Here is a 72089-nt window from a genome sequence, read left to right as displayed (position 1 = left end):
ATCCAGTTGTAGCTCAATTTCCATCGGTGAAATTACATGTGAAGGATCCGAACGATATCGGCGTAACATAGATATGTGGAACACATCATGAATCTTCTCTAATTCAGGTGGTAATGCTAACTGATATGCTACCGGTCCAACTCTTTCAATTATCTCATACGGTCCGATAAAACGCAGACTCAACTTGCCTTTCTCACCAAATCTAAGAACTTTCTTCCATGGAGACACTTTTAAAAATACCTTATCACTGACTTGAAACTCGATTTCTTTTCGTTTTAAATCCACGTAGGATTTCTGTCTATCTGAAGCAGCTTTCAAACAATCTTGAATCACTTTCACTTTTTCTTCGGTTTCTTTAATTAGATCAACTCTGTAAATCTGATTTTCTTTGAGTTCAGTCTAATATAATGGCGTCCGACACTTACGATTGTAGAACGCTTCATAAGGTGCCATCTTCAAACTCGTCTGATAACTATTATTGTAGGCAAATTCTACCAACAGTAAGTATATTTCCTAACTACCTTGGAATTCCAATACACAACATCTGAGCATGTCTTCAAGAATCTGAATTACTCTCTCTGATTGTCCATCAGTCTGTAGATGGAAGGCAGTGCTGAAATTTAACTTCATACCTAATGCTTCTTACAACTTTTTCCAAAACTGCGATGCAAATCTCAGATCTCTATCTGAAATGATCGACAAAGGTAATCCGTGAAGTCTAACAATCTCACTGATATACAATTCAGCCAACTTATTAAGAGAATAATCAGTACATACCGGAATAAAATGAGCCAATTTAGTCAATCTGTCGACTATTACCCAGATGACATCTTTTTTCCTTGGAGTTAACGGCAACCTTGATACAAAATCTATAGTAATTCGATCCCACTTCCACTCGGGAACCGTGATAGGCTGAAGTAGTCCAGAAGGCACTTAGTGTTCAGCTTTCACTTGTTGAAAAATTATGCATTTCGATACGAACTCGGAGATATCTCTTTTCATTCTGTTCCACCAATACATTTTCTTCAAGTCATTATAAATTTTTGTACTGCCAGGGTGAATTGACAAACAACCACTATGTGCTTCATGCAAGATCTTTTGAATGAACTCATCATTTTTTGGTACACAAATCTGATCTTTAAATATCAAGCAACCATCAGAACCGATTCTGAAATCTGATCTTGTATCAGCCTCATATTACTTCCTCTTGGCTTGCAAATCTTTGTCACTTTTCTGAGCTTCACAAATCTCTTGTAAAAACATCGGTCTTGTTCTCAACTCTGCTAGAATCGAACCATCGTCAGACATCGTCAACTGAGTATTCATAGCTCTCAAAGCAAACAATGACTTTCTACTCAAAGCATCGGCAACCACATTCGCTTTCCCCTTATGGTAGTCAATCACAAGCTCGTAATCTTTCAATAATTCTAACCATCTCTGCTGTCTCAAATTCAAGTCTTTTTGTGACATCAAGTACTTCAAACTTTTGTGGTCGGTATATACTCGGTACGTTTCACCATACAAATAATGTCATCAAATCTTCAAAGCAAACACTATAGCAGCCAGTTCCAAATCACGAGTCAGATAATTCCTTTCGTGAGGTTTCAACTACCTCGAAGCATAAGCCACCACTTTTCCTTCTTGTATAAGTACACATCCCAAGCCATTTAGAGAAGCATAACTATACACCACAAATTCTTTACCTGACTCGGGTTGTACTAACACTGGTGCCTCAGTCAGTAACTTTTTCAATTTCTCAAAGCTTTGTTGACATTCTTCCGTCCATTCAAATTTAACATCCTTTTGGAGTATTCTGGTCATAGGAGTAGCAATTATAGAAAATCCATTTACAAACCGTCAATAATAACCAGCTAGACCCAAGAAACTTCTAACCTTAGTTACATTCTTCGGCGGTTTCCAATCAACAATAGCTGAAATTTTACTGGGATCAACCCGTATACCATCACCTGAAACAATATGGCCCAAAAATCCCAAAATTCACTCTTACTAAATTTGGCATACAACTGCTTATCTCTTAAAGTTTGCAAAACTACCCTCAAGTGCTCAGCATGCTCTATCTTATCTTTCGAATAAATTAAGATATCATCAATAAATACCATAACAAACTTGTCCAAGTATGGCCGGAATATGCGATTCATTAAATCCATAAACACAGCAGGAGCATTTGTCAAACCGAATGGCATAACTAAAAATTCATAATGGTCGTACCTTGTTCTAAAAGCAGTTTTAGGCACATCTGACTCTTTTACTCGCAGCTAATAATATCCAGACCTCAAGTCAATCTTTGAAAACCATGTTGCTCCTTTCAACTGATCAAACAAATCGTTAATTCTCAGCAACGGATACTTGTTCTTGATTGTTACATTATTTAACTGCCAATAGCCTACACACAATCTCATAGAACCATCCTTCTTTTTCACAAAAAATACGGGAGCACCCCAAGACGAAAAACTCGGTCTCACAAAGCCTTTGTCAGTCAACTCTTGCAACTGCGAATTTAATTCTTTCAACTCTGTTGGTCCATTCTATATGGAGCAATCGAGATTGGAGTTATTCCCTGTATCAACTCAATACCAAATTCTACTTCTCTAACAAGAGGCAAACCCGACAACTCTTCTGGAAATACATTTGCGAATTCACATACAATCGGCACTGGTTCAATTTTCTTCTCAAATTCCTTTGTATTCAACACATACGCCAAATAAGCTTCATAACCCTTTCTCAAATATCTCTAAGCCGACATCGAAGAAATCACACTAGGCAATGCCTCTAATTCGTCTGATTCAACCCGCAGAATTTTACCATTTTCACATTTTAATTCAATAACCTTTTGTTTACAATTTACTATAGCATCATGCAATGTCAACCAATCCATACCCAAAATAACATCAAATTCGTCAAACGGCAACAACATCAAGTCGGCTGGAAAATAATGACCTTTAATCATCAAAGGACATTTCTTGCATACCTTATCAACTATAACACATTTGCCTAATGGGTTTGACACTTTAATCATAAATTTCGTAGACTCAACAGGTATACTCATATTAGACACCAATTTCATGCACACATATGAATGAGTAGAACCGGGGTCAATTAAAGTAATAATGTTAACATCATAAAGAGAGAAAATGCCAGTGATCACATTGAGAGATGAAGCTCTAACCGGAGCTCTAGCTTCAGATTTAAACGCTGAATCTCTAACTACATTCTTACCGCTTGCCTCATTCCCAGCATTTCTCGAAGATCTTCCTGTCGAAACTGCACCACTAGGTTTTGCACTCTGAAATTTTTCTTTCTCAATTCTCTCGGGACAGTCTCTAATAAAATGATCTGGAGAACCACACTAGTAACATTCATTAGTTCTACATGGACCAAGGTGACTTCTACCACATCGTTTGCACTCGGGTCAAACAAATCTCGAATTTCCCACACTAGCCATAGAAGTAGTCTAAGATTTAAAACCCGTATTTTGCTTCTTACGATTACCATACGAATGTCCAGCCGAAACATGAGAACGAGAATACATATCTCTCGATTTTCTAGATTGCGGTGGAAATGCACTGCTCATCGGTCTTTTCTTCAAATTTCTAGTCTCAGCCTCTGCCTTTCTCTTTTCTTTAATTAGTTCTTCAGCCTTGCAAGCTCGGTCAACAAGTACTACGAACTCTTTCAACTCAAGAATTCCCACAAATACTTTGATATCTTTATTGAGTCCGTCTTCAAATCGTCTGCACATTTTAGCCTCTGAAGGAATATATTCTCTAGAATACTTACTCAACTTAACGAACTCCCTTTCATACTCAGTAACTGTCATGTTGCCTTGTTTCAACTCAAGAAACTCTTTACGCTTCTATTCAACAAATCTTTCACTGCACATCTTGAAAGAACTCCCAAGTCACTTTCTCTTTTGGTACCACTGAAATCAATGTCTTCTACCGATAATAGGTTGAATCTCTCAACAAGGATATAGCACATTTTAAGCACTCTTCAGGTGTACAAGACAATTCATCAAATACCCGAATAGAATTCTCAAGCCAAAATTCTACTTTCTCGGCATCATCATCAACATTTGCCCTGAATTCTTCAGCCCCTTGCTTGCGAATTCTATCAACTTGGGTTCTATAAAATTTCATCAGATCCATACCTTGAGGCATCGAGGGTATAGGTTGAGGAATCGGGGGAGGTGGGGGAGGTTGTTGAGCATTTGGGTTCATACGAACGAACTCAGTATACCATGCATTCATCATCTGAAGAAAGGCTTCCCGAGCCCCTTTTCCTCCTCTTTGACCAAAAGTAGGAGGTCAATTTTCAGTCAGCACTGCCCCTTCAGCAAGAGCTGGCACATTGCTCTCTACATCATCGGCCACAGCTAAATCGGGATCCATTTACTATAAAAAAAATCATTTTAAAGGTCAGGAGTCGTCACACTATCACAATATATATGGCATGTATAGCAAAACCCATACATATGCCACGTTAGCCCGAGAACCGACTAAATCGTACCTTTGATACCACCAAATGTAACACCCCCTTACCCGAGACAATCGCTGGAGTCGAGCACGAGGCGTTAACAGATTTAAATTATCACTTAAACAATTTCAAACAATTTATTTCACCTTTCGTAATAAACTGCCCATCTACATCACAGTCGCTAAAAAAAATCATATCTCGAGTTACAAAACTCAAAATTAAAATCTGTAAATTTTCCCTAAAACTAGGCTCATATATCTATTTACTAAATTTTTTTCAGAATTTTTGGTTAGGCCAATTAGTACCGTTTATTAGTTAAAGTTTCCCCTGTTTCAATCTTCAACTACTCTGACCTCCGTTCACTACGAATCACTTTTGTCTCTGTAAAGAATTCATATGACTATGCCGTTTGTTTTTCTTAAAAGTAGACTTGATAAGGAATCTATACAATATAAATTATGACTCCTAATTATGTTTGTAAAATTTTTAGTGAATTTCTAAAGTCAAAATAGGGGATTCAAAAATCACTCTGACCCTATTCTACCAAAACTCAAATTTCTCATAAAATACAACTCATTTACCTTTTTTGTTTCTTCCATATGAAAATAGACTCAATAAGCTTCAATTTAATATTTTATTCATTATCTAATTCTGTTTTTACTATTTTTAGTGATTTTTCAAACTTACATCATAGCTGTTGTATGATACTATTTTATAAAAAATTTCACCTTTTTATGAATTTCCATGGATTAGATAGCACATTAAGTATACATAACACCAAATATGATCTTGATTAGCCATTCCAATGACTAATCATTACCAAACATTTCCTTACCACCCAATAGCCATATCATAAGATCATATACAGAAAATGATTATAATGCTATACATGCCATACCCAAAATATACAAGCCACTATACCAAAATGGTCCACGGATAGTATGAGCGAGCCTCCGACCGTTCCCAATTTCTGAGCTGGCTTGTCAAAACTACAAAGAATGGAAAGGAGGGAGTAAGCATAAATGCTTAGTAAGTTCACATGTAAATAGCAAGTAACATAATCATGCAATCCAGCATAAAACATCATTTGTATAAATATCACCAAGACATTCATGTTACATTTACATTTACTATCTTACCACGATTTCATCATACCAAGTTCTCAACCCGAGGGTTTAAGTGCATACCTGTCCAAATTTTCTCATTCACCACCCTTACCAACATGTCACCTTCTTCTTAAGCATTCTCCTTATTCACTTAAGATTCACCCGTTGAACACATCAGAATATAATTTGGATACACAGATTGCATGCACATAAGTGCCATACCCGCAGCTAGACAAACTCAATAGCCTATGAAAATTATGTAGCCAAGCTACCATGTAACCCGCCCATAAGCGAACTCGGACTCAACTCAATGAGCTCAGGCGTTAGCATCTATAAGTGAACTCGGACTCAACTCAACGAGCTTGGGTGCCTAGTTACATTTCACGAACTTAGACTCAACTCAACGAGATCGAAACTCAAATATCCTAGTGACATGTCACTTGTATCCTAATCTATTCCCAAGGTTCGAACTGGACTTTCCTCAATCACGTATCTTTGTTGTCTTCCACGGAATATCAGAACCGATACTTGATAGTATTTCATATTTATCAAGTAGCTCATATAATTTGCATATTACTAAATAATAATCCACAAAGCATAATATTTCATGATAATAATCATCATATCATATAAATAACATTAAATTACTTAAAATGATAATTATGTTACTACATTTATACCTGAACTTACCTCGGTACAAAATGTTAGAAATCGAGCCTATTCCTCGTAAGCTTTATTTTTCCCTCGATCACGACTCGAATCTTGTTTCTCTTGATCTAAAATAACAAATTTATATTATTTAATACTCACATTTATTAAAACAGTCCTTGACTCAAACTTTGGAAAAATTACATTTTTTCCCCAAAACTTTTACATATTTACACTTTTTCCCCAAGGCTCAAAAATTTAACTTCATCCTATTTTCTTATGTTTTATGACATGCTGATCATTTTTCCCTTATATGAAAACATCAAATTCTCACTCTAACATGTACTCATGAACATTAGGTATTTTTACCAATTATGTCGTTTTACTCATTTTCACGTAAAATCGCTTAGCAAAAGTTGTTTAACACAATTTAAAGCTTCATATTCTACCATAAAACATCAAAATAAACACATTTCACCTATGGGTATTTTTCCAAATATAAACCCTAGGTTAAATTATTGCTAGAATAAGCTTAATCAAGTTATCAGGACTCCAAAAACGTAAAGAACATTAAAAACGAGGCTAAAATGGACTTAAAATCAAGCTTGGAAGCTTTAAAAACCCTAGCTTTATCTTCCTCATGTGAAATTCGGCCAAGGGGTTGAAGATGGACAAAAATTGGCTTTTAATTTTGTTTTTAATTCATTTTAATAACTAAATGACCAAAATTCCCTTAATTAAAAACTATGGTGTTTTATCTTCCTTTAGGTATTTTTGTCCAAACTATTATAATGGTCTAATTACTATCCAAGGACCTCCACTTTAAAAACCCATTACTCACAAGTACTTAGTACCTTTGTGAACTAGAACACACATTTTACAACTTTTGCAATTTAGTCCTAAATATCAAATTGGACCCTCTATCGATAAAATTTCTAAACAAAATTTTCACACAATCATGAAATCATGCCATAGACCTTAAAATGATAATAAAATAATTATTTCTATCTCAAATTTGTGGTCTCAAAACCACTATTCTGATTAAGCCTTAATTCGAGATATTATAGGCCCTGTGGGTACAATAACTCGACATTTACTTGTCACTTTATTACTAGTTACGATTGTGTACACTTGCACATTTTCGTCTATATATTCTATAAGGTTCAAAAGTGACTAGTGCAACATCAATTTCCTCGTCTATTACATATTTGGAGTCAACTTGGTTGTGACATATGTGACTTGGTCATATGAGAGAGAAATGTATGACCATTTTGAATAAAAGTCTTCCAATTTCCAAGTTCAAGCACCGGTTGGACTTGGTTAATATCTTGTGTATGCAGACAAAAAAAAATAGAAATAAAATTAATTAATTACAAAATGTCTGTAACACCCCGAACCCGAGACCATCGCCGGTGTCGGACACGAGGGGTTAACGAGACAAATCCTCTTAAAGTACCAACCAATTTGGCATTTCCGGACAGGCTGGAAAACTGCGTCACTGTCGCCTTAAAAATCATATCTCGAGTTTCAAAACTCGGAAACTGATTCTGTAAATTTTCCCTGAATTTAGACTCATATATCCATCTATGGATTTATTTCTAGAATTTTTGGTCAGGCCAATTGGTACAGTTTATTAGTTAAAGTCACCCATGTTACAGGGGTCGACTACACTGACCTTCGCACGTTACAACTTGAATATCTCTCTGTACAGGGCTTTAATACTGGTGCCGTTTGTTTCTAATGAAACTAGACTCAAAATGGAATCTGTAAATATAAGGAATGACTTCTAATTCTTTCTAGATAATTTATAGTAGATTTTCAAAGTCGCAATAGGGGACCCAGAAACCGTTCTGGCCCCGTCTCACGAAATCTCGAATATCTCTTAAAATACGCCTCATATGGTCGTTTCGTTTCATCCATATGAAAATAGATTCATCAAGGTTCAATTTCATAATTTATTCACTATTTAATTCTACTTCTACTATTTTTAGTGATTTTTCCATCTCACCTCGCTGCTGCTGGCAGCATCTGTTACTAAAGCAAACAATGACTATTTCATAATTCTTCCATGGCCAACTATTTCATCATACGTAATGCAACTATGGCCACCTTATCAAAATTAAGGTTTCTAAGGCTCGTGACCATAGGTTTTAGAATCACACTCAACCGACCACATAGGCCATTTTCGCATGGCTTAAAGTTTACAACCCACAATTCAACAAAACAAAATAGCCTATACATCCACATTTCATATTCTATACAATAAGATATTTGAGGCATTTTCACACACCAACTCATTTTCACCACAATCATACAATTGCAATCATCACATAGATTTAAAGCTTACCAAGCTCAACCCCGAGCATGAACATATTGCCTATTCGTCATGAGCTCAAGGTACTTACGATCCGCTGTCCGGATTAACTTCGGTAATGTCGCACACTCGATGCTAATTGTAATGCAAGAGCATATAGTGAATCCGCACACTTAGTGCTATATACATTCAGCTCACACACTTAGTGCTATATAATCAAACTCGCACACTTAGTGCTGTACAATTTTAAACCCGCACACTTAGTGCCAATCTTGTCACCGTGTCCATTTATACCCGCACACTTAGTGCCGAGACCAATACCTTATGCATTTTGCTGCCTTTATACATTCAACAATGGCATCATTCCATACACATACATTTCCATTTACACATCAACTCATTTAAACACATTTGCATATATATTATGATCATTAAAATCAACACCAAATATATGCTTAATGACTTACCTCGTGTTGGGTAAAATAGTTCCAAGTCGGCTACTCGATGACCTTCGTCTTTCCCTTGCTTGATTCTACTTCTTTAACTCCTTGAGCTTAATCAATAAATCACTAGTTTAACCATCTTGCTAAACATTCATAATTCAACTACACATGCATATGTATGCTTGTATATTCGGCAACCATTCTTACTAATCGCCCATTTGGTTGATTATACACCTAACCGAATATGCACCAAAAACTTGATTCAACATTACCTACATACTCACTTTAATGGCCGAATATATATATATATGTACAATGTCAACTAACATCTTTTAATCACCTAATTTCATCTCATGAACATTTAATCAAATTTTCCCAATCTAGCATATATTTTCACATCCATTTGTAACATCATGTACAAACACATATACACATATATCAAAACACAAATTTTTACCTATCATGCAACAAGCATAAATCGCACTTATGAGCATGCCATGGCCGAATACATCCCACACCATCCCCTTTCAATATTTGGTCATGGTTAAACAAAGAAAACTCCATGTCTTACTCAAGAATGCTAAAAGAAATTTCAAGAGTAGTCAATCCATCATTACATGCATCATCAACAAGCTTCACATTTAGCATGCAATGGCTTTAACACAATATCAACCTTGGCCAAATACCATTTCCATGGCATAACAAGGATTTGAACCATGGGCTAACATGAACATCAAGTTAGCAACTAAAACATGCATGAATCTCATGACACAACCTCAAACATACCTTAATCTTGACACAAGTATGACCAAATCTCCTTCTAGTTCTCTTCTAAACCAAGCATGAAGCAAAAATCCTTCCTTTTTCCCTTAGTATTTTCGCCAAGATTTGAGAATGGATGAACAAATTTTCTCCTTTCTTTTCCTCTACTCACGGCAACAAGGGGGCATCCATGCTCATTTTTTTTTCATTTCTTTATTTTTCTACATGATCCACTAACTAAACATGTTGGAAACATGTTCCCTTGCCCATATTCTTGTCATGGCTGGCCACTCTTCCCTTTTTTGGGCAAATTGACATGCAAAACCACTCTTTTGCATGCATGTACTATTAGACCATTGTAAGATTAGCCTATCACCTTTCAACAATGTTTCATACAAGTCCATTTTAATAAATTCACATAGAAATGATCAAATTAATGCATGAAACTTTCACACATGCATTTACTAACATCATAAACATAGAATATAACTTTTAATTACTTATAAGACTCGGTTTAGTGGTCCCGAAACCACTTTCCGACTAGGGTCAAATTAGGGATGTCACAACTCTCCCCACTTAAGAAATTTTCGTCCCAAAAATCTTACCTATAAATAGGTTTGGGTATCGCTCTTTCATAGAGTCCTCGAGTTCCCAAGTGGCTTCTTCAATTCGTGTTTATGCCACAACACCTTCACTAATGGGATTTTCTTATTAGCGCAACTCTTTTACTTCACGCATCGAATGCGAACCGGTTCCTCTTCATAGCTCAAATTAGGTGAATCTCAATCTCGAGCGGAGCGATTACGTGCGATGGATCGAGACCTATATCGTCAAGCATCGAGACATGGAAAACGTTAGGATCCTTTCAAGCTCGGGGTAAAATTAATCGAGACGCTCTTCGGTCCAACTCGTTCGGATACTTCATACGGACCGATGAACCTCGGACTCAATTTTCCCTTACGGCCAAATCTAAGCACCTTCTTCCGGGTGAGACTTTGAGAAATACCTTGTCTCCAACCCGATATTCAATGTCTTTCCTTTTCAAATCCGCATACGACTTTTGGCGATCCGGCGCGACCTTCAAACTTTCACGAATTACTCGAACTTTTGCTCGGCATCCTTAACCAAATCAACCTCAAGATTTTACCTTCACTAAGTTCACCCGAATAGTGGGTACGGCATTTACGTCCGTATAAAGCCTTGTAAGGCGCCATCTTAATACTTGATTGAAAGCTATTGTTGTAGCGAATTCAACCAAAGGTAAATACCGTTCCCATGAACCACTAAACTCAAGGATGCAACATCTCAACATATCCTCGAGTATTTGAATTATCCGTTCGGATTGACCATCGGTTTGGGGTGAAAAGCGGTGCTAAATGCGCTTGGTACCCAAAGCCTCTTGCAATTTCTTCTAAAATCGCGATGTAAATCTTGGGTCTCTATCCAACACGATAGAAATAGGCACCCCATGCAATCGAATAATTTGGGAGACGTATAATTCGCCAATTTATCAAGCGAAAAATCATGCGGATAGGAATAAAATGAGCGGACTTGGTCGATCTATCAACAATGACCCAGATCGCATCCTTCTTACTTGCTGACAATGGCAGTCCGGATACAAAGTCCATGGTGACTCGATCCCATTTCCACTCGGGTATCGTGATCGGCTGAAGTAATCCCGATGGCACTTGATGTTCCGTTTTCACTTGTTGACATATCAGACACCTTGAAACAAATTCAGAAATGTCTCATTTCATACCGCCACCAAAATTGGCGTTTCAGGTCATTGTACATTTTAGTACTACCCGGGTGGATTGACATTCGACTACTGTGAGCCTCGTTCAAAATCATCGAAACAAGTTCCGAATTCCTTGGAATACATAATCGACCCTTGAACGTCAAGCAATCATGGTCGTCAATCTGAAATTCGATTCCTCATTCAAACACATTCGCTCGCTTAGCGACCAATTCAAGCGTCAACCTTCCGAGATTCAAGTACTTGATGAATCAATAACGGTTTGGTCTCTAATTTGACTACTAGCACCTCATCGTGAAACGGATAGATGAGCATCCATCGCTCTCAAAGCAACCAAAGTGCCTTGCGACTTAAAGCATCGGCCACCACGTTGGCCTTTCGGTGATAATCAATGATGAGTTCATAGTCTTTCAACAACTCAAGCCAACGTCTTTGTCGCAGTTTAAATCTCTCGAGTCATCAAATATTTTAGACTCTTGTGGTCCGAATAAATGTGACACCTTTCTCCAAACAAGTAATGCCGCCATATCTTCAAGGCGAACACTATGGTCGCTAATTCAAGGTCATGGGTCGATAGTTTCTCTTATGCGGCTTTAGTTGTCTCGACGCGTAAGCCACAACTTGACCTTCTTGCATCAACACACAACCTAACCCAAGCAAGGATGCGTCCATCAGATATGACAAACTCTTTCTTGGACTTGGTACGTACTAGTACCGGGCCTCGGTTAAGCAGGTTTTTAGTCGATCGAAACTTTCTTGACAGCGTTCACCACTCGAACTTAACATCTTTTTGAAGTAGTTTTGTCATCGGTGCAGCTATCATCGAAAAACCTTTCACAAATCATCGATAGTATCCGCAAGCCCCAAAAGCTCCTAACCTCGGTAACATTCCTTGGAGGTTTCCAATCGACTATGGCCGAAATTTTGTTCAGGTCCACCACGACACCGATCACGGACACCACGTGCCCTAAAAAGCTAACCTCTTTCAACCAAAATTCATATTTACTGAACTTTGCGTATAACTGCTTATCTCGTAAGATTTGCAATACTAGCCTCAGGTGTTCAGCATGTTCAGTTTCATCTCTCGAATAGACCAAAATGTAATCGATAAATACAACTACGAACCGATCCATGTATGGCCTGAAAATTCTATTCATTAAATCCATAAATACCGCAGGGGCATTAGTAAGCCCAAACGGCATCACCAAGAATTCGTAGTGACCGTACCTCGTTCTAAAAGGTCTTGGGTATGTCCGATTCTCGGACCCTCAACCGATAGTACCCGACCTCAAATCATCTTTGAAAACACCGAGGTTCCTTTAATTGATCAAACAAATCGTCAATTCGTGGCAACGGATATTTGTTCTTTATCGTCACTTTATTCAACGGCGATAGTCGATGCACAATCTCATAGTTCCATCTTCTTCTTCACAAACAATACTGTGCGCCCTATGGAGAAAAACTCGGTCGAGCGAAACCTCTATCCGTCAATTCTTGCAATTGAACCTTCAATTCCTTTAATTCCGTTAATGCCATACGATACGGGGCTATTGAGATCGGCGTAGTACCGGTACAACTTCGATGCGAATTCCACTTCTCGAACCGGTGGCAATCCGGTAACTCCTCGGAAAAACATCTCAATACTCACAAACCACCGTACCGATTCGAGTTTCCTTTCCGTCTCTTTACTTTCAAACACATACGCAAGGTATGTTTCACACCCTTTTCACATACCTCCGGCGGTCATAGAAGATATTATCGCTGGCACTCCTTTTAAATCGAAGAGACTCGACTCGGACTACCTCATTATTTGCACTCCTTAAATCAATGGTTTTCCTTTTGCGTCCACCATCGCATCATGTCTTGTCACCAATCCATACCAAGAATAACATCGAATTCATCAAATGGTAGAAGCATCGATCGGTAGGAAAAGCAGGATTTTCAATTATTAGGGGCATCTCTTGCACACTTTATCAACGAAGTGCGTATTGACCCAAAGGGTTTGACACTCGAATTACGAACTCGAGAGACTCAACAGTAGAGTCTTCTTGGATGCTAAGGTTTCACATACATATGAATGAGTAGAGCCGGGGTCAACCAATGCAATCACACTAGTATCAAAGAGAGTAAAAGTACCAGTGATAACGTCAGGGGAGGATGCCTCCTCTCGTGCGCGGATGGCATATGCTCTAGCAGGAGCACGGGTCTCGGATCGAACAGCCGTATCAGAGGCTCCTCTCTGATTACCACCCCTACCTCCAGAAATTCTCGGGGGCCTACCTCTAGCCGTTGTTCCACTAGGTCTTGCACCTTGCATCTTATTCTTCTCATCTAGCTCGTGCAATCTCTAATGAAGTGGTCCTTGAACCGCATCCATAACAGCCCTATTAATGACTTACCCCAACATTCACCTAGGTGTCGCCTTCCACATTGGGGGCATTCAGTCTCTCTTGACGATTATTGCCCACACTAGCTACAAAGTAGCTCGAGTCCGTCAATGGTCGGGCTCGATGGAAATTCCCGATCGCCCTCGACTTATTAGTGTCCTCCACGAACTTCTTTCTTCGCCGAGAACGAGCTTTACTCACGATCTTTTACGATAATCTCTTGCTTCAAATTCAGCCTTCTTCTTTTCCTTTCCGAGTTCTTCCGCCTTGCGAGCTCGTTCGACTAGTGTTACGAACTCCTTTATCTCCAAAATACCCACTAGCAGCTTTAAGTCTTCATTCAATCCTTCTTCAAATCTTTTGCACATAGCAACCTCATCAGCTACACACTCCCGAGCATACCGACTAAGTCTTACGAACTCATGTTCAGATTCAGATCTGATCATCCGGCCTTGCTTGAGTTCCAAGAATTCCTTACGCTTCGATTGATGAACTGTTGACTAATGTATTTCTTTGAAATTGGATTGAAAGAAATCCCAAGTAACTCGTTCATTTGGGACTATGGAAATTAAAGTCCTCCACCAATAGTAAGTCGAGTCTCGCAACAAGGATATAGCACACTTAAGACATTCATCGGTGTGCATGACAGTTCATCTAACACTCGAATGGTGTTATCGAGCGAATCGGCTCTTTCGGCATCATCGGTGACTATGGCCTTGAACTCCTCGGCCTGCGCTTCCTAATCAAGTCTCAGGTGGTTTGCTTAGCCTCACAGGATCGATGAATCGGAGGCATTGCGGACTCTTGGGGCGGAGTATTTAAATTCGGAATGGTTGGACAGCCGGGTTGGTTCGGGCATATTATGCGACCCACTCATTCATCATGGTGAAGAAGGCTTGTTTCGCCTTCATTTTGATTATTCATGGATGACTGAGGCTCAACAGCGGTCTCCCTTGCGAGGAGCAGCCGCTACACTTTCAACGTCATCCGCCAAGGGTCTCTATCCCGGGTTCCATTGCTAATCAAAACAAAAATTTCAACCGTCAAGTCATCACATTATTAAGCACTAACAATTTGGCATGTATAGCTACACTCACACGCTATGGTAGTCCTAGAACCGACTAAACCATAGCTATGATACCAATAAAATTGTAACACCCGAACCCGAGACCATCGCGGTGTCGGACACGAGGGTTAACGAGACAAATCCTCTTAAAGTACCGACCAATTTGGCATTTCCGGACAGGCTGGAAAACTGCGTCACTGTCGCCTTAAAAATCATATCTCGAGTTTCAAAACTCAGAAACTGATTCCGTAAATTTTCCCTGAATTTAGACTCATATATCCATCCATGGATTTATTTCTAGAATTTTTGGTCAGGCCAATTGGTACAGTTTATTAGTTAAAGTCACCCATGTTACAGGGGTCGACTACACTGACCTTCGCACGTTACAACTTGAATATCTCTCTGTACAGGGCTTTAATACTGGTGCCGTTTGTTTCTAATGAAACTAGACTCAAAATGGAATCTGCACATATAAGGTATGACTTCTAATTCTTTCTAGATAATTTATAGTAAATTTTAAAAGTCGCGACTGGGGACCCAGAAACTGTTCTGGCCCCGTCTCACGAAATCTCGAATATCTCTTAAAATACGCCTCATATGGTTGTTTCGTTTCATCCATATGAAAATAGATTCATCAAGGTTCAATTTCATAATTTATTCACTATTTAATTCTACTTCTACTATTTTTAGTGATTTTTCCATCTCACCTCGCTGCTGCTGGCAGCATCTGTTACTAAAGCAAACAATGACTATTTCATAATTCTTCCATGGCCAACTATTTCATCATACGTAATGCAACTATGGCCACCTTATCAAAATTAAGGTTTCTAAGGCTCGTGACCATAGGTTTTAGAATCACACTCAACCGACCACATAGGCCATTTTCGCATGGCTTAAAGTTTACAACCCACAATTCAACAAAACAAAATAGCCTATACATCCACATTTCATATTCTATACAATAAGATATTTGAGGCATTTTCACACACCAACTCATTTTCACCACAATCATACAATTGCAATCATCACATAGATTTAAAGCTTACCAAGCTCAACCCCGAGCATGAACATATTGCCTATTCGTCATGAGCTCAAGGTACTTACCTGATCCGCTGTCCGGGATTAACTCGGTAATGTCGCACACTCAGTGCTAATTGTAATGCAAGAGCATATAGTGAATCCGCACACTTAGTGCTATATACATTCAGCTCGCACACTTAGTGCTATATAATCAAACTCGCACACTTAGTGCTGTACAATTTTAAACCCGCACACTTAGTGCCAATCTTGTCACCGTGTCCATTTATACCCGCACACTTAGTGCCGAGACCAATACCTTATGCATTTTGCTGCCTTTATACATTCAACAATGGCATCATTCCATACACATACATTTCCATTTACACATCAACTCATTTAAACACATTTGCATATATATTATGATCATTAAAATCAACACCAAATATATGCTTAATGACTTACCTCGTGTTGGGTAAAATAGTTCCAAGTCGGCTACTCGATGACCTTCGTCTTTCCCTTGCTTGATTCTACTTCTTTAACTCCTTGAGCTTAATCAATAAATCACTAGTTTAACCATCTTGCTAAACATTCATAATTCAACTACACATGCATATGTATGCTTGTATATTCAGCAACCATTCTTACTAATCGCCCATTTGGTCGATTATACACCTAACCGAATATGCACCAAAAACTTGATTCAACATTACCTACATACTCACTTTAATGGCCGAATATATATATATATGTACAATGTCAACTAACATCTTTTAATCACCTAATTTCATCTCATGAACATTTAATCAAATTTTCCCAATCTAGCATATATTTTCATATCCATTTGTAACATCATGTACAAACACATATACACATATATCAAAACACAAATTTTACCTATCATGCAACAAGCATAAATCGCACTTATGAGCATGCCATGGCGAATACATCCCACACCATCCCCTTTCAATATTTGGTCATGGTTAAACAAAGAAAACTCCATGTCTTACTCAAGAATGCTAAAAGAAATTTCAAGAGTAGTCAATCCATCATTACATGCATCATCAACAAGCTTCACATTTAGCATGCAATGGCTTTAACACAATATCAACCTTGGCCAAATACCATTTCCATGGCATAACAAGGATTTGAACCATGGGCTAACATGAACATCAAGTTAGCAACTAAAACATGCATGAATCTCATGACACAACCTCAAACATACCTTAATCTTGACACAAGTATGACCAAATCTCCTTCTAGTTCTCTTCTAAACCAAGCATGAAGCAAAAATCCTTCCTTTTTCCCTTAGTATTTTCGGGAAGATTTGAGAATGGATGAACAAATTTTCTCCTTTCTTTTCCTCTACTCACGGCAACAAGGGGGGCATCCATGCTCATTTTTTTTCATTTCTTTATTTTTCTACATGATCCACTAACTAAACATGTTGGAAACATGTTCCTTGCCCATATTCTTGTCATGGCGGCCACTCTTCCCTTTTTTGGGCAAATTGACATGCAAAACCACTCTTTTGCATGCATGTACTATTAGACCATTGTAAGATTAGCCTATCACCTTTCAACAATGTTTCATACAAGTCCATTTTAATAAATTCACATAGAAATGATCAAATTAATGCATGAAACTTTCACACATGCATTTACTAACATCATAAACATAGAATATAACTTTTAATTACTTATAAGACTCGGTTTAGTGGTCCCGAAACCACTTTCCGACTAGGGTCAAATTAGGGATGTCACAACGTCACATGTCAAATCAAAATTATTATGAATTAAAGTCAAAGTTATGATGGGTAAAAATATTAATATCTAATTATTATTCTCTAATTAATTAAAATTAATTAAAAGATAAATAATAATTTAATATTATCACTTAATTATTTTGCCTTTGATACCAGACGAGTCTCGAGGATTTGAGGATCGGATGGTAGTGTATGGAAATAAAATTTTAAATTTTAAATTTTTGAAAACTAAAATTTGAGTTGTTTTGAATTTAAATTTTTGAAAAGCAAAAACTTAAATTTTAAAAGTTAGAAAATTTTGGAGAAATTTTGCTCAAAGCATTTTTAGTCGTATTTTGAGTTGTGTATTGAGTCATCTTTGGAGTTGTGCTTGTCACGCCTCAAAATATAGGGGGTTAATTGAAATAAATAATTAAGTAATGAATTAAGCGTGATGGTTAAGTAGTTATTGAATTTCTTATAGGTCTTAAGTTCAAGGCACTCATCTTTTATCTTTCTTCTTTTTAATTTCAACAGACTAGGAAAAAAACCACACTAAAATATATATTGTTAGAAGTAAAAACCAAACAAGTAATGGACGTAGGCCTAATGGTTAAAACTTGCTTCTTTCCTCTAGCATACTTGAGTTTGAGTCACCCAAATCCCCCTCCATTTCCTTTTATTTTCGACAACAAGGGTAAATTATCATATAGCCCCCTAGGGTTCCAAACCCTAGGTAGTTAGTCCAATTTCTCCTAACTAAACAAGCATTTGTCTTCTCTTTAAACACCGGTTAGAATTTTTCTTCTCTCCCTATTTCTTTTCCTATTTCTTTTTTTCCCTTTTCTTTGCATAAAAAAATACATCTTTTTGCTGCTAAATATTTGTCTTTCTCAGATTAAAACATCCTCCATTGATTTTAGAGTTAATAGAATCTCGATCTTTGCTAAGAAACAATATGTACATATCATTTCAAAGAATAGATATCGAATTTCTGTAATATTTCTATCCGAAGCTAATTCTTCATTCAATCTAATCAATATTTTACGATTCTTGCCGAATTTTTTGGTAATGTTGATAAATCTTGAGATAAATCGTTAACTCATTTATAAATATTGTTTGAAGGACTTGATTTAGGTGTGTCGAACCAGAATCAAGTGTAAGAAACGTTGACTGAACTCCTAGAGAAAGGCATGTGTTCTTTACCAAGCAAATCAGGGCAAATCATGCCTAGAACTATTGCCACACAGTCCCCCACACGGGCTTGTGGACCACATGAGTGGACTACACGATGATCCACACGGTCTTGTGGACCACACGACCCTCTACACGACCATGTACCCTAGAAATCTAGGCTAGTTCGAATCTCACACGGCCAAGAACCTTCCACACGATCGTGTCCCTCTTGTAGGTTAATTTTGCAAATGCCAAACGACCACAATCTATTACACGACCTAGCCACACGGTCTAGTCAAATGGCTATGTGACCCTTATTTTGCAATTTTACCCATAATTTTATGATTTGTTCAATTTAGTCCCCGAATAGTCCTCAAACTATTTTTAAAGTTTTATTTCTCTCAGATGAAGCCCTAACAATATGAGTATTGGATTTTATGATCTAAATGTTTGAAGTATTACTATATATGAATGAGATGTGAATAATATTTTCTTGTTGCATCTGTATTACTGATTGTATGATCAGCAAGCGTTATGTTACCGTTAAATTGAACATATGATAAGCATGACATTTGCTACTAAATTGATTTGGTATAAGCATATGAAGTGCTACCGTATTGATCTATTATAAGCTTATTAATTGGTACCGTATTGATCTATTATGAGTATATTAATTGCTATCATATTGATCTGTTATAAGAATATTAATTGCTACCTTAATGATCTGTTATAAACATGTCATATTGCATTGCATGGTGTAACAGTCCGGTTTAGACCCTAGTCAAAATAGTGGTATCGAGACCACAAATTTAAGTCAAAAAAATATTTTAATATTATTTTTTGTGTTTATAATATGTGAATTAGCATGTGTGAAAGTTTCGTATAAAAATTTGATCATTTATGTGCTTAATTTGATAAAAGAACCTAATCGTGTAAAATGTAAAAGTTGCCTACTGTTTGTTAAAGTGCTTATTTCATTTGTCTTATTAAAGGAGAGGTCCTTATGATGCAATTAAACCATTGAAAGCATGAGTGGTCATAAATGGCCTCAATGAATATGAATTATATGTTTAATTATTAAGGTTAAAAATGGTATTTGATTATAAAATGAATTATAATTAAAAAAAAGTCATATTTTTGTTCATTTTCATATATGGTTGCCGAAAATACTCAGTAAAAGAATAAGAAAAAGAGTTTAGGGTTCGGCTAAGGTTTTACTTGATTGAGGTATGTGTTTTGATTCGTTTTCGATAATTTCTACATTTTTTTTATTATTATTTTGTATACTATCAAGCCCATGTATCAGTTTTTGATTTTTTTGATGATTTTGAGTTATGCCATTGATGAAATTATGAGCTTTATGAAGATTGATGTTAGTAAATTAAAGATATGAGTTAGATTATTAAGTTTTATCTTTGAATTTTTGATAAATTTGAGTAATTTGGACTAAATTGTAAAAAGGATATTTTGAGGGACTAAAATGTGAAATAAATGAAATATATGGGCTTATATGAATACTATGAGAATTTAGCTTAACATGGGTATATGAAAATTGTGTATATGAATGTGTTTTTGGTATGAGTTATGTGATGTAATTATGCTAATATGATATGTTATTGAATGGCAAGAAAATAGGTCATTTTTGGTAAGTTTGTGGTAAGTTGTAACACCCCAAACTCGGCCCAGACGTTACGGCCGAATACGGCGTGTCACATTAAAGTGTTTGTCGAAAACCATGTTTTCATTGAAAACCCTTCTTGATGTAAAACTTATTGGAGCGTTATTGTAAAACTCATGTTTTAATTAAAAATATTTGAAAAGAATATTTTCGTTATAGATTAAAGTGAATGGAAGCTGTGCACCAGGTAGGAAGCCAGAAAAGAGGAGGTGAGTCTATTGGACTGGTTAAGTACCAAGCTCTTCATGGATCCAATCCTAGACATGCACACATCCATTGCCACACTTAAAGCATATTACTTGTCCACGAACAACAAATTAAGTTTAAGTCCATTTAAAATATTTATTTCCTTTGAAAACATTTACGTTACAGAAGTTTTGCTCGATAATCGTGATATTTTAAAAATAAGTAACTTTTATAAAACGCGCCCTAGAGCTAACCAATTTAATTACCCAAAATGTTAAAAATAATAAAAAGAGCGGCCTAATTACGACTTACCAGAATAAAAATAATCAAAATAATAAATGCGAAACTTATTTTAAAGAAAACAGAAACTTAATCTTCGTGGCCACTCTGAATCCCGCCCAGCTCCAATTCCACCAACTAGGGCTCACCTGCAAGGATGGAAGAGGAAGGGGGTGAGTTTGGAAAACTCAGTGTGTAAAGTATCCCAACCAGAGCCCAAATCAGTTCAAGCTTTACTGGGCCTAAGCCCTATTCAGAAATCAGTGTTAACTGGGGCTTTACTGGGCCTAAGCCCTATTCAGAAATCAGTGTTAACTGGGCCTTAGCCCATATCAATATTAATCTGGGCCATAGCCCCTTACAGTATCAAAGTAAATTGGGCCTAGCCCATATCAGTATCAATCTGGGCCGTAGCCTTATTACAAGTCGAGATATATTGTGCCTTGGCCATATTAACATAGTTGGGCCCATTTCAATACAGTTGGCCCATAACAAAACAGCCTCATATGATTAATGCATGATAACCCCATCCAACCCTACACTTGCCTCCGTCCATCCCTACACTTTCTGTGGGGAATAAATCACCCACGCCATCCCTACACTTATAGTGTTAGCACCGGTTGCGGCACTAACTATAATCCGCAGCAAAGCTGCTTATATTAGAATATGTGGCACAGCCATCAGAACGGGTTCTTCCTCCATAACATAACCCAGATCCCATGCAACACATATATATGTCACGGCATACAACAAACAGAATCAGAATATCATGCATTTCAGTCAAAATTAACCCTAAGGGTATAACGGTCTTTTTGCACCTAAGGGTAAAACGGGAATTTTCATACTTAGGGGTAGTTTAATAAAATTTACTATTCTAGAGTTTACATACATATTCTAACCATTAACACATTAACAGAAGCACTTACCGTGCATTTTTACCGAATTGGGCCTGTTGGCCCACTAACTTATTTTTGGCCCATTAAGCCCAAATATACCAAAGTGCACGAAATTGCACACTCTGCAATCATACTGCTTGCGATTACCAAAATTAACCACCAAACCACCTCATAAGTGCTCGCATGTTCGCAAGTTCACAAATGTCGGCTTTTCGGCTTTTGCCGATCTAGTCTATGAGTGGGTGTCGTTTACACACCTTTTTTTCGACAAAACGTTGACGAGTTCCACACATGAGTTGCCTACAATCAATTACTAATATGTTAACTATGAATCCATAGCAACTTATCTGCAAAACTCCTTACTAAAAATCGACCATTAACACTTTAGGCACTAGTGTTCTTACCTTTGCCGAAAAAATGGACTAGATCTAATTCTGGTCATTCCAAATATCCAAGCCCTCGATTACTAGCCTTTAATCCACACTATAGGAAAACAAATCAGATATCACCACTAAACCCTTTGAGTACAATCAACAGGCACCCTTTGCAAATAGGGGTTTTTCGGCTTTTACCTTAATTCATGAATAACGAAAGAAAGATTTGAGCATTTACCTATATCGTCATGACACTACTCCCAATCGATTGTAGATCCAACCACCTCACAAGAAGGGAAAATACTCAACCAAGGGTTCCACCTTTGCAGTACCTCAAAGTAGTAAGATTTCGGTTTTGGAAGAAAAGATACGAGGTTTGGCTTCAATGAAAATTCGGCTAACCAGTTTTGTTGAGGATTTATGAGAGAAAAGAAGAAGAAGAATATGAAGGATTTAGATTTGGCAAAAAGATAGGATGAGAATCGGCAAGAGGAGAAAGAAAAGAGAAGAAGGGAAGAGATGAGAGAAGGAAAGAAAAGAATAGAAAATAGAAGAAGGAAAAAAATGAATCATAAAGGCCAAAATATACGGCATTTAATATAGCTATGGCCGAAAGAGTGCCTTTCGGCATAGTAATTCTTTTTAAATTCCAATTCCCTAATTTGCTCCTTGATTTTTAGCCAAATTCAGAGTTTGAATTTTCAAACTCCCAACCGATCAGCAGCCTTATCCACCTGCTTGCACCGCTTCAGCATGCTGCCAAGAGTCCTGGTCAGACCCCAATTCCTTCCCCACGCATGCAGCAAAAATCCAAACCTTGCGTGCACAAACTGCAGCTTGAACCCCAGACCTTCGTCCGCCTTGTGCCCATGCCCGTGCTACTGGCCACTGCACCATGCTTCCTTCCTTACTAATATATGGTCAAAATTAATTATAAACCTTACCGCTTGATTCGCCCACTTTAAAAATTAAATGAATTCGTCTGTCTGCATGCACTCGAACCTACACCCTCTCCATATGCCCAGCACGCTGCTGCCACTGAGCCACAGGCGCTTCTTGTGACATAGCTCGGTCGCAATTATTCTTAATCCTTACTTTAGTGCGATCTGGCTTCTTAAAATAAAAACAAGCCTTTGCATGTGCCAACCCTTGAACCTAGGCACTATACCACACTCCCAGCGCCTCTGCCACTAGGCCAAGCTTCCCTTTTGTGTTACCTTTTAACCCCAATTTTATATAACACTTCCCTACATCGTTCCCTGATATAAAGAAAGGGGGAACTCTTTTGGAAATGTTGGGAGTCGAACCCCAACTCTCCTTCCCACTACCTAGCATGCTTAGCCACTAGGCCAGGTGCTCTTTTATGCTAAAACTCAGCCCAAATTATTAATAAAGCCTACTTCCCAGATTCCCTAAGGGAGCATAAAATTAAAATTTTTCTAGAGTCTTAAACACCAAAACAACAATACTTTTATAAATATATATATTTTATTTTTTCCCTATCTAATAATAATAATTATAATAATAATAATTTTATAAATATATCTAATAATAAAATTTCAAATATCAATAATACAAGAAATAATAATAATTTTCATAAAAATTTTCAAACATACATACAAGAATATTTTTCTAATAATAATAATTTTATCTCATAATACTAATTAAAATTTCGTAAAATTTAAAATATCCGTAATAATAAATACAAGAAAAATTTCTAATAGTAATTTAATTCAAAATCTTCTCTTAAACGATAATATTTAAATCTTCTTAATTATTCAGGTTTTCTTCTATCCGAATCCCAGACTCAAAGCCCAACTCTTCTAGGCCCAAATTTTTTGGGGCGTTACAACTCTATCCCCCTTAAAAAAAAATTCGTCCTCGAAATTTCCAACTATCAACTAACTGTATTACTCAAGTCGAACCACTATGCTACTATGCTACCACTGCGCACTCTGATCCAAATAATTTTAATATGACCCAGAACATCTAATTACCGAAATAAAGAAACGTTTATCAAGCACGCATACAACTCGTAACACATATTTAAATAAAATAAACTTGGCAATCCCGAGTTCGATGCTCCTTGGACCCACATCTAAAGCATGCTTCTGTCTTCCTATGGCATTCACCCAGATGATGTCCGTTGCAGTTCTTGCAGGTTGGAAAGTTTGGTCGTGTCTTAACCTGTTTCACAGAACAAGGCTCTATTCTCTAAGAACTAGGATCCTTCCTTTTCTTACACTCCAAGCACCCTACTTGAAACGTTTCCCTAATTTCCTTAATTTTGGTATCCAATACTTCCTCTACCACTTTCCTTACTAACTCGGCCAGTGCCTCAGTACCAAGCTCCGAGTTACCGCTACCCGAAGTTGGTAGACTTTGCTTACCCTAAGAATCCATATCAATACTCTACACTACCAGTACACATATCAATTAACTACAAAGATCTCAAAAATTTTATTATTTATTCATATGACTTATGCAGAAATAGTATTTTAGAGTTTCTATTTTCACAGCATAAAAGCCTAGCTATAGTCTCAATCTTAAAGTCTCAATATAGCTCTAACTACAATGTCATAGCAGAGTCTCAGTAATATAACAGATACTTAGTAAAGTTCAGAAAAGGTACTTACGGACTTGGTGCCGGGGATTCAGGGTGCCACTTTTTTAGAAATCAGAAATTCAAATTTATTCTTTGTGCACTTTGAAAACAAAATTTAAAAGAATTTTCTAACATTTCCATAAAATCGATTTTAGTGTTTTTCCATGAAACTATATTTCAAAATTTTATAAAAACGTTCGGACCCGATCCACAGCCGAGTTGTTCCAACCGGGCTCTGATACCACTAAATGTAACACCCCAAACCCGTCCTAGATGTTACGGTCGAATTCAGCGTGTCACATTGAAGTGGTTTTCGAAAACCATGTTTTCATTGAAAACCCTTCTTGATGTAAAACTCATTGAAGCGTTATTGTAAAACTCATGTTTTAATTAAAAATCTTTGAAAAGAATATTTTCGTTATAGATTAAAGTGAATGGAAGCTGTGCACCAGCTAGGAAGCCAGAAAAGAGGAGGTGAGTCTATTGAACTGCTTAAGTACCAAGCTCTTCATGGATCCAATCCTAGACATGCACACATCCATTGCCACATTTAAAGCATATTACTTCTCCACGAACAACAAATTAAGTTTAAGTCTATTTAAAATATTTATTTCTTTGAAAACATTTACGTTGTGGAAGCTTTGCTCGATAATCGTGATATTTTAAAAATAAGTAACTTTTATAAAACGCGCCCTAAAGCTAACCAATTTAATAACTCAAAATATTAAAAATAATAAACAGAGCAGCCTAATTACAACTTAAACCAGAATAAAAATAATCAAAATAATAAATGTGAAACTTATTTTAAAGAAAACAGAAACTTAATCTTCGTGGCCACTCTGAATCCCATCCAGCTCCAAGTCCACCAACTAGGGCTCACCTACAAGGATGGAAGAGAAAGGGAGTGAGTTTGGAAAACTCAGTGTGTAAAGTATCCCAACCGAGCCCAAATCGGTTCAAGCTTTCCTGGGCCTAAGCCTTATTCAAATCGATGTTAACGGGCCTTAGCCCATATCAATATTAATCTGGGCCATAGCCCCTTACAGTATCAGAGTAAATTGGGCCTAGCCCATATCAGTATCAATCTGGGCCGTAGCCCTATTACAAGTCGAGATATATTGGGCCTTGGCCATATTAACACAGTTGGGCCCATTTCAATACAGTTGGCCCATAACAAAACAGCCTCATATGATTAATGCATGATAACCCCATCCAACCCTGCACTTGCCTCCGTCTATCCCTACACTTCCTGTGGGGAATAAATCACCCACGGCATCCCTACACTTACAGTGTTAGCACCGGTTGCGGCACTAACTATAATCCGCAGCAAAGCTGCTTATATTAGAATATGTGGCACAGCCACCAGAACGGGTTCTTCCTCCATAACATATCCCAAATCCCATGCAATAGATATATATCTCATTGCATACAACAAACAGAACCAGAATATCATGCATTTCAGTCAAAATTAACCTAGGGGTATAACGGTCTTTTTGCACCTAGGGGTAAAACGATAATTTTCATACTTAGGGGTAGTTTAATAAAATTTACTATTCTAGAGTTTACATACATATTCTAACCATTAACACATTAACAGAAGCACTTACCGATCGTTTTTACCAAATTGGGCCCGTTGGCCCACTAACTCATTTTTGGCCCATTAAGCACAAATATACCGAAGTGCACGAAATTGTGCACTCTGCAATCATACTACTTGCGATTACCAAAATTAACCACCAAACCACCTCATAAGCGCTCGCACGCTTGCAAGTTTACAAATGTCGGCTTTTCGGCTTTTCGGCTTTTCGACTTTTGCCGATCTAGTCTATGAGTGGGTGTCGTTTACACACCTGTTTTTTGACGAAACGTTGACGAGTTCCACACACGAGTTGCCGACAATCAATTACTAATACGTTAACTATGAATCCATAGCAACTTATCTGGAAAACTCCTTACTAAAAATTGACCATTAACACTTTAGGCACTAGTGTTCTTACCTTTGCCGAAAAAATGGACTAGATCTAATTCTGGTCGTTCCAAATATCCAAGCCCTCGATTAGTAGCCTTTAATCCACACTATAGGAAAACAAATCAGATATCACCACTAAACCCTTTGAGTACAATCAATAGGCACCCTTTGCATATAGGGGTTTTTCGGCTTTTACCTTAATTCATGAATAACGAAAGAAATATTCGACCGTTTACCTATATCGTTATGATACTACTCCTAATCAATTGTAGATCCAACCACCGTACAAGAAAGGAAAATACTCAACTAAGGGTTCGGCCTTTGCAGTACCTCAAAGTAGTAAGATTTTGGTTTTGGAAGAAAAGATACGAGGTTTGGCTTCAATGAAAATTCGGCTAACCAGTTTTGTTGAGGATTTATGAGAGAAAAGAAGAAGAAGAATATGAAGGATTTAGGTTCGGCAAAAAGATAGGATGAGAATCGGCAAGAGGAGAAAGAAAAGAGAAGAGGGGAAGAGATGAGAGAAGGAAAAAAAAGAATAGAAAATAGAAGAAGGAAAAAAATGAATCCTAAAGGCCAAAATATACGGCATTTAATATAGCTATGACCGAAAGAGTGCCTTTCGGCATAGTAATTCTTTTTAAATTCCAATTCCCTAATTTGCTCCTTGATTTTTGGCCAAATTCAAAGTTTGAATTTCATTCAAACTCCCAACCGATCTGCAGCCTTATCCACCTGCTTGCACCGCTTCAGCATGCTGCCAAGAGTCCTGGTCAGACCTCAATTCCTTCCCCACGCATGCAGCAAAACTCCAAACCTTGCGTGCGTGAACTGCAGCTTGAACCCTAGACCTCCGTCTGCCTTGCGCCCACGCTCATGCTACTGGCCACTGCACCATGCTTCCTTCCTTACTAATATATGGTCAATATTAATTATAAACCTTACCTGCTTCAGTTCTGGCCCACTTTAAAAATTAAACAGAATTTTTCCGCGTACGGACTCGAACCTGCGGCCTCTCCATATGCCCAGGACGCTGCTGCCACTGAGCCACAGGCGCTTCTTGTGACATAGGTCAGCCGAATTATTCTTAAACCTTACTTTAGTGCGATCTGGCTTCTTAAAATAAAAACAAGACTTTGCGTGTGCCAACCCTCGAACCTAGGTACTATACCACACTCCTAGCGCCTCTGCCACTGGGTCGAGCTTCCCTTTTGTGTTACCTTTTAACCTCAACTTTTTATAACACTTCCCTGCGTCGTTCCCTGATATAAAGAAAGGGGGAACTCTTTTGCACATGTTGGGAGTCGAACCCCAACTCTCCTTCCCACTACCTAGCATGCTTAGCCACTAGGCTAGGTGCTCCTTTATGCTAAAACTCAGCCCTAATTATTAATAAGGCCTACTGCCCAGATTCCCTAAGGTAGCATAAAATTAAAATTTTTCTAGAGTCTTAAACACTAAAACAACAATACTTTTATAAATATATATATTTTATTTTTTTCCCTATCTAATAATAATTATAATAATAATAATTTTATAAATATATCTAATAATAAAAATTTCAAATATCAATAATACAAGAAATAATAATAATTTTCATAAAATTTTTCAAACATACATACAAGAATATTTTTCTAATAATAATTTTATCTCATAATACTAATTAAAATTTCGTAAAATTTAAAATATCCGTAATAATAAATACAGTAAAAATTTTCTAGTAGTAATTTAATTCAAAATCTTCTCTTAAACGATAATATTTAAAACTTCTTAATTATTCAGGTTTTCTTCTATCCGAATTCCAGACTCAAAGCCCAATTCTTCTAGGCCCAATTTTTTGGGGGCGTTACATAAGTGCTTATTTTGGAGTTTGGTAAGTTTTTGGTATGTGCTTAATTGTGGAATTGGTAATAATATGGTATGAAATTGAATAAGTTTATTAATTTTTATAAACCATATGTTTTTGTATGATTTTGGTTTATGTGATGACATGTTTTGTTATGTGTTACAATCATGAATTGGTTTTTAATGAAATGGTATGAATGATGTATGATTTGGGTTTGAAATTGGTTGAAAATATGATGATTATTTGATGCTTGCAGTGAGGACCCTTAATGGGGTGGCAAATTGGCTTTTCAAATGGTTTATTTTTGTCCACACGAGCGTGTGTCTTAGCCATATGCGACACATGGTCATGTTGCACGGCCATGTGTCCCTTAGGGTACCCTACGATTTTAAGTCAGCCTTGAGCACGGCCAAGGCACACGAGCGTGTGGCTAGTTGTGTGACCCAAGTCAGTTTCCATGTCGGCCAAGGCACACGAGCATGTCTTGTGGCTGTTTGATTAAGTCAATATGTATCCCCTATTTTGACATGGCCTAGACAAACGGGCGTGTTTAAAACCGTGTGAGGCACACGGCCTGTTCACACGGGTGTGTGACCTGTACAACTTTGAAAATTGTTTAAGTTTCAAAAAATTTTGTATGAGTTCAGTTTAGTCTCGACCTCTTTTTAATGCATGTTTAAGGTCTCGATGACCTATGTAAGGGACTTTGTATTGATATTTGATCTTTGATGGTATGATATTTGTGAAATGAATGCTAAATGTTTCGATATGTCTGGTAACGCCTTTAACCCTAGTCCAGCGACGAGTACAGGTTAGGGGTGTTACATTTGGTTAGTATCAGAGCTACGGTTTAGTCGATTCTAGGACTAACGTAGTGTATGTGAGTCTAGCTATACATGCCATATTTATGAACTGCGATAGTGTGATGAATCCTGACAATGAAAATGTGTTTTTATATAGTAAATGGATCCCGAACGAGCCGTAGCTAACGATGTTGAGAGCAATGCGCCTACTCTCGCGCAAGGGACAGCACCATTTGACTCTAGACCGGCTATGAGTAGCCATGATGGAGAGGTTAGACAAGCCTTCTATCATATGATGAATGATTGGTTTAGTCAGTACATTAGAATTAATATGGTTGTTCAACAACCCCTAATTCTGCCTAGTCCTCCACAAGTCCCTGTTATGCCACAAGCAGATCCGATTCAGTTAAGCAAGCCATCGGTTGAGAAAATTAGAAAATATAGGGCCAAAAAGTTCTGAGCTACCTTTAGTAATGATGCTGAGAGAGTCGAGTTTTGGTTAGAGAATACGATAAGAGTATTTGATGAATGGTCTTTGACTCCGGATGAATGCATAAAATGTGTTGTTTCAATTCTGAGAGATACAGCGTATCATTGGTGGAAGACTTTGATATTAATGGTTCCGAGTGAATGAGTTATTTCTTCCAGGCGAAATTCTGAAAGAAATACATCAGTCATATATTTATCGACTACAAACGTAAAGAGTTTCTTGAGCTTAAACAAGGTCGTATGTCAGTTACAGAATACGAGCGAGAATTTGTAAGACTGAGTCAGTATGCTCAAGAATGTGTATCTACTGTAGCAATAATGTGCAAAAGATTTGAAGACGGTCTAAATAAAAATATTCGTTTGTTAGTCGAGATTCTTGAGATCAAAGAATTCATTGTGCTTGTTGAACGAGCTAGGAAACCCGAAGAACTCAGAAAAGAGAAAAGAAAAACTGATTCAAAAGCTAGAGAAGTGCGAAAGAGATCATCGAGCAAGTCATTTCAATCTGTATCAAAGAAGTTTAGAGATGATTATAGCCGTTCAAAGGCTAATGTGGGACATTCGAGTAGAGATCATGTTAGATAGCATTCGAGTTTCAAAGCTCCAACTGTAACACCCCTATCCCGTAACCGTCGCCGGAATAGGTAAGGGGCATTACCGGACTTGTAACTCATGTCAGAACAGTAAAATTTTGAACTTTTTCTTGAAATAAAGATCATTCATTTAAATAAGTACTAAGCACAGCCAAAGGTAAAATTTAAACTTCACTAAGTAGACATTCAAAAGATGCCATTTTCGCATGGCTTATACACATTAACCAAAAATATTCTTCCGCCACTAGTCTATTCTACACATGCCATAAAATAGTTCTAAACATAGCAGTAACAAGCGGTGGATAGTGATAGTGTGACTAGTTGTCGACGATCCCCGAGCACGTAGCTTCACAATGAGATCTATAAAAGAGAAAACAAAGTAAACAGAGTAAGCATTACAATGCTTAGTAAGTTTTAAGCAGTGTCAACAGATAACAATCAAATTATAACATAGTTGTTCGTATTTTTATTTCACTCTTCCTTCGGGCATACCATCCCTTTACCGAATATGCACATCTCATCACATACAATAGTCAGATAAACTTTCACATAAAAGTGAGCTCATGTGACATAGATATATTGTATGATTTCACATAACCTCTCACACTGATCCGATGTCACATAATCATAGGAATAGTCTCATAGATCGCTCTCGTATGCATCACATAACTACCTTATGATTTAGTTCAAATCAAGCTCACATATAAACTTGGAGTACATACCTGTTTAACCTTTCGCATTGAATATATTTATAAGCAATTCTTATTACGAAGTCTTATAGCTTTAACCTCTACTCGGATTATCGGCGAGACCTTTAGCTCAGACGAAATCTCCACACGAAGTTATCGGGTCTTACCCGGACAAAATCTCCACACGTAGTCATCGGGTCTTACCTGGACAAAATCTCCACACGTAGTCATCGGGTCTTACCCGGAATACATTTCCAAGTTTCATGTACATTTAATCACATGTTACAACATTCACATTAGCCATTCGGCTTTACCACATATACATATCTCATACATATTTCACATTTGCCATTCGGCTTTACCACATATACATATCACACATATATTTCACATTAGCCATTCGGCTTTACCACATATACATATCACACATATATTTCACATTAGCCATTCGGCTTTACCACATATACATATCTCAGACATATTTCACATTCGCCATTCGGCTTTACCACATATACATATCACACATATATTTCACATTAGCCATTCGGCTTTACCACATATACATATCACACATATATTTCACATTAGCCATTCGGCTTTACCACATATACATATCTCATACATATTTCACATTAGCCATTCGGCTTTACCACATATACATATCACACATATATTTCACATTAGCCATTCGGCTTTACCACATATACATATCACACATACATTTCACATTAGCCATTCGGCTTTACCACATATACATATCTCATACATATTTCACATTCGCCATTCGGCTTTACCACATATACATATCTCACATATATTTCACATTAGCCATTCGGCTTTACCACATATACATATCACATACATATTTCACATTAGCCATTCGGCTTTACCACATATACATATCTCATACATATTTCACATTCGCCATTCGGCTTTACCACATATACATATCACACATATATTTCACATTAGCCATTCGGCTTTACCACATATACATATCTCATATATATTTATCTTGTACATCAATTTCAGCCATAGCTTATAAGCAACTCAAATAGTTTCATCAATGTTTACAACAAATTCACATATTCACCACAAGCTGTTTTCCTGAGCAATAGTCACTAAATTATTTATAACTGGAGCTACAAAACTCAAAATCAATTTCCGTGAATTTTCCCTGAATATAGACTCATATATCTTCCATCCATAAAATTTTCAGAATTTTAGGTTTGGCCAATCAATACCAGATTTTTCTTAAAGTTTCCCCTGTTTCACTGTTTGACTAATCTGACCACTCTTCACTACGAATCAAAGTTTTCATTGAACGGAATTCAAAATGTGTTCTATTTGATTTCATTTGAAACTAGACTCATTAAGGAGTCTAAGCATATAAATTTTATCTTATAACCATTTTTTACAAATTATAATGATTTTCCAAAAACAGAACAGGGATTTTGAGTCTTTCGACACTGTCCCACACAACTTTAAATATCTCTTTATAGGAAATTTCTTTGCTTCCACGGTCTCTTTTATAAGAAACCAGACCAACTAAGCTTTGATTACATATTTTATTCAGCCTATAATTCCACACCAACAATTTATAGTGATTTTCTAAAATCACATTACTGTTGCTGTCCAAGCAAATTATTACAATTTGCTCTTAAATTTCAAGTCCAAACACTTATGAACTTACCATTTGAGTTTAAGACATATCATGGCCACATCATATCTTATTAAATCGACTCATTATGTCCTACTATGATTGAATTTACTCAACGTTTAATCGCTTATAACTTACCTCGGAAGTGGTCGACGATTAGATGTCCACGGCTATTCGTTTACTTTCTCTTTTCCCCTATCCGACTTTGATCCTCTTTGCTCTTAAGCTTAAGTAAAACAATAGATTGCTTAAGTACTTAACTAATATTATTCACTTAACAATCACATTTGGCAATCACATATCATTTAATCTTTGATTAACCAATTTAACACATACCAAAATCCAATCATACATCTAACCTTTATCTCAATACCAAACCGAGTTATAAGATCATACATTATACTAAGCATATCATTAAACATACCTATTCAATTTAGCTAATTTCATAGCCGATTAATCACCTTACCCCACATTACTCAATGCCGAATATTAACCCAACATCACAAGCATAATCACCATGAAACTTACCTTAATACACATTTTATCCCATTGCCGAATACATATATATATATATCATCAAACAAATATTTATTCACATAACAACAATTCAAGCACATCAAAGCATAGTCGAATGTATCATTCTTCTTAAATTCAAAAATAAATACATGGGCTAACTTCAAAATCTATTCAACAACTCAACTTTATAAACACATATTCGGCTAGGAAGAAAGATTGATAATTTAACAGCCTTAGCTTAACATATATATATATATACAACCTAAATCCCTTTCCTAACTCGTGATTCACTAACTTGGGAGTTATTTTCTAACAAATTTTAACTTACTCTAATACCGAATGCTACTCAAGCTTTAAGCTCATGTCCTTTCATTATTAAGCAAATGTTATAACATAACTAACATCCCCTTTTCAATTTGAGCATCAACACATAAAGAAATTAAACACAAAGATTCTTAGCCGAAACCTATACATAACATCATTCAAGGTTTAATCCCCTAAATTCATGCACAAAGCCGAACCTATTGAGAGATATATATAAAACAATATCTAGTTAGTACATTCAAACACCTACGGCATTCCCTTCAATTTAATACAAAGACAAACCAAAAGATTTATTCATGTAAATTCAAAATTTCAAGTTCATCTCTTTCACATATAAATACCAAAAATTAAGTATTTACTAGCTTAAACTCTATTAAACCTTAAAACATCAATCTATCCCCTACCATTTTCCCCATGGCCGAATGCTCAAGACACCATAAAACTAAAAATTTTGTCATGGGCTATGTAATGAACTAATATCTAACTCAAAATATGCTAAAAAAATCCATAAGCTAACATGAATTTCTCACCTTATTTATGACTTAGAATCACCGAATGGTTGCTCCCTCTCTCCCTCTTAGAATCGGCCAAGAAGAAACAAGAATAAATACTTGTTTCTTTCACCCCTTTTCTTCTTTTCTTTACTCTATTCGGCCAACTTGAGCAACATGATAACCTTTTTTTTTATTATTATTATTGTTTCCTACATACCACATCAACACAAAGTGTTTATAATATGGTTAATCCCATAGCATGGCTGGCCACTAGTTCATCCTTTGGGTATTTTTACATGCAAGGACAACATTTTCTAAGATGCATCAATAGGCCACTTTAACATTTGCCTAGCACATTTCTAATTTTTCTCACACAAATCCTATTTAGCAAAATTCACTTACAATTAACAAAATTCAAACATGAAATTTTCACACATGCCTATATACATATAATAAGCATCAAATATAATGGTTAATTATTTTTTTATGACTCGGTTTTGTGGTCCCGAAACCACTTTCCGACTAGGGTCACTTTAGGGGTGTCACACCAACTACATTCTATTGCCAATATTGGAAATGTTCGATCTGATCACCCTGAGTGCAAACACTGTGGTAAAAGACATCCTGACAATTGTAGATTGTATGATCGGGCTTATTTCAAATATAAATCATTAGACCATTTCATCTGCGATTGCCTCGAATCTGCCGAGCAAGAGATTGTGCAAAATCCGAGGCCAAGTGACAATGCATCTCGTGGTAGACCTCCCAAAAATATCGATAATGTGAGTGGTAGTCAAAGAGGAACTAAAGACACTACTGTTAGATCTGAGGCTCGTACACCTGCCAGAGCCTATGCCATTCGATCTCGTGAGGAAGCTTCATCTCCAGATGTGATTACAGGTACATTTATTCTTTACGATACTTCTGTGACTGCTTTGATAAATCCTGGATCAACACATTCGTATATATGCATGAATTTAGAATTCAGTAAGACTTTGCCTGTAGAGTCTACTGAATTTGTTATTAGAGTATCAAACCTCCTAGAAAGATGTGTTTTGGTTGATAAAGTCTGCAAGAAATGTTCGTTAATGTTTCGAGACATTTTTTTTTCGGCCGATCTGATGTTATTACCTTTTGATGAGTTTGATATAATTTTGGGTATGGATTGGTTAACTTTGCATGATGCTGTTGTGAATTACAAACGGAAAACTATTGATTTGAGATGTAAGAATCATGAAATAGTGAATTGAATCTAGTGATTTGAATGGGTTGCTGGCTGTGATTTCGTCAATGAAAGCTTTGCATATTGTGAGAAAAGGTTGTGAAGCTTATTTTGCTTATGTAATTGACTTAAAAGTGTCAGAAAAGAAATTTGAATCAGTGTCTATTGTTTGTGAATTTCCTGATGTGTTTCCAAAAGTCTGATGTGTTTCCTAAAGAACTTCCGGGATTACCTTTGATAAGAAAAGTTGAATTTGGCATTGAGTTAGTACCTCTGATATGTTCTTGAATGGCCAAGAGAATAGGTCATTTTGGGTAAGTTTCTGGTAAGTGCGTGCTTATTTTGGAGTTTGGTAAGTTTTTGGTATGTGCTTAATTATGGAATTAGTAATAATGTGGTATGAAATTGAATAAGTATATTAATGTTTATAAACCATATGTTTTGGTGTGATTTTGGTTTATCAGATGACATGTTTTGTTATATGTTACAGAACACCCCAAACCAGAAGGCGTTCCTACTGAATCTACCGACTAGCCTATCGATGAGTGAGAATGAGGATTTTATTTCATTTTCTTTTTGTACTACATTTCAATGTTTGACTTGAATCATTTTCCTTTTCGTATCTATAAAACTATCTTTTTCCTTTCCAACTGAACTCACCTTCTCTAACATTAACAATGTGCCAAAGTATTCACCATTACTATTTTACCTTAACTTACCTGATGGACTAAGCCAAGTCCAGCATATCATGCATATAGGGTTGACTCTATCTCAACTTCCAAAGGATTGGCTAAATAGAAAGCTCTGATAAAAATTAAATTGTAACACCCTATACCTGACTCAATTTACCAGACCTATATATTAGATGCCACCAAACTTAAATACTTAACGTAATTTTTCAATAGGCGAAAATCATACTGAACATACTTCTCGTTTCTTTATATTCTTTCTAAGTCAAAACATTTGAAAGGAGACGATTAAATACTACAGATTCTCGAAAGTAGTTTAAGAAATTACAACTTCAATTTTTGTTAAACCAGACTTAATCATGGCATAGAGTACTATTCGTCGTATATCCAAAAATTCCCTTTCGTATGCATAATATCGCTCTTCGAACTGCCACCCTAGCGTATTCCTGGCTTGGTCCCTCCTGGCACACTTATTTAATTCTAAGAACCCGCGTTACAAATAATGTCTGTAAGTTCAACAGAACTTATTGAACCTAAATAAATATTACCTTCAGACTTTGATGAATACTTTTTTGATAGCTGACGGATAATTATACGCCAACCTTTACACTTGACCCTCTTATACACATTTTTTCAATTAGTGAATCATAGACCTCACACCTTATTGTGGATCTTCATTCACAATCTCGTTGGAGATAGAAGTTGGATACATTTCTTAAAATGGTATCCATACGGATTCTTAGATTGGCTTTGGCGATTGTCAAAATTCCAGTCATCTCATATCTTCAAGTTGATCCAAACAACGAACTTGCTTTGATGAAGGCAATATTTTAGATCGTCCAATGGATACTCAGAAGGCTTTGATACAAAATGTGAAAATGTTCAGATTTGACGGACACTTACACCACCCATAGTTACATATGTGCCAAGCTTTCTAACCTAGCAAGATATTATGATAGATTCATCTGTTGGATACACTGTCGAGAACTCTTTTAGAAAATGCCTCAAAGACATATCCGAATCTCACCACAATGGAAGACTAACAACTAGCCACATAGGCGTTAAATAAATCGCCTTATAGGCTTTCCAGATAACTCACCACAAAAGCTTTATAGATAACTCACCACAAAGGCTTGGTTTGGCTTGCTACAAAGGCACCACACAAACTATTGTGTTTGGCAATATGGGTTTGCCTAAACTTAGTGTCACCTAAGGTTTGCCCATCTTCGCCCCTAGGACATACAGAAACCCTAGAAGACAAAAGCTGTTCATCTGTAGAATGTGCCATGGTAATGATCTTTCCATGTAATGGTTACACTGGCCTTCTCTCGTGTTTACTATCCCTGTGGACCTCGTGTTTATGGTTATGAGACACTATATTTTTTTTATACTGTCGCAACGGATGTCATTAAAGCACTACCGTAGGGTCCATTATCATATAACATATTTTCTTTAAACTACGGCCGAATCCCCTTATCACCAACCATAATTTTTCATGCATTACTTAAATAACAATATGGAAACATTTACATAGATTTCACTTATACCATTGAGGAATCCATACTTCTCATACATGCTTACCACATATCATTATCTTCATGCAGCACATTGTACACTTCAGTACATACATATAGATGTTTCACAAAAAACACACAAACATACATACATATTGCAACTACTTAAGAATATATGATAATCTATATATACATTAACCATGCAAAGAATTATTATAAGATGACGTGCAAGAGACGAGTCTAAAGACTCACCAGAGACCTACCTTTACCTCAGCTTGGAGCTTCTGTTTCAATTGTCCTTCCCAATCCAGTAGCGGCAACTACTTATAAGATCATGGAATTTCCATTAGAATCCCTATTTACAGATAGTTTACTAACATTCCAACTACATGTGACCTTTATATAGAGCCTTCACTCACACTCTACTGTTCTTACACCTTTTTAACGTCCTTTCTCTTCAACAATCATAACATACAGGGCTATAAGACTTACTAGAAGGTTGAATCATCCACTGATTAAATGAAATCTTGTTTCTAGCTTAACGAAGAAAAAGAAAATATTTAGGTTAAAAAGAAAGACCAGAATGTCTAGTAGAAAGAAAAAACCATCTGGGATGTCCCTCTTCCATCACTTTATATACTTCTGGTCCTTCTAATTTCCCTACCAAATCTAGGTACGTAAAATAAAATCCGGCAAAGATCTACTTTACTGTTGACCATTCATGGGGAAGGTCAAATTAATCCAATTGACTCTCAACTAATCCGATTAAAAGAACCAACTTGGACAGTACTCATGCAAGTTGAGTGTACTATACTTTTGTGGTGACTCGCGTCTGGTGTAGTCTTAAAGACAATTAAGTTGTAACGCCTCTCACCCGTATTCAGTGCTAGAATAGGGTTACGGAGCATTACCGGACTTACATCACATTTCAAACTTACATTTCATACACAATTAATCAAATCATATACATCTCATTCACAAACAATCATTTTGTCCCTAATACGAGCCTATGAGGCCCTAAACATGCATTCAAGGTGGTTTGGGACTAAATTGATAACTTAGAAAATTTTTCCACACTTAGAAAATTTTTGCATAAAATAGGGGACACACGCCCATGTGGCCCGACCGTGTGTCTCACACGGCCAACAGACACTCCTATGTCACAGGTCGTGTAGACATTTGAAATGGGAGCACATAGCCGTGTCCCAGCCTATGTTTGACCTCGTGTCTAAACAAGTGAGTTTACTGACTTGGGTCACACAGCCAACCACACGCCCATGTGTCTAGCCCGTGTACCCTTTGTAGTGGCCATACACGACCATGTGCCAGACCGTGTGCTAGTTCATGCCAAACCTGTAGGGTATACTGACTTATGCCACATGGCCAAGTCACACGCCTGTGTGTGAGGCCGTGTAGAGCATACTGAATTGGTTTCAAAATCAACACCAGTGGACACATGGTCGTGTAACATGACCGTGTGTCACACACGGCTGAGACACATGCCCGTGTCTCTGCTCATGTGGACAAAAATAGGTTATTTACCAAGCCATTTTGCCACCCCAAATTGGCATACACCTATATCAAACCAATTGCACAATTCATAACGTTTACAAGCAACCAAAACAACCATATCTAAGACCAAAATACATATACCATTTCAATGCCAACATCCAACATGCTTATAATACCATACTATGCCTACTCAAATCATGCCAATTCACAATTTCAAAGCAATTATATGTACCATTTCAACTAAGCATTTATTTGCCTAAAACCACAAACACAACCATTCCCAATTCATCAACCATTAGCTACCTTGAAAGTTGCATTCAACAATCCATTCCCAAGCAATCATGAACCACATCACTAAGAGGCATTAAAACAGATATACATACACCACATAATTGCCAAAATAAGCCAACTTACATTGCTAATAGAAACCAAACACTTAATCTTCACAAGCCAACACAAATGGCCAAAATCATGCTACATATACCAAAATGACTCAAAGTTCCTATACATGCAACATACTTAAAATACCAAAGTTTATAAGTACCAAGTGATAGGTGAATAGTATAAAGCGATCTCCGGCGATCCCCGAATCTGAGCTAGCTTGATAACACTATAAAACACAGGTAAATAAACAAAGTAAGCTATAAAGCTTAGTAAGTTCGTATACCATAAACTTAATTCAATCTCAAGATTATAAATCAACAATTTGAATATATCAATATTTAGCATATATTAGCTAACAAACCTATCATATACACAATTCTGATATTAATCACATGCTTTACAAGTTTCTTTACACCAAAGCTTATATATGTCACGTATGTACTTGTACCATCTCATGTCATTCTCATACTCAATCACATCTTTCGTTTACCCGGTGAACCATTCAGAATAGAAGTTAGATACTCAAAAGTCTCACACACTAAGTACCTATACCATGGCCCAAAGCCAAATCAATGTAGCTTATATCTGAAATATTGATATCATAGCCCAAAGCCAAATCGGTATAACTCACACCCAAAGTGCTAATATCATGGCCCAAAGCCAACCCAATGTATCCTTTAATGACATGTCACCAATATCCTAAACTATTCCTAAGGTTTAACCGGGATTTCTAATGTCGAATAGTCATTAAATGACTATCGATCATATCCATAGCCTCATATTCACAATTTATGCAATATCAAATTATATGAAATACATTTGTATCAAACTTATAATATACGAACTTACCTCGGTTTCAGAAATGATAAAATTGGTCCGATTAATGAGTACTTTGCCTTTTCCCCGATCTAATTCCAAATTCCGCTTTTCTTGATCTATAAAATATCAAATTCAGCTCATTTAATTATCCCTCAATTCAATTTAGTCCAAAATACATTTTAAAGCACTTTTACACATTTGCCCCTATTATTTCACCACTTTTACAATTTAATCCTTATTTCATAAAAACACAAATTCATGAAATTCAACCACAACCCATGCTATTCAAATTTTAATTAAGTCCCTAGCAGCCCATATTTTTCATTTATTTCACATTTTAACCACTAAATTTCCACATTTCACAATTTAATCCCTATTTTGTATTTTCACTAAAAATCACTTAACAAAACTTGTATATCTATCAACAAGAATCCATAATCTATCAAGAAACTTCAAAACACATGCTTATTCATCAATGGAAACATCTAAAATCTTTAACAGTTTTGCAAAATAGTCCCTGGGCTAGCTAGACCTAGTTGCAACGATCTCAAAAACATAGAAATCATTAAAAACGGATTAAAATACATACCTAATTGAAGAAAATAAATTTCTGAATCCCTAGCTCTATTTTCCAATGAATAATCGGTTTCAAGAAGATGAATACATGAATAAATTCATTTGGTTTTATTTAATTAACCTTTATTAACCAATTTACATAATTAACCTTTAAAATACTTAATAATTACTCCAAATGCCATGCCGCTAACATCCATTATGTTATAAATGGGTTAATGACCACATAAGGACCTTTACTTTAAAGTTCTATAGCTATTAGGCACCTTTAGCTATTAGAACATAAGTTTTACGCTTTATGCAATTTAGTCATTTTATCAAATTAAACATTCAAACATTAAAATTTCTGAACAAAACTTTCACACAATCATACTATCATGCTATAAACATTAAAATGAAAATAAAATAATTATTCTGACCTTAGATTTGTGGTTCCAAAACCACTGTTCCTATTTGACTAAAAACGGGTTGTTACATAAGTCTCCTTTAGCTTTCTCATACACTTGGCAGGCTCTTCTTGCTCATCAAAAACTCTGGGGCGTAATCTTCCTTAGGCGTACTTTTTCTTGGGCATGTTCTTTCTTCATTGAAGACGCCTTGTAATTAAATCCTTAGATACTGCTAATGGGCGAATGCTTAAATGCTAGTAGGCGCCAGAACTCAAATTTCTCGACAAGTTAATGTGGCAGATTACTACGATAATGCACCAAAACAGTTTACATACATACCTAACTCACCTTTTTAGATCCGCTGCTTTTGGGGTGTGACACCTATCCTATCCACTGAGAACAAACTCAACATATTATTTATATGTCTATATGTTATATATTAAGATTTTTGTTTTTGATGGAGTAGATTTATCAAAAGAAAAGATTTTGATTAATTGTTGTTGAGTCCTCACTCGCTTTCAAAATTATTAAAATTACTTTACTTTTAGAAAGTAAAAATATTAATAAGAGAGTATTTTTGTCTTTTTATTTTTATTTATAAAATAATACTATAATGAGAATATATATATATATATATATATATTATTTAAGCTTTTAGCTTAATTATTTTAACCAAAACTTCAATTAATTTTAAAATAAAATTTTATAAATATAGTTTTAATATAGTTTTCTCTCCCACGTGCATCTAGTATACTAGAAATCCTATCGCATTTATATGCGTGTGGATATCACAAATTTAGAATACAAGTGTGTATTTAAAATAATATACAATAAATAATGAAGCAAATGGTTTGAAATTAATTAATAATAGTACATGAAATAAGCACGATATTAAAATTAAAAAAAAATCAAATTATTTATCATTATGTTGTGATCAATCTTGAGTCATTGTTGAGTTATGGCACAAACTCAATCAAATATATTATTAATATACATATCTGAGATAGATAAGAAATTGTGAATATTAAAATAAAATTTATCAAAATTAGACTTTGGTTGAGTGGTAAATCTAATGATTTACTAATTTAATTGACACAGATTTAAAAGTAAATCCGACCATAGCTATATTTTTATTGGTTTCTATTAAAATAAAAGTACTAAAATATTCTCAAATAATATAACTCATTTTAATTATAAAAGGATATTTCCATAATTTTTCTTAATCGATTTGGTACCGAATAGACTTGTAATATCAATTTAATTAGGGTGTTGATTAATAGTATAGATGTAATATATTCATAGAACTATGAAAGGCGAAAAGGGTGGATTTGTTGAACAAGAAACACTTTAATTTCATTACAATAATTGTAGCTTTCAACCACAACAGAATCATTCGAACAAAAGAAAAATAGGTCAAAATATCGGACAGCTAAACAATTATAATTTTAACAATTAGAAACATACTTAAGATTAAGAAAAAAGTTTAAACATAGGAAATTAAGATGCAGAATTAGAGTTATAATTCTTCACTGCCTTTTGAGTGCAAAACCAGACAGTATAACCAACACGACGAACACCACAACAGTCACGAAGGACGCCACCACTGCTCCGCTCACTTTCGAGCAAAAATCTTCAAATTGGTCGCAGATGGCCAGCCAGTTTGTGTTTGGATTTCCAGTTTCAGCCAAGTAGACTATGGCTGCTGCTGCCCCGCTCGCCGCCGTGGCAAAAGTCAATGTCACCTGTCATACATACATATAACTTTAATCTCGAGATAAAAGTAAAAAAAAAAAAAAGAAAAAAGTATATATGTTAATGTTGGGTTAAGTTTCTAAGGATTCATGGAATTGCTTACAGTGTCCAATATGAACAATAAGAGTCTGGGTGCAACTGCAATAGGACGAACAATAGTAACTATGGAGAAAGGAAGCGAAAGGAGGAGATAGCCGCCAACTAATGCCATTGCAATGACGAAATACCTGCATTTACGTTTCACTTTCTTCAGCTTTACGTATATATAGTACTAGAAATGGCAATAGCAATAAAAAAAGACGTACAGGAATGTGGGGAGATCGTCAAAACTAGCTTCGAACTGGAAGAACTGAGTAAATAAAGGAAGAGTTTCATCGCTGGTTCCCATGGTGGCAGCCGCCGTGATCGTTGAAATTATGGCTCCGAGTCTCAGGAGGAAGTCGGCAATGCCAAATCCCCTGTTGAGCCCTCTCTTTTCCTCCCTTTGAGATGCGATGAGAGGCGCTTTGCCTTTCACAGCGGCGCTTGACTCAGCTGGGACATCAATGGCTGCATGGTCACTGCTCTTCATTTTTTGTATTTCCTTCAATGAGAAAAAGCTTCGTTTGCGATGAAAAATGGCTTAATGGATTAGGTTTTTATAGACAAGGTTCGAAAGAGAAATAAAGAAGCATGCAATCATAATAAACTAAAACAATTGTGTTATTGGAGTAGGGAATTTTATTTCTTTGACCTACTTTTTCCATTTTCGTAATACTATTAAATATTTAAAAAGGTTAATTTCAAGAAACATCCCAAAATTATTACTTCATTTTAAATTGATTACTTTGAAACATTCCCAAAGAGTTTTCAAAATACTATTATCTTATCAATTAAGTTTTCATTAGTCTAGATGTCATTTTGGTGATTAAATGTTAGGTTACATCTAAAGTGGAGACCAGCCAAAGGTGAAGCTAATAAATGGGGCCAAGAATAGAGGTAATCGAAGATTATATTGTTATTTGAATCAAGTCGTTGTTAAAGTTTTTGTTAGGAATCTGTTTGACACAATTTAAATTGTATTACCTTCAACCCTAATTTTAATATTATATAAAAAAAGTTACCTAATCTAATTTGGGATAATTCAAATTATTTTTGTGTCATGTTCCATTATTAAAAATAATAATGACATTTATTAAGTAATAACTTAGGGTATTTAGAGAAGTATCATGCTGAAAATTTAATAAAAATTAAGATGGCTTGATAAAAAATTATAATTTAATTAAATTAATGTAATATTAACTAACAAATTAGCATCAATATACTTTCTTGCTTGATTAAAATGTAAAATAGATAAAATTAAACTAACATTTGTAAAGATCAAGCATATACCTTTAAATAATGCAACGTACTTTTAAGAGAGGGGCAGTATAAGTGTACCTTTTGAAGGATAATATGTATAATATAAGAACATTTGAGAAGGGCCTTTTCTTCATCCATGTGGTCGATGTTTAAAATTTATTCTATATGGTTCAAATTTATTTTAATAGTTTTCTTTTTATCTATTACTCGTGTATTTTATAAAATTATTATTTAAATAATATATTAATTAAATTTATAGATGAAAAATATTATAAGATATAAACAACTTAAAAATATATTTAATATTTTGAAATATAATATAATGAATTTGTAATATTATGAATATAATTTATAGTTTGATTGAAATATTTATAATTTAGAGTCTTAACACAGATGATATAAGCTTAGAAATAAGTTTTAAACAATTTTATTTTTTTATCTTTTAAAAATGTAATATGCGGTTTTAGCTAAATTGGAACAGTGGTTTCGGAATCACAAATCCGAGGTCGTAAAATTATTTTAATATTATTTTATGTGTTTATAGCATGTGATTATATATGTGTGAAAATTTTGTGAGCTAATTTTATCGTTTAATAGCTCAATTTGAGAAAAAGGACTAAATTGCTTAAAATGCAAAAGTTGCATTTTACTTGTTTAAAGTGCTTAATTGCTATGATTTATTAAATAAAAGGTCCTTAAGTTGATATTAGACCATTGATAGTATGAGTGGACATTAATGGGCATGGTTTATGTGAAATAATAATGTTTTAAGTAAGGTTAAATTTGTAAATTGGTTAATAATAAATTTTTAAGTAAAACAAAATCAAAATATGGTTTCATTATCATCTTTATAGCCGAATTTTGAAGGGAGAATAAGAACAACTAGGTTTCTTCATTTGGCCTAGTATATTCAAGCAATTAAGGACGGTTTTGATCCATTTTTTTATGATTTCTATGTTTTTGTGATCGTTACTTTGAGTATTAGCTAGCCCAGGGACTAATTTGCAAAACTGCTTAATGTTTTGAAAGTTTCCATTGATGAATTCATGTGTTTTTGAATGATTGATGATTAATTATGAAAGCTTAGTGATAGATATCTATGTTTTGTAAAGTGATTTTGAGTAAAAATGCATATTAGGGATTAAATTGTGAAAAGATGAAAATTTGGGGTTAAAAATGTGAATAAATGTAAAATATAGGCTGCTAGGGATACTACTAGTAATTTGACACATATGGGTTTGAATTGAATTGGTGTAATTTTGTGTTTATTGAAATAAGGACTAAATTGTAAGAAATGTGAAAGTTTAGGGCCAAAGTGTAAATTGGCCTAAATATGTGTTTTTGAATTGAATTGATTGAATCAATTAATAAATAATTTAATCTTAAATTCATATAGATCATGAAAGAAAAAAATTAGATTTAGATCGGGGAAAATCGAAAGTTGTCAAATAGTCGATCCAGTCCGTTTATCCCTAATACGAGGTAAGTTCATATGCAAACAAATATCTTTAAATTGAATTATACATGTTTAATTGTCATTGAATCATTATGAATGTTGAACAAGCAAATACAAGCAAGAATCGATGATTTATTTACATCCAAAGTCCCGTCTTTAACCTTAGGAATAGTATAGGATACAAATGTCATGACATTAGGTTAATGAGATGTGATTACATGTAAGACCATGTCTGGAAAATTGGCATTGTATTGTGATTATTTTTAAGACCATGTTTGGTACATTGGCATTGTTATTTGATTCCGTGTAAGACCCTATCTAGGACAGTGCATCGATATGTGATAACATGTAAGACCATATCTGGGATATGGCATTGTACGAGCTTTATGTGATTTTCGAGTATCTTTAACGATTTCGAATGGTTCAGCAGGCAAATTCAAGTCGAGAAAGAATGTGTGAATGAGTTAAATGATTCAGGTACGTACGAGATTCATACGAGTATCGAAAAGGGAAGTATTTGATGAATTCAATTATGATATTGAATATGTGTACAATGAGAAAGGTTTGTGAACTTGAATGTATTTAGCTATGGTTAGCATATTTGAATTGATATGCAAATATTCATATGATGACTTTATTTGTATATGGCTTACTAAGCTTTTAAAGCTTACCATGTTTATTTTTCACTATTTTATAGATTATTGAAGCTAGCTCGGACTCGAGAAATCGTCGAGGAACGTCATCACACTATCGATCAACTTGTTGATACTTTTGAAGCTTTATATATATGGTATATGGCATGTATAGGCTAGTGTCATTTTGGTATGTTTTGAACTTCGAATTTAGCCATGTAAGTTGGCTTGTAAATGGTGTTGTTGATGAAGTTGAACTTGACTTATGTTATGAGTTAATATGTGATATGTGATGTATTTATGATGCCTTATGTTTTGGTAGACATGATATGGTTATTTGATGGGTTGATGAGTCAGTATTTATTAAATTGTTAATAATGTGTTATGGTTTGAGAAATGGTAAGTTTTGGTATAATTTAATATGATGTTTGGATGCCATTTTGGTTTAGTAAATGCTTGATGATTTGGGTTATGTCTAAATGTGGATATTAGTTAAAGTATCAATTTCATTTGGCATGTTTTTGGTTGTGGAATTGAGTAGTGAAAAGGATGATGTATAAATGGCATGAAATGTGTATGAAATAGCATGTTTTGGTTGTCTATTAATGTATTGAAATGGTATCATTTTGATTGTTAGGTGTGCATGAGGAAAGGGTGGCAAATTGGCTTTGGAAATAGCTTATTTTTGTCCAAACGGGCAGAGGCACGGCCGTGTGTCTCAGTCTTTTGATCATTTTTGTCCGGTTATAAATGGCATGTAAATAGGATTATAATATTTATGTGTTTTATGCAATTAGTTGATGGATTAAGTAAATTTGAATGATAATTTTTATATATATATATAACACTTGATATAAATTCACATAATTCAATTTCAACATATAAAATCGTATATATAAATAGTAACAATATCTATTCGCTTATGAACTTACCTCGGAGATGAAAAATGGAACGGGATGACTAGTCGACAACTTTAGTTTCCCCTAATCCAAATCTGATTTCCTTGGTTCGTGATCTAAACACATTCAAATTAAACCCATTCAAAATATTTTCACTCATTTTAGTCTACAAACACATAAATAGGCAAATTACCATTTTGACACTAACATTTTACACTTTTTACAATTTAGTTCAAATTGCACAAAACACAAAACATGCAAAATTTGCACACAACATGCTTAGGCAGAATATTCCTAGTGTTCATACAAGTCCATACATTTCATTTATTTCACATTTTTTAGTCCCTCAATTTATTATTTTTGCAATTTAGTCCTAATTACTCAAAATCATCAAAAATTCCATTACAAAACATATCAATCCAAAACATATCTTTCATGTTTCACCAACTAACATCACAAAACTCAAATATTCATCAATGGCATAACTTAAAATATTCACCAAATCAGAAATTCGAGCATGGCATTTGTAGATAACTTAACAACGATCTCAAAAACGTAAAAATTATCAAAAATCGAGCTAGAACTTACCTTGAATCGAGCTTGAGAATGGCCAAACCTAAGTTTTCTTTTTATTTTATTTTGTTTTCGGTAAGAACAAGGTATGAACACAAAAAAAAAATGACTTTTATTTTTATGTTATAATATAACATATATTAACATAATATCTAATTTACATATTTAACCTTATTATAAAATATAAAACCATTTTAAATCATGGCCATTCCCATCCAATACCTATAACTATGGTTTAATTGCAACTTAAATGCCTCCATTTTAAAAGACAACAACAATTTGACCCTTACATATTAAACTATCAAGTTTTCATTTTACGCGATTAAGCCCTTTTATTTAATCGGCCACTCAAACGACAAAATTAAAACACAAAAATTTCACAGATATAAATTCACACATAATAAACATAGAAAATAATTTTTAAATATTTTTCTGACTCGGATTCATGGTCCTGAAATCACCGTTCCAATTAAGGTCTAAATTGGGCTATTACAACTCTCCCCCCTTAGGGATTTTCAACCCCGAAAATCTTAATGGTGAATAGGTTCGAATAACGTTCTTTCATTGCATATTCTAGCTCCTACGTTGCCTCTTGAACTCCTTGTTTATGCCATAGTATTAACTAATGGAATTTTTTTTATTTCGCAACTCTTTAACTTCGCGAGCCAGAATGCAAATCGGTTCTTCCTCATATGTCATATCGGACTTAATCTCAATCTCTGACAGATTAAACACATGTGAGGGATCAGATTGATATCTAGAAAACATCAAGACATGGAATACATTATGGATCTTTTCTAACTCAGGTGGCAACAACAATCTATACGCAACCGGTCCAATATGCTTTATAATCTTATACGGCCCAATAAATCTCGAGCTCAATTTGCCTTTATGTCTGAATCTAAGTATTTTCTTCCACGATGAGACTTTCAAAAATACTTTTTCCCCGATCTGAAACTCTATATCTTTTCGTTTCAAGTCCGTATACGATTTCTGACGATCTGATGCTGTTTTCAGACTTTTACGGATCACTTTAACTTTCTTCTCAGTTTCTCTGATCAAATCGACCCCGTGTATCTTATTTTCACTGAGCTTGTTCCAATACAATGGTGTATGACATTTACGATCGTACAAAGCCTTGTAATGTAATAGCCTGTTTTTAGGGTTAATTAGAACAGTGGTTTTGGGGCCACCAAATTCGACGATTAGGTTTGTAAATATTATATTTAATATTTATGAGTTAATTGTGATTTTAAAAATGTTTTTGATATTGTGATTTTTGTTTTATAAGCGATTTATTAAGTTCAAGTGGTATGACCCTAAGGTCAAGTGGGTTTAGAAAATGAGGTATCGGGACCTTGTTTCTATAAACCGAGTTGTAAATATTTTTATAAATATTTACGAAGTGGCAATAAGATGGTATTAAAGTTTCGTTGAAAAATTTTATCGTTTCAATAGTTAATCAAGCAAAAAGGACTAAATTGTGTAAAGTGAAAAAGTTGTGTTCTATAAGCTAAAGGTATTATGTAATGCCCCCACGCCCGAGACCATCACCGGAGTTGAGCTTGAGGGGTTACCGAACATAATTTATCAATTTAAGAACTTCAAATCATTTGTTTCTACATTCACAGCTTTCTAGCTACTCGCGTCATAGTTACAAGAAAAATCATATCTTGAGTTATGAAACTCAAAATCAAGATCTGTAAATTTTCCATAAATCTATACTGATATATCTATTTACTAATTTTTTTCTAGAATTTTTGGTTGGGCCAATTAGTAAATTTTATTAGTGAAAGTCTCCACTATTTCAGGGTTCGACTGCTCTGACATATGTGTATTACGAATCAGATATCTCTATATACATAATTTCAATGACTACAAGGTTTGTTTTTCTTAAAACTAGACTCAATAAGGAATCTGTAAATATAAATAAAAACTTCTAATTATTTTTTTAAAATTTATTATGAATTTTAAAGTCAGAACAGGGGATCCAGAAATCACTCTGGCCCTGTTGCACAAAAGTTTAAATATCTCATAAAATATAATTTATATGCCTATTTTGTTCAATCCACATGAAAATAGAATCATTAAGCTTCAATTTCATAACTTACTCATTATTTATTTCCATTTATACTATTTTTAGTGATTTTTCAAATTCATGTCATTGCTACAGCAATATTTTGTTTTAAGGCAAGTTTCATCTTTCCATGAATTTTTATGAACTAGATAACCTATTAAACTTCCATAATATCAAACATGATCTAAATTAGCCATAACCATGACTTATCAATATCAAACATTTTCTCAACCAAACATGGCCATATCATAAATTATTTACACAAAATAGGTATATTGCTATACATGCCATACTTAAGTAGTTGTACAAGCCATTTACCAAGATAAAAGTCCTTTGGATAGTGTGATCGAACTTTCGACCTGTCCCGATTCCTGAGCCGGCTTGTTCAAAACTACAGTGAATGAGAAGGAAGGAGTAAGCATAAATGCTTAGTAAGTTCATATGAAAATAACAAGTAACATAACAATACAAATATACCAAACAACTTTAGCATGGTATCACCAAAACATATATCACATTTCTAAACATCATTCATCATCTTACCACCTTATCGTTGTTGTATCTATTTTCAACCCAAGGGTTAAGAACATACCTGTCCAAAGTGTCCATTTCACAACACTTACCAAAACGTCACTTGCATCTTAAGAGTTCTTCCATTTCACTAGAAATTTCACCCGTTGAACACATCGGAATACAACTCGGATACACGGATAATTTGCACATAAGTGCCTCATATGTAATCAAGAAATCATGTAACCCGCCCCTAAGTGAACTCGGACTCTACTCAATGAGCTCGGGCGTTCGCATCCATAAGTGAACTCAGACTCAACTCAACGAGTTCGGATGCCTAGTTATATCTCACGAACTCAGACTCAACTCAACGAGTTCGGACATTCGCATCCATAGGTGAACTCGGACTCAACTCAACGAGTTCGGATGCTCAACCATCCTAGTGACATGTCACTTGTATCCTAATCTATTCCTAAGGTTCAAACGGGCTTTTTTCCTCGATCTCACATTGCCGTCTTCCATGGAATATCGGAACCGATACTTGGTAGCAATTCATATTTATCAAGTAGTAAACATAATTTGCATATTACTCAACATTAACCACAAAGCATAATATTTCACGATAAAAAAAAATCAGCATATCATATAATTAACATCAATAACTTAAAAATAACAATTATGCTACATTATTTACACATGAACTTACCTTGGTACCAAAATATAAAGATTTTGCAATTTAGTCCACAATCTTTTCTTTTCCTCGATCGCGACTTGAATCTCGTTTCTCTTGATCTATAATGCCAAATTAATCTTATTTAATACATACATTCATCAAAACAGCATTTAATACTAACTTTGGAAAAATTACACTTTTGCCCCTAAACTTTTGCATAATTACACTTTTGCTCCTAGGCTCGGGAATTAAACTTTATTCCTTATTTTTATGTTTTATAACATGCTGATCACTTTTCCCTTCTATGGCAACATCAAATTCTCTCGCTAACATATACTTGTGACTATTAGGTATTTTTGCCGATTAAGCCCTTTTACTCGTTTTCACTCAAAACCGAGTAGCACAAGTTGTCTAACATATTCTATCATAAAACATCAAAATACACAAATTTCACCTATGGGTATTTTTCCAAATATAAACCCTAGGTTGAATTATTGCTAACATAAGCTTAATCGAGCTACAGGATTCCAAAACGTAAAGAACATTAAAAGCGGGCTTGGAATCACTTACTATGGAGCTTGGAAGCTTGAAACAAACCCTAGCTATGGAGAACCCTTGAAATTTCGGCCTAATGAAGAAGATGGACAAAATTGGCTTTTAATTTTGTTTTAATTCATTTTAATAACTAAATGACCAAAATACCCTTACTACTAAACTTTCCAAAATTCCTTCCATGTCCTAATTTTTTCCATGAACTTAAAATTTGTAAAATTTCTATTTAAGACCTCCTCATTAATATTCCAAAACAATTTCATACTAAAACTTCTAGAATGCAAGTTTTGCAACTTATTCGATTTAGTCCCTACTTTCAATTTAAGCACTTTAGGCATAGAATTTCATCACGAAATTTTCACACAATCATGCAATCATATCATAATCATCAAAATAATTATAAAATAATTATTTCTATCTCGGATTTGTGGTCACGAAACCACTATTCTGATTAAGCCCTAATTCAGGATATTACATATTAAATAGCTATAGAACTTTAAACTGGAAGTCCTTATTTGGTAATTAGCCCATTAAAGAGATACTGGGGTATGATGGCTTGGCATTTGGTGTAATAAATAAAGTGTATAAAGGTTAATATTGTAAATTGGTTAAAATAATAATAAAATGAATAAAATAAAAGAATCAAGGTGTCATCTTTTCATTCTCTTTTACCAATGAATATGAAGGCTTGAGAAGCCATGGAGAAGCTTCCAACTTTCGCTAATGCATGGTAGGCATTTCTAGTCCCGTTTTTAATTATTTTTATATTTTCGGGATCGTTGTTGCTTAATCTATCTAATGAGGGGGATATTTTGCAAAACCATTGAATAGTTTGATATTTTCCATTGATAAGTATAATAGGGCTTTGAAGTTTAATGGAAGAATATGAGTCCTTGTTGATAGTTAAACACTTTTTGTTAAGTGAATTTTTGTGAAATTGACAATTAATGGCTAAATTGATAAATGTGAAAACTTTGTGGTTAAAATGTGAAATAAATGAAATGTGTGGGCACTAGAGACACTAGTGATATTCGGCTATAGTATAATTTTACTCAATTTCATGAATTTGCATTTTTATGATATAGGAACTAAATTGTAAAGAAGTTGAAATATTAGGGGTAAAACTATAATTTTTCCATAAAGTGAATTATGGACTGTTTTGATACCATGAACATTCGGCTAAGCTTAATTATGGTTAAAAATGGTTAATTTGCATGTTTTGAGCTCAGGGACTAAAATGAATAAAAGTAAAACTTTTGAGGCAATTATGTAAAAATGAAAAAAATAACCAAATTGTATGAAATGAAGTGTTTTACTGTCTAAATTAATATATTGAATGAAATTATTAATTTAGATCAAGATCTGGTGGAAAATCGAGGAAAATGGGAAAATTACCAAAATGCCCCTGAACTTTGGTATCTCTACAATTTAGCCAGGTAAGTTCGTATGCAATAAGCATTATTAAATTTATGCTGCTAATGCTTTAATATCGTATAAATTGTATATACGTGAATATTTTAATGTCTGACGACATATCGACTAAATGTGGCACTTAGTGTGCGGGGCAATCAAATATGGCACTCAGTGTACGAAATATTGAGAATGACACTAAGTGTGCGAGATATTGAGAATGGCACTTAGTGTGCGAAACATCAATGATTCAAAGGGCAATTATAAGTTGTGATTGAATGATTAAATCGAGCAAAGTGAACAGGTATACATGCTATATTATATGAATTATTTATGAGATGACTTTATAATGGTGATATTCGGGCTTTGAGCCTAGTAAGCCTTATGCTGGCGAATTAAATCGGGCTTATGCCTAGCAAGCTTATTTCCGGTGTATAAAATCAGACTTTGAGTCTAGCAGGCCTTGTGCCTATGTGAGATACAGGCTTAGGCCTAGCAGGCTTTATGCCGGTGAATTATTATAAGTTTATGCCTAAAAGATTTATTGCTGATATGGTAGTTGAATACGTTAAACGAGCTAAAACAATCAGGTACGTGATAATTGATTACCTATTTGAAAATAAGGTATGTATATGTGCAAAAAATCTATTATGATGTATGCGGAAATGAAATATGATTATGTGCCAATGAAACATAAATGAATGAATAAGATGTGATTTGTAGAGTTGCATATGTGAAATTTGTTAGATGCTATATGAATGAAAAGTGAATTTGATTACAAATGATCATGCGAGATTCATATGAGAAAGATATATGATTAAATGTGTTATTTCCCATAATGTGTTCATATGGCTATATGAAAGTGTGAAAGGGTTGATGTATGAAAATTTAATTGAATAAGTTTGTGAAAGTTAAAGTTGGTTAAGTGAGTAAGTATAATATTGAATGATGATAATTTGATAAGAGAACATGTTATGAAATTTAGAAAGGTTGTATGAGATAGCATATTATGTTTACTGTAATGCCCCCGTACCCGAGACCGTCGCCGGAGTCGAGCACGAGATGTTAACGGACTTAATTCATTAATTAAACAGCTCAAATAATTTATTTTAGAATTTCCAGACAAGCTGGGTAACTGCATCACAGTAGCTAAAAAATTCATATCCCTAGTTATGAAACTTGAATTCCAATTTTGTAAATTTTACTTGAAACTAGACTCATATATCTACTTACTAATTGTCTTCTAGAAGTTTTGGTCAGGCCAATTAGTACAGTTTATTAGTTAAAGTCTCCCCTGTTTTAAGGTTTGGCTACTCGACCCTCGTATTACTTAATCGATATCTCCTGCATGAGTTTCAATGACTATGTCTTTTGCTTCTAATAAAACTAGACTCAATAAGGATTTCATACATGTAATGTCAAACTCCTAATTGTTTTTTTTTTACAATTTATGGTGAATTTTTAAAGTCAGAATAGGGGATTCAGAGATTGCTCTGACCCTGTTCCACCAAAACATAAATATCTCATAAAATATAACTCATTTACTTGCTTCGTTTCTTCCATATGAAAATAGACTCATCAAGATTCGATTCCATAACTTATTCATCATCTAATTTCATTTCTACTATTTTTAGTGATTTTTCAAATTCACATCACTATTGTTGTCTGATTCTGTTTTGTGGCAAATTTTACCTTTCCAAGGATTTTCATGGTTTAGTTAAGACATAAAGCATACAGGTTATCATATATAAACTTGATTAGCCATTCCAATAGCTAATCATTCTCAAACATTTCCGTTCCATCCATGGTCATATTGTAAGATTATACACACAAAATGATTGGAATGCTATACATGCCATATTTCCAAAAATTTCAAGTCATTATACCGCGATTGTCCAGTGATAGTGTGAGCGTGCCTCCGACCGTCCCCATCTCCAAATTGACTTGTCAAAACTACAAAGAATGAAAAGGAGGGAGTAAGCATAGATGCTTAGTAAGTCCACATACAAATAACAAATAACTTAACAAAGCAATTATACCAACCAACATTAGCATAATATCACCAAAACATGTATCACATTTATATTCCTCATTCATCAGCTTACCATATTATTGTTGTCGTATCAAGTCTCAACCCGAGGGTTAAGTACATACCCGTCCAAAGTTCCCATTCCACAACACTTACCAATACATCACTTGCATTTTGAGTATTCTTCCATTTCACTAGAATTTTACCCGTTGAACACATCGAAATATAACTCGGATACATGGAAAGCTTGCACATAAGTGCCACATATGTAGCCAAGCTACCATGTAACCCGCCCATAAGCGAACTCGGACTCAACTCAATGAGCTTGGGCATTCGCATCCATAAGTAAACTCGGACTCAACTCAACGAGTTCGGATGCCTAGTTACATTTCACGAACTCGGACTCAACTCAACAAGTTTGGACGTTCGCATCCATAAGTGAACTTGGACTCAACTCAACGAGTCCGGATGTTCGCATCCATAAGTGAACTCGGACTCAACTCAACGAGTTCAGATGCTTAAATATCCTAGTCTATTCCTAAGGTTCAACGGGACTTTCCTCGTTCGCACTTCTTTACCATTCTCCTTAGAATATCAATGACGATACTTCGATAGTCTTTCACATTTTTCACATAATTCATAAAATTTTTGCATGTTGTCCAACAATGACCACAAAGCATAGAATTGCATCATAACAATAATAATATCGTATAAATAACATTAAATGATTTAAAATAACGGTTATATTACAATATTTACATACGAACTTACCTCGATACAAAATGAGAATAGTCAAGCCTATTCCTCGTAAACTTTATTTTTCCCCGATCTCGACTCGAATCTCTTTTCTATTGATCTATAATACCAAATTAATTTATTTAATACACACATTCATCAAAATAGCCCCTAGTACGAACTTTGGCAAAATTACTATTTTGCCCCTAAAATTTCACATATTCACACTTTTTCCCCAAGGCTCGTAAATTAAACCTCATAATATTTTCTTATGTTTTATGACATGCTGATCATTTTTCCCTTCTATAGCAACATCAAATTCACACTCTAACATGTACTTATGAATATTAGGTATTTTTACTAATCATGTGATTTTACTCGTTTTTACGAAAAATCACTTAGCAAAAGTTGTTTAACACAATATCAAACTTCATATTCTACCATAAAACATCAAAATTCATACATATCATCCATGGGTAAAATTTTAAATATAAACCCTAGCTCAAAATATTGGTAGAAATAGGTAAATCGAGTTACGAGGATTTCAAAAATGTAAAGAACATTAAAAACGAGCATAGAAATCACTTACAATCAAGGCTTGAAACCCTAGCTATGGTGGAGAGAAAAATTCAGCAGCAACTTATGGAGAAGATGATCATTTTTGTGTTATTTTTCCCATTTTATTTCATTTAATATCCAAATGATGAAAATGCCCTTCCTTACTAAACTTTAAAAAATTCCATCCATGTCCAATTTTTGTCCATAAACTTAGAAATTGGTCAAATTTCTATTTAAGACCTCCTAATTAATATTTCAAAGCAATTTCATACTAGAAACTTCTAGAATGCAAGTTTTGCAACTTATTCAATTTAGTCCCTAACTTCAAATTAAGCATTTTATGCATAAAATTTCTTCACGAAATTTTCACACAATCATGCAATCATATCATAGAACTCAAAATAATCATAAAATAATTATTTCTATCTCAGATTTTGTGGTCCTAAAACCACTATTTCAATTAGGCCCTAATTCGGGTTATCACAACTCTCCCCCCTTTGAGGATTTTCGTCCCCGAAAATCTTACGGGTAAACAAGTGTGGGTATTGATTCCTCATAGTTTCCTCGGGCTCCCATGTAGCCTCTTCTACCCCATGTTTTTGCCACAATACCTTCACGAGAGCGATACTTTTATTTCTCAGTTGCTTGACCTCTTGAGCTAAAATTTTAATCGGTTCTTGATTGTAAGTCATATCCGGTTGTAACTCGATTTCTGTCGGTGAAATCACATGTGAAGGATCCGAACGATACCAACGTAACATAGATACATGGAATACAACATGGATCTTTTCTAATTCCGGCAGTAATGCTGACCGATACGCTACTGGGCCAATTCTTTCAATTACCTCATACGGTCCGATGAAACGTGGACTCAACTTGCCTTTTCGACCGAATCTAAGAACTTTCTTCCACGGAGACACTTTTAAAAACATTTTATCACCAACTTGAAACTTGATCTCTTTTTGCTTCAAATCTGTGTAAGATTTTTGCCTATCTGAAGCAGCTTTCAAACAGTCTCGAATCACTTTCACTTTTTCTTCAGTTCCCTTGATTAAATCAACTTCGTAAATCTAGTTTTCTTTGAGTTCGGTCCAATACAATGGTATCCAGAACTTGCGACCATACAATGCTTCATAAGGTGCCATTTTCAAACCCGTCTAATAACTGTTATTGTAAGCAAATTCCACCAACAGTAAGTACCTTTCCCAACTTCCTTGGAACTCCAACACGCAACATCTGAGCATGTCTTCAAGAATCTGAATTACTCTCTCTGATTGTCCATCAGTCTATGGATGGAAGGCAGTGCTGAAATTTAACTTCGTACCTAATGCTTCTTGCATCTTTTGCCAAAATCGTGAAGTAAACTTCGGATCTCTATCTGAAATAATCACAAGGGTACTCCGTGAAGTCTAACAATCTCACTAATATATGATTCAACTAACTTATCAAGAGAATAATCAGTGCGTACCGAAATAAAGTAGGCTGATTTAGTCAATCTGTCGACTATCACCCAGACGGCATCTTTCTTCTTCGGAGTTAACGGCAATCCTGATACAAAAACCATAGTAATTCGATCCCATTTCCATTTGGGAATCATGATAGGCTGAAGTAGACCCGAAGGCACCTGATGTTCAGCTTTTACTTGCTGACAAACCAAGCATTGCGATACAAACTCGGAAATATCTCTTTTCATTCTGTTCCACCAATATATTTTCTTCAAGTCATTGTACATCTTTGTACTACCCGGATGCATAGATAAACAACCATTGTGTGCTTCGTGCAAGATCCTCCGAATCAACTCATTATTATTTTGGTACACAAATCCAATCTTTAAACATCAAACAACCATCAGAGCCAATTTTGAATTCTGATCCTGTATCTACCTCACATTGTTTTCTTTTAGCTTGTAATTCTTTATCACTTCTCTGAGCTTCACAAATCTCTTGTAAAAACATCGGTCTTTTCTTCCAATTTCTTGTCTCAGCCTCTATCTTTTTCTTCTCTTTAATTAGTTCTTCAGTCTTGAAAGCCCGATCAACAAGTACCACAAATTTTTTTAACTCAAGAATACCCACAAATTCCTTGATGTTTTCATTAAGTCCATCTTCAAATCGTTTGCACATTTTAACCTCTGAAGGGATATATTCTCGAGCATACTTGCTCAATCGAACAAACTCTCTTTCATACTCGGTAACTGTCATGTTGCCTTGCTTCAACTCGAGAAACTCTTTACTCTTCTGGTCTACAAATCTTTCACTGATATATTTCTTCCGAAATTCTTCTTGAAAGAATTCCCAAGTCACCTTCTCTTTCGGCACCACTGAAATTAATGTCTTCCACCAATGATAAGCTGAATCCCTCAGCAATGATATAGTACACTTCAAGCACTCTTCAGGCATACAAAATAACTCATCAAATACCCGAATAGAATTTTCGAGCCAAAATTCTGCTTTTTCAGTGTCATCATCAACATTTGCCCTGAATTCTTCAGCCCCTTGCTTGCAGATTTGGTCAACTGAAGATTTATGGAATTTCATCAGACCTGAAGGCATCTGGGGTATAGGTTGAGAAATCGGGGGTGGTGGGGGAGGTTCCTAAGCAGTCGGGTTCCTACGAACGAACTCTGTATACCAAGCATTCATCATTTGGAGAAAGGCTTCCTGAGCCCTTTCTCCTCCTCCTTGGGCAGCAGTAGGGGGTAGATTTTCAGTTGGCACCGCCCCTTCAGCAGAAGCTGGCGCATTGCTCTCTACATCATCAGCCACAGTTGGATCGGGATCCATTTACTATAAAAAAATCATTTAAAAAGGTTAGGAGTCGCCACACTATCACAATATATAAATATGACATGTATAGCAAAATCCGTACTTACACCACATTAGTTCGAGAACCGACTAAACCTGCTCTGATACCACCAAATGTAACGCCCCTGTACCCGAGACCGTCGCCGGAGTTGAGCACGAGATGTTAACGGACTTAATTCGTTAATTAAACAGCTCAAACAATTTATTTTAGAATTTCCAGACAAGCTGGCTAACCAAATCACAGTCGCTAAAAAATCCATATCTCGAGTTACAAAACTCTAAATCTAATTTTGTAAATTTTCCTTGAAACTAGACTAATATATCTACATACTAATTGTTTTTCTAGAATTTTTGGTTGGGCCAATTAGTACAGTTTATTAGTTAAAGTCTCCCCTGTTTCAAGGTTCAGCTACTTTGACCCCTGTGTATTACGAATCAGATATCTCACTGTACAGAGTTTCAATGACTATGAAGTTTGTTTCTAATAAAATCATACTCAATAAGGATTTCATACATGTAATTTAAAACTCCTAATTGCTTTTGTAAAATTTATGGTGAATTTTTAAAGTCAGAATAGGGGATTCTGAGATTGCTCTGACCCTATTCCCCCAAAACTTAAATATCTCATAAAATATAACTTATTTACCTATTTTGTTTTTTCCATATGAAAATAGACTCATCAATATTCGATTCCATAACTTAGTCATCATTTAATTCCATTTTTAATTTTTTTAGTGATTTTTTAAATTCACGTCACTACTGCTGTCTGATTCTATTTTGTAGCAAATTTTACCTTTCCAAGGATTTTCATGGTTTAGTTAAGACATAAAGCATACATGTTATCATATATAAACTTGATTAACCATTCCAATAGCTAATCATTCTCAAACATTTCCATTCCATCCATGGCCATATCGTAAGATTATACACACAAAATGATTGGAATGCTATACATGCCATATTTCCAAAAATTTCAAGTCATTATACCGCGATTGTCCAATGATAGTGTGAGCGTGCCTCCGACTGTCCCGATCTCCAAATTGACTTGTCAAAACTACAAAGAATGAAAAGGAGGGAGAAAGCATAAATGCTTAGTAAGTCCACATGCAAATAACAAATAACTTAACAAAGCAATTATACCAACCAACATTAGCATAATATCACCAAAACATGTATCACATTTCTATTCATCATTCATCAGCTTACCATATTATTGTTGTCGTATCAAGTCTCAACCCGAGGGTTAAGTACATACCCGTCCAAAGTGCCCATTCCATAACACTTACCAATACGTCACTTGCATCTTGAGTATTCTTCCATTTCACTAGAATTTTACCCGTTGAACACATTGGAATATAACTCGGATACATGGAAAGCTTGCACATAAGTGCCACATATGTAGTGTAACACCCCAATCCCGTATCCGTCGCCGGAATAGGTAAAGGGGCATTACCAGACTTGAAACTCATATCAGAACAGTAAAAATTTTATTTTATTTTTTGAAACATTCCTTTAGATAAGTACTAAAGACAGTCAGGGATACAATTTAAGCTTCTATAAGTACACATTCAAAAGATGCCATTTTCGCATGGCTTATATACATTAACCAAAATATTCTTCGGCCACTGGTCTATTCTATACATGCCATAAAATAATTCTAAACATAACAAGTAACAAGCAAAGGATAGTGATAGTGTGACTAGTTGTCGACGATCCCCGAGCCCAGAGCTTCAAATGAGATCTATAAAAGAGAAAACAAAGTAAACGGAGTAAGCATTACAATGTTTAGTAAGTTTTAAGCAGTGTCAACAGATAACAATCAAATTATAACATAGTTGTTCGTATTTTTATTTCACTCTTCCTTCGGGCATACCATCCCTTTACCGAATATGCACATCTCATCATATACAATAGGCAGATAAACTTTCACATAAAAGTAAGCTCATGTGACATAGATATATTGTATAATTTCACATAACCTCTCACACTGATCCGATTTCACATAATCATAGGAATAGTCTCATAGATTGCTCTCGTATGCATCACATAACTACCTTATGATTTAGTTCAAATCAAGCTCACATATAAATTTGGAGTACATACCTGTTTAACCTTTCGCATTGAATATATTTATAAGCAATTCTTATTACGAAGTCTTATAGCTTTAACCTCTACTCGGATTATCTGAGAGACCTTTAGCTCGATGAAATCTCCACACGGTTATCGGGTCTTACCTGCACAAAATCTCCATACGTAGTCATCGGGTCTTACCCGGACATAATCTCCACACGTAGTCATCGGGTCTTACCCGGAATATATTTCCAAGTTTCATGTACATTTAATCACATGTTACAACATTCACATCGACTGTCATATTTGTAATTCATTCACCTCATCAAATATCTAATAATACACACCTTTCACATTTGGTCATTCGGCCACAATATACACACATCGCCTACATATTTCACACTAGCCATTCGGCTTTACCACATATACATATCTCATATATATATTTCACATTGACCATTCGGCTTTACCATATATGCATATCTCATACATATTTCACATTAACCATTCGGCTTTACCACATATACATATCTCATATATATATATTTCACATTAACCATTCAGCTTTACCACATATACATATCTCATACATATTTCACATTAGCCATTCAGCTTTACCACATATACATATCTCATACATATTTCACATTAGCCATTCGGCTTTACCACATATACATATCTCATATATATATATTTCACATTAACCATTCAGCTTTACCACATATACATATCTCATACATATTTCACATTAGCCATTCGGCTTTTGTGACACCCCTAATGTGACCCTAGTCGGAGAGTGGTTTCGGGACCACGAAACCGAGTCACAAGAATAATTAGGTGTTATATTCCATGCTTATTGTATGTGGAATTTGTATGCGTAAATATTTCGTGTCTCGATTTTTATTAATTAGGTGCAAATTTATAAGAAAGGACCCATGTGCTAGGACTTGAAAATGTGATAGGTGTATTTTAAGTGGCCTAATAATGCATGAAGTGAAATAAATGGAGTTGCATGTCAATTATCCCATTTCCTAAGGTGGATGGCGGCCATGACAAATTATGGGCAAGGGAAACATGTTCCCAACATGTTTTACTAATGGATGATGTTAGAAATAATAAAATAAGAGTATGGAAAAAAAATTAATGTTAGTAGGATGAGAAACAAAAAAAAGTGTTCATCTTTCTCCATAGCCTTGGCGAATATCCTAAAGAAAGAAAAGAAAAAATTTGTTCATCTATTTTCACTTCTTGGCGAAAATACTAAGGAAAAAGGGGAGGATTTTTGCTTCATGCTTGGGTTGGAAGAGATCTAGAAGGAGATTTGGCTAAGTTTGCATCAAGATTAAGGTATGTATGAGGTTGTGTTAGGAGTTTCATGCATGTTTTGGTTGCTAACTTGATGTGCATGTTAGCCATGGCTCAAATCTTTGTTAAGCCATGGAAATGGTATTTGGCCAAAGTTGTTATGGTGATAAAGCCATTGCATGCTAAGTGTGAAGCTTGATGATGATGCATGCAATGATGGATTGTCTACTCTTGAGTAAGATTTTGAGCTTTCTTTTGTTTTATCATGATTGAAGTTGAAAAGGAGCATGATTGTCATATTCGCCATGATGCATTCATGAGCATGGTTCATGCTTCTTGCATGTTAGTTAAAATTTGTGTTTTGGATGGCTATGGACACCTTGAAATTGACCATGCTCATATATGTATATATATGTTTGCACATGATGTTTTGGTTATGAAGGAAGTGATGAATAAGTTTTGTTTAAAGAAGAAGATGTTGAAGAATAATTGTGAAATTTCAAGCACAATTCGGCCTAGCACACATATAAGTGCTTGATGCTATATTATAAGTTTTGAGCCACAATATGCAAAGCATTAACTAGTAAAATGCATGCTGTTTTTGTGAGGTATTAAGTGCATAATTGGCCTCAACATGTACATGAATATTCGGCCTTGGGTAGCCTATTGAAGGCCTTAGCATTTCCTTGATGCTCTAATAAATTGTATTGAATTGCTTGATGTAGTATAAAATGTGCATGACCATTGTGTATTCAAGCTAAAGGGTGGCCATATGACCATTTAAACTCCTTGTCATATTCGCCATAAGCTAGCACAATGAGGTTTTAATAAATTGAATTTGTTTGAATTAGCTCAAGAGCTTAGAGGGCCACAATTGGACAAGGGAAGGAGAAAGTGATCGAATAGCCAAAAAGCCGTTCGACAACATCCGAGGTAAGTCCTCAAGAAGTGACCCTACTTGAATTATGTGAAATAAAGTATGGATGTGTATTGATTATTGATTATGTGTGTATGAGTATTTGAATTCTACCCTGCTAAGTCCCAAGGCGAATATGCTTGTGATTATATTTGCGTTTGAGCCTTAGTAACTAAAATGAAATATGTATGTCCAATGATTATTGATGTATGTGTACATGAGAAATTGAATGATATCCGGGCTAAGCCCAAGACAATTATGCTGGAAATTATATCCGGTTAAGACCAAGGCAATTGTGCAAGTGGCTATATCCGGGCTAAGACCAAGGCATTCGTGAGTCATTCTATCCGGCTAAGACCAAGGCATTTGTGCACATGGTTATATCCGGTTATATTCAAGAATCTTGGGCTGGAGGTGAGTGTTGGTTGCTGTAATAAATTCAATTAGTACACCGAAAAGCCCAAAGAATAAGGTACGTTTATATGTGCATTGGAAAGTCGACACATTTGAGCAACATTCGCTCAATCGACTAATGAATTTCAGTTATTGACTTGATTGATACTTTGTGAAAGTATATAATGATGAAGTGTGAAGTAAGAATGTGTATTAATGAAATGATGCATTTGGCTATGTGAATGTATTGCTGTAATTAGAGTTGATTATATTCCTTGAGACTTACTAAGCATAAAAATGCTTACCCGTTACTTTGGCTCTCTGTTTTATAGATTTCGCTCGATAGCAATCGGATTCGGGATCAATAAAGTCAAGTCATCCACACTATCAACGCCTCTATTTTTGTATAAATTTTGTTTGAACTTTGAAATGGCATGTATAGGACTACCCTGTTAGTTTAAAAATGTGGTGATGTATATGTATACGCCATGCGAAAATGGCTCGTAAAAAGGAAGCATGAACTTAGACTATTTGTGGTTTGTATGTATATATTTGGTGTCATGATGTGGCTATGGATTGGAAATGGGAATGTTGGTCACATGATCAGCCATTGGCATGGTTAAAATGATCATATATGAACCTATGTATGGCAAGACTAGTTGGTTCATGGAGACTACCAAATAGGTAAGACCTACCTTAAAAACAGATGCTGCCAGCTGCAGTGACGTGAATGTGAAAAATCACAAAAATTCGTAGGAATGGTATTAAATAGTGAATAAGCTATGTAAATGAACCTTGATGAGTCTATTTTCATACGGAAGAAACGAAATGGTCATAGGAGTTACATGTTATGAGATATTGAAGCTATTGTGAAACAGGGCCAGAACGGTTTCTGGGTCCCCTGTCGCAACTTTAAAAATTTACTATAAATTATCCAGAAAGAATTAGGAGACATACCTTATATTTACAGATTCCATTTTGAGTCTAGTTTCATTAGAAGCAAACGGCACCAGCATTAAGGCCCTGTACAGAGAGATATTCCAGTTATGCACAAGAAAGTCAGAGCAGTCGATCCCTGTAACATGGGTGACTTTAACTAATAAACTGTACCAATTGGCCAGACCAAAATTCTAGAAATAAATCCATGGATGGATATATGAGTCTAAATTCAGGAAAATTTACGAAACCAGTTTCCTAGTTTTGAAACTCGAGATATGATTTTTAAAGGCGAAGGTGACGCAGTCTTCCAGCCTGACTGAAATGTCAAATTGGTGGGCAAAACATGTGATCTTGGCTTGTTAACCCTCGTGTCCGACACCGGCGATGGTCTCGGGTTCGGGTGTTACAATTTTATTGGTATCAGAGCCACAGTTTAGTCGATTCTAGGACTACCGTGATGTGTTTGGGGTCTAGCTATACATGCCATTAAATGATGAATCGATAGTGTGGTGATTTCGACAATTTGACTTCGTGTTTGTTATAGCAATGGATCCCGATCCCAACCGAAGCGATAGCTGATGATGTGGAGAGTGTGGCGCTGCTCCGCACAAGGGATAGCGCCATGGACTCTCAACCTATGGCCAGCAATCCGAATGACGAGGCTAGGCAAGCCTTTTATAGTGTGATGAACGAATGGTTTAATCAATACATTCGAACTAACACTACTGTTCCACAACCTCCATTCCCGACAAATGCAACCCCGCACCTACAATACCTCCGGTGATGACCAAATAAGGTCAAGTAAGCCCCAATCGATAGGATTCAAAACATGGGGCCACCAATTTAAGGCTACGGATGATGATGATGCCGAAGCGAGCTGAATTTTGGTTGATAACACTATCCGGTGCTCGATGAGCTATCCTGTACACCGATGAGTGCTTAAAGTGTACCATCTCCTTGCTACGTGAGTCCGCCTACTATTGGTGGAGTACTCGACTTGTGGTGCCTAGAGAGCAAGTGACTTGGGAATTCTTTCAAACCGAGTTCAAAAAGTATATCGATCGAGATTCATCGACCAAAAGCGGAGGGAATTTCTTGATCTTAAGAAAGGTTCTATGTCCGTTACCGACTACGAACGAAAGTTTGTGAGGCTTAGCCAGACGCTGCGAGAATGCATTTCGTCCGAAGCTATTATGTGTAAACGCTTGAGGATGGGCTGAATGATGATATAAGGATGTTTGTTGGCATTCTCGAGATACGAGAGTTCGTAGTACTTGTTGAGCGAGCTTGTAAAGTCAAGAGCTTAGAAAGGAGAAACAAAAAGCTGATGTGGGAACCGGAGAATTCGAAGAGGTCCTCGGAAAGTCTCTTCAACAAGCATCAAGAGATTTCGAGATGATGCGAGCCGGTCTAGAGGCGTTTGGGCTTTTCTAGACGAGGACGCGATCGACCCCTGTGACCACACGAGTCACTTCGATCGCCATGGTGGAAATGATCGCGAGAGAGGCGGAGTGTCCATATTGTGGCAAATGGCATTCGGGAGCTGTTGGTTTCGTGATCGCTCCGCTATAAGTGTGGATCGGCCGACCACTTTATGAAGGATTGCCCGAGGATGCTTGAACGGAATGTGAGTCGAGTGGAAACCCGGTGCTACCATCGCCGAGGTAGGCCACCTAGAAATATGGGCAATGTCGTTGGCGGTCGAGAGGATCTAGAGATGCTACCATCGATCCGAGGCTCGTGCTCTGCAGGACTTATGCCATACGCCAGCACGTGAGGATGCTTGCCTCTCCGGATGTCATTCTCGGTACTTTCACTCTTTTCAATACAAATGTGATTGCTTTGATTGACCCCGGTTCTACTCATTCATATATGTGAAACCTTAGCATCCAAAGAAGACTTTGCCTATTGAGTCTCATCGAGTTTGTAATTCGGTGTCAAACCCTTGGGTCATTACGTGCTTGTCAACAAAGTGTGCAAGAAAAGTCCCCTAGTGTTCCGAGGTTCTTGTTTTCCGCGGACTTGATGCTTTTGCCGCTCGATGAGTTCGACGTTATTCTTGGTTTGGATTGGTTGACCATGCACGATGCGGTTGTAAATTGCAAGAGCAAGACTATCGATTTGAGGTGCGCGAATAATGAAATAATTCGGGTTGAGTCTACGGACTTAAAGGGTTGCCACCGTAATATCGCCGATGTTGGCCCGTAAATATGTAAGAAAAGGGTGCGGCGTACCTTGCGACGTGCTCGATGACAAGGAATCGAAAAGAAACCCGAATCTGTGCCCGTGGTTTGTGAATACCGGATGTTTTCCCAAGAATTGCCGGGTTTACCACCGTTCGGAAGTAGAATTTGGCATCGAATTGGTACCGGTACCACTCCAATTTCGATAGCTCCGTATCGTATGGCACCAATGGAATTAAAGGAGTTGAAAGCTCGGTTGTAAGAATTGGTGGATAGAGGTTTTGCTCGCCGAGTTTTTCGCCTTGGGTGCGCCGGTGTTGTTCGTGAAGAAGAAGGATGGAACCATGCGGTTGTGCATCGACTATCGTCGACTTAATAAAGCGACGATAAAGAACAAGTATCCGCTGCCGTATTGATGACTTGTTCGATCAACTGAAGGAGCCTCGGTGTTCTCGAAAATAGATTTGAGATCGGGCTATTATCAATTGCGAATCCGAGATTCGGACGTGCCCAAGACCGCCTTGAGCGAGATATGGTCACTATGAGTTCCTAGTGATGCCGTTTGGGCTCACTAATGCCCTCACGGTATTTATGGATTTAATGAATCGGATCTTTAGACCATATTTGGATCGATTCGTAGTCGTGTTCATTGATGACATCTTGGTCTATTCAAGAAATGAGACCGAACATGTTTGAACACTTGCGGTTAGTGCTTGCAAATTTTACGGGATAAGCAATTATATGCTAAGTTCAGCAAGTGTGAGTTTTGGTTAAGAGAGGTTAGCTTCTTGGGTCATGTGGTATCTGCAGATCGGGTATTCGAGTCGAATTCAATAAAATTTCAGCCATACTTAATTGGAAGCCTCAGAAATATTATCGAGGTTCGGAGCTTTTGGGGCTTGCCGATTATTACCGACGATTTGTAAAAGGATTCTCAACGATAGCCACGCCGATGACGGCTACTCCAAAAGGATGTTAAGTTCGAATGGACGGAGAAATGTCAAAAAGTTTCGATCAATCGAAAACTTATCCGATCAAGCCCCAATTCTAGTGCAACTCGAGTCCAAGCAAAGAGTTTGTCATCTATAGCGATGCCTCCCTACTTGAGTTAGGTTGTGTATTGATGCAAGAGGGTCGAGTTGTGGCCTATCGTCGAGGAAATTAAAGCCACATGAGAAAAATTATCCGACTCATGATCTCGAATTGGCCGCCATCGTGTTCGCTTTAAAGATATGGCGACATTACTTATTTGGTGAAAGGTGCCATGTGTACTCGGATCACAAGAGTCTCAAATATCGATGACCCAAAGAGACTTAAATCTGCGACAAAGACGTTGGCTCGAGCCGTTAAAGGATTATGAGCTGATCATTGACTATCACCCGGAAAGGCGAATGTGGTTGCGGATGCCTTGAGTCGTAAATCATTATTCGCTTTTACGAGCGATGAACGTGCACTTGTCTCGTCCAATCCGATAGTGTGTTAGTAGCTGAATTGAAAGCCAAACCATCGTTGATACATCAAATTCGAGAAGCTCGTAAAGTCGACGACGAGTTGGTTGCAAAACGAAATGAGTGTGTGCCGAACAAGGACTCGAAATTTCAAATCGATGATGACGATTGTTTGAGGTTCAAAAGTCGTCTGTGTTCCAAAGAATTCGAACTCATTTCGATAATTCAATGAAGCCCATTGTAGCCGAATGGCAATCCACCCGGGAGTCTGAAGAAGTACAATGATTTGAAACGTCGGTTTTGGTGGCATGGTATGAAGCGAGACATCTCCGACTTTGTTTGAGATGTTTAATATGTCAACAAGTGAAAGCGGAACATCGGTGCCTTCAGATTACTTCACCAATCACGATACCCGAGTGGAAATGGGATCGAGTCACAATGGACTTTGTATCCGACCGCCATTGTCGCAAGTAAGAGGGATGCGGTTTGGGTCGTGGTAGATAGATTGACTAAGTCGGCCCACTTTATCCCCGTGACGTCGGATTTTTCAATGGACAAACTAGCCGAATTGTACGCTTCTCGGTTGTGCGATTACACGGGTGCCCATTTCCATCGTGTCGGATAGAGATCCAGATCTACCTCGCGATTTTGGAAAAAGTTGCAAGAAGCTTTGGGTACCAAGTTGCATTTCAGACCGCCTTTCACCCCTAAACCGATGGTCAATCCGAACGGATAATTCGGATACTTGAGGATATGTTAAGATGTTGCGTCCTCGAGTTTGGTGGTTCATGGGAACGGTATTTGCCGTTGATTGAATTCGCTTATAACAACAAATTTCAATCAAGTATTAAGATGGCACCCTACGAGGCTTTGTATGGTCGTAAATGCCGTACACCATTGTTTTGGACCGAGCTTGGTGAAAGCAAGATTTTCGGGTGGATTTGATTAGAGATGCTGAATGAAAAGTGAAAGTAATCCGTGAAAGTCGAAGATAGCCTCCGATCGTCGTAAATCGTGACGCGATCTGAAGCGTAAGGATATCGAGTATCGTGGGTGATAAAGTGTTTCTCAAGGTATCGCCTTGGAAAAGATACTCGATTCTACCGTAAGGGCAAGTTGAGCCCGAGGTTCATTGGGCCATATGAGATATCCGAGCGAGTTGGTCCAGTGGCATATCGCTTGATTTTGCCCCCTGAACTCAAAAAGGTTCACGATGTCTTTCACGTTTCGATGCTTCGACGCTATAGATCCGATCCATCGCACGTGATTAGTCCATCAGAAATTGAAATTCAAGCTAATATGAGTTATGAGGAAGAACCGATTCGTATCCTATCACGAGAAGTGAAAGAGTTGCGAAACAAGCGGGTTCCGCTAGTGAAAGTGTTATGGCTCAAGCACGGGATTGAAGAAGCTACTTGGGAGACCGAGAACTCTATGAGAGAGCGATATCCAAACCTATTTACCGGTAAGATTTTCGGGGACGAAAATCTCTTAAGTGGGGGAGAGTTGTGACACCCCTAATGTGACCCTAGTCGGAGAGTGGTTTCGGGACCACGAAACCGAGTCACAAGAATAATTAGGTGTTATATTCCGTGCTTATTGTATGTGGAATTTGTATGCGTAAATATTTCGTGTCTCGATTTTTATTAATTAGGTGCAAATTTATAAGAAAGGACCCATGTGCTAGGACTTGAAAATGTGATAGGTGTATTTTTAAGTGGCCTAATAATGCATGAAGTGAAATAAATGGAGTTGCATGTCAATTATCCCATTTCCTAAGGTGGATGGCCAGCCATGACAAATTATGGGCAAGGGGAAACATGTTCCCAACATGTTTTACTAATGGATGATGTTAGAAATAATAAAATAAGAGTATGGAAAAAAAATTAATGTTAGTAGGATGAGAAACAAAAAAAAGTGTTCATCTTTCTCCATAGCCTTGGCCGAATATCCTAAAGAAAGAAAAGAAAAAAATTTGTTCATCTATTTTCACTTCTTGGCCGAAAATACTAAGGAAAAAGGGGGAGGATTTTTGCTTCATGCTTGGGTTGGAAGAGATCTAGAAGGAGATTTGGCTAAGTTTGCATCAAGATTAAGGTATGTATGAGGTTGTGTTAGGAGTTTCATGCATGTTTTGGTTGCTAACTTGATGTGCATGTTAGCCATGGCTCAAATCTTTGTTAAGCCATGGAAATGGTATTTGGCCAAAGTTGTTATGGTGATAAAGCCATTGCATGCTAAGTGTGAAGCTTGATGATGATGCATGCAATGATGGATTGTCTACTCTTGAGTAAGATTTTGAGCTTTCTTTTGTTTTATCATGATTGAAGTTGAAAAGGAGCATGATTGTCATATTCGCCATGATGCATTCATGAGCATGGTTCATGCTTCTTGCATGTTAGTTAAAATTTGTGTTTTGGATGGCTATGGACACCTTGAAATTCGGCCATGCTCATATATGTATATATATGTTTGCACATGATGTTTTGGTTATGAAGGAAGTGATGAATAAGTTTTGTTTAAAGAAGAAGATGTTGAAGAATAATTGTGAAATTTCAAGCACAATTCGGCCTAGCACACATATAAGTGCTTGATGCTATATTATAAGTTTTGAGCCACAATATGCAAAGCATTAACTAGTAAAATGCATGCTGTTTTGTGAGGTATTAAGTGCATAATTGGCCTCAACATGTACATGAATATTCGCCTTGGGTAGCCTATTGAAGGCCTTAGCATTTCCTTGATGCTCGAATAAATTGTATTAAATTGCTTGATGTAGTATAAAATGTGCATGACCATTGTGTATTCAAGCTAAAGGGTGGCCATATGACCATTTAAACTCCTTGTCATATTCGCCATAAGCTAGAACAATGAGGTTTTAATAAATTGAATTTGTTTGAATTAGCTCAAGAGCTTAGAGGGCCACAATTGGACAAGGGAAGGAGAAAGTGATCGAATAGCCGAAAAAGCCGTTCGACAACATCCGAGGTAAGTCCTCAAGAAGTGACCCTACTTGAATTATGTGAAATAAAGTATGGATGTGTATTGATTATTGATTATGTGTGTATGAGTATTTGAATTCTACCCGGCTAAGTCCCGGGCGAATATGCTTGTGATTATATTTGCGTTTGAGCCTTAGTAACGAAAATGAAATATGTATGTCCAATGATTATTGATGTATGTGTACATGAGAAATTGAATGATATCCGGCTAAGCCCAAGACAATTATGTTGGAAATTATATCCGGTTAAGACCCAAGGCAATTGTGCAAGTGGCTATATCCGGCTAAGACCAAGGCATTCGTGCAAGTCATTCTATCCGGCTAAGACCAAGGCATTTGTGCACATGGTTATATCCGGTTATATTCAAGAATCTTGGGCTGGAGGTGAGTGTTGGTTGCTGTAATAAATTCAATTAG

The 72089-nt window shown here is 36.0% G+C and overlaps 1 protein-coding gene across 1 annotated transcript; it reads right to left on the bottom strand.

Annotated features, from left to right (window-relative positions):
* Window positions 1-42902: 42902 nt before the first annotated feature.
* Window positions 42903-43774, bottom strand: LOC108481271 (casparian strip membrane protein 1-like). Its single transcript, XM_017784429.2, has 3 exons — window positions 43474-43774; window positions 43272-43395; window positions 42903-43158 (listed from the first exon to the last, which is right to left on the bottom strand). The coding sequence occupies exons 1-3, from the start codon at window positions 43737-43739 to the stop codon at window positions 42943-42945; spliced, it is 606 nt and encodes a 201-aa protein (XP_017639918.2). The 5' UTR covers window positions 43740-43774; the 3' UTR covers window positions 42903-42942.
* Window positions 43775-72089: the final 28315 nt, after the last annotated feature.

The sequence above is a fragment of the Gossypium arboreum genome, chromosome 1 (assembly GCF_025698485.1).
Source record: "Gossypium arboreum isolate Shixiya-1 chromosome 1, ASM2569848v2, whole genome shotgun sequence".
Classification (NCBI taxonomy): Eukaryota; Viridiplantae; Streptophyta; class Magnoliopsida; order Malvales; family Malvaceae; genus Gossypium; species Gossypium arboreum.
This window is presented reverse-complemented; position numbering and strand designations above follow the sequence as displayed.

Coding starts and splice junctions, on each gene's coding strand:
- LOC108481271 (XM_017784429.2), bottom strand. CDS start 43,739: ATGAAGAGCAGTGACCATGCAGCCATTGATGTCCCAGCTGAGTCAAGC. Junction 43,396..43,473: donor GACGATCTCCCCACATTCCT/GTACGTCTTTTT, acceptor ACGTAAATGCAG/GTATTTCGTCATTGCAATGG. Junction 43,159..43,271: donor TATTGTTCATATTGGACACT/GTAAGCAATTCC, acceptor TATGTATGACAG/GTGACATTGACTTTTGCCAC.